Source organism: Melozone crissalis, unplaced genomic scaffold (genome assembly GCF_028551555.1).
Source record: "Melozone crissalis strain CALT ecotype California unplaced genomic scaffold, PUWL_Pcris_2 ptg000061l_1, whole genome shotgun sequence".
NCBI lineage: Eukaryota > Metazoa > Chordata > Aves > Passeriformes > Passerellidae > Melozone > Melozone crissalis.
In genome coordinates this window covers 2,620,191-2,682,332 of record NW_026535839.1, presented here as the reverse complement: position 1 = coordinate 2,682,332, position 62,142 = coordinate 2,620,191, and the positions used below count along the sequence as shown (strand labels likewise).

General features: G+C 43.7%; 1 protein-coding gene across 2 annotated transcripts; it reads right to left on the bottom strand.

Annotated features, from left to right (window-relative positions):
• Positions 1-2,420: 2,420 nt before the first annotated feature.
• CPEB4 (cytoplasmic polyadenylation element binding protein 4) lies at positions 2,421-40,381 on the bottom strand. 2 transcript variants are annotated; one of them, XM_054287939.1, is made up of 9 exons: positions 37,655-40,381; positions 28,962-29,043; positions 14,568-14,591; positions 12,564-12,737; positions 11,448-11,537; positions 10,871-10,989; positions 9,948-10,062; positions 9,415-9,596; positions 2,421-6,802 (listed from the first exon to the last, which is right to left on the bottom strand). In XM_054287939.1, exons 1-9 carry the CDS (start codon positions 38,774-38,776, stop codon positions 6,575-6,577), a joined length of 2,136 nt encoding a protein of 711 aa, XP_054143914.1. In that variant the 5' UTR covers positions 38,777-40,381; the 3' UTR covers positions 2,421-6,574. The 2 variants fall into 2 exon arrangements, with proteins under 2 accessions (XP_054143914.1, XP_054143915.1); XM_054287940.1 differs by lacking the exon at positions 14,568-14,591.
• Positions 40,382-62,142: the final 21,761 nt, after the last annotated feature.

The window sequence follows — 62,142 nt, the reverse complement described above, 5'->3', positions numbered from 1 at the left end:
TCAGCATTTAGTATCAAATTGTCTCTCTGACAAGCCCTACAAGAAGTCAGGAAATTATAGTTCCTGTGCCATGAAAACAGGTGATATCTGATGGCATCAATCAGAGCATGGGGGTGCAGGAAGACTTTCAGTGGTGCATTCAGAGCACTGATTCACTCCCTTCAGTTCCTCTGAGTGCACAGACAGCTGTGAGGATATTCTTATCCCACAGGCTGTTTTTCACTCTGACAAACTGAATCAGCTTTTTTCACACAGAGGAAGGGATGGCAGCTTTTCTCCTCATCTCCCCTTTCCGAGGCTATGGCTTGTCCCAGATTCCCTGGAGCTGCACTGAGTGTTTTGGGAGCAGCAGCTGGAGGGTCAGGACTGGCAGGAGGTGTCCCCCAACAACCTGAGAGCCCAGAGCCCTCCTGGAGATCAGCTCAGCCTCTAAACCAGGAGGAGATTTGGTCCATCCACTCCTGCACCAGCCTGGAATGTGGCAGCTCCTTCAGTGCCAGTGGCACCTGAGAGGGCTCATGGGGACTGTGATGGGGGCAGCTGTGCTGGAAGGAAAAAGCTGGGAATCACACACTGCAAATTCTGGAATTCCTCCCAGCAGGGCTTACCTCCATCTTCTGGAGTTTGCCTGTAGCATTTACTTACAGCTTCAGTGCAAAAAGAAAACCAAAATGGGTTTGTTGTGTCATTGCCAAAGAAACTTACCAGCAACTCAGAATCAGCCCATCACTCCCAACAGATTATTTGGAGTTTTGAATGATCCAGACCTTTCCCCTTATTGATTTCAAGGATTTAGACTCTGCCTAGTAATAAAAAAATATTCACCAAGGATTCTGCAATCTTCAGAATAGGAGAATTCTAGAATGAATATACACTGTAATCCCCAACTGTAAATGAAATGTTGGGTCCTGAAAAACTCTCTAAGTTTGCAGGATTTCGGGGTCGGGCAGGGAGTGCCCTGTTTGTGAAGGGCATTGCTGGTTCCACCACCACATCATCCCAAACCTTAAACCTTCCATATTCCAGGACCAGATTTCAAGCCTGTCACACTCGTGAAAAAACATGAACGCATAAATGAGCCCATGTTGTCTGAAAGACCATTTGCACTTGAAAACAATGTCAAGAACTGTGGCTATTTCCCAACAACCCCAGTGCAGGAAACAGAGGGATAAAGTTTCCCAGCCAAGTCACAGCTGGAGCTGGTCAAGGGTGTCTGGTGCTGCCTGGCTGGCACTGAGCACCGAGGCATTCCTGACTCACTGGGCAGGCAATGCACCTCCAGCCACTCCTGATCCCAGCTTTCTATTCAGTCGTGGCAAGGAATTGGGAATATCTGTGTGGAACCACCTGCAAAGCTTTGCAATTCTGTCAAAAACCAATTTCCAAAGGCAGGAGCTGCTCCACGTGCACCAAGTGAAGGCAAAAGAAAGTGAAGGGATCAGCACTGGCAGAACTAATCCCATCAGAGCTGCAGGACCTGCGATTCCCAGAGCACCCACACAAAGGAAGGAGACTCACCATCCACCGAGCATTTGCACCACAATTCCTTCAGTGATGGCTCTCCAGACTAGCAGCACAACTCTGGCATTCGTTAAGCACCTGTTGAACAGTCCTTGAAGAGCAGATCTGTAAGTTAGAAACTCTTCACGAGACTTTCCAGAGAGTTCAAGTTTAAATATTTTAGATTAAAGGCTGAAACAAGCAAGTTCTCTAAAATGCCAGATGCCTTCTCTGTGTTATTGTCAGATCACAAGTGTGAGACAATTAAAGAGGATTCCCTGCCTGTCCCTGCCTTGCTGGGCTCTGCCCTGGCCCCACTCTGGTTCTCTCTCTGTCCCACTGCACGGTGGTCTCTGGTCTCTCTCTGGCTGAAGGAGCTGGGACTGTTCAGCCTGGAAAAGAGAAGGATTTGGTTGACCCAACTGTGGCCTTCCAGCAGCTGAAGGGAAGATGGAGAGAGACCCTTTCCAAGGGATGGAGGGACAGGACACAGGGAATGGCTTCCCACTGACAGAGCAGGGTTAGGTGGGATATTGGGAAGGAATCCTTCCTGTCAGGGCGGGCAGGCCCTGGCACAGGTGCCCAGAGCAGCTGTGGCTGCCCCTGGATCCCTGGCAGTGCCCAAGGCCAGGCTGGACAGGGCTGGGAGCACCTGGGACAGTGGAAGGTGTCCCTGCCATGGCAGCGGTGGCACTGGATGAGCTTTAACCATGGTGGGGTTACCTGTGCCTCGGTGGTTCTCTCCTCACCTGCTGCATCTTCACCTCCCCAAGGAACCTTTGCTGCATTTGAGACCAGAACCTAAAGCCCTTTTCACCCCACACACCCCAACAAAATCCCCTCCCCAAGCCCCACGAGCTTCGGCCACAAAGGAACGAATTCCTACAGGAAGCTCAAAAGAAAAAGGTTAAGGAGAAACATTGAGTTAAAAGTTTTATTCATTCAACATCTCACATTACAAATATTTAAAAATTATATGCATACTGGTATAAATAGTCATTTGCAAACTATTTAATAACATTAATTTTCACTAGCACTTCAACAAATGAACTCTTTAAAAAAAGTAACTTGTGTTATATAACTTAGAGTAGAACATACAAAAATATGAACTTAAACGTGAAAATGACTTTAATAAAAAATGAATTACCCTTATTTAAAATGCTATAATAAATACTACAACCTCCCCATACACAGTAAAAACTATATGGAAATTCAGCCAAGTAGTACAATTAAGTGACATACTTAAATAACTTTTCCTTCTGATAATATGAGCAATACATTGGGGGAAAAACATATTAGGGATTAGTAAAAACTAGACACCCACTTGCTAAAAGTTTCACTTCCAAAAAATATAACAAAAAAATCTGATGAAAATTATAAAAACTAATTATACTTTAAAATTTAAAAATATAAAAAATAAAACAGTTGAATACAATATTGTCCCAATTCTTACAATGCTATCACAGTAGCTTTAAAATAAGATAATAAAATAAAGCAAATGACCAAAACGTTTTATTCCATTTTTTTTTTAAAAATAATCTCAAATTTACATTAGTAGAAAGATTGATTTCTGATTCTTTTCTTTAGAAACACCAGCAAGAAAGAGGATTTACTAGAACAGTAGAAAATGACATTTTTAAATGTCTGCAATTAAAAACAAAGAATTACACTGCAAAGATCTTCCAGAAGTCTGAAATAGGTATTGCACATAACTTGAAGTTAACTTGCCACAATCCATCACATTCAAGTTTTAAATCACCTTTGAACAGAAGGTTTGAACTCTTCAAAAAACACAAGGGGTGAATTATCAAGTCTTTCCAACAGCATCCTTATAAAACGCTAAATTCAGTCACTGCAAGGTTGAAATTTGCATTCTGCAGAGGTCTGTGTATGGAGAAGTAGAGACTATACCAAAAAAGCACGGGGCAGTGGGGTTCCTTTACATATAAAATAATCAGAAACACTTTATTTTACATTGCAAAAATAACCATGGAATTACTCTGTCACTCCCCCGGGGAACGCCGCTGCTCATTAATGACACCCCCCCACCGGCAGCTAATTACACGTTAATGAGCCTGGGGCTACACGGTAACCCCAGAGAGCCCCGTGCCATCAGGAGGCTGGGCCAGCGCTGTTGAAGCACAGAGTAATGGAGAGAATTGTTTATGCCCTGTAAATCGAAGTGTAACCAAAGGATCTGTAAACACGCTTGTCACACAATCACAAGTGAATATTAGTAGAATAACGATTTCTTACATTAGTCATGCATACTAACATTACATGCCTGCCACCTAGCAGGCTCTCTTTTATTCTTTAAATATAATTTAAAAGAGCAGACACGGTTCTGCATCAAACACCTAACATCGATTCTTTATTAATAATAAAAATGGCTAAACATTCACCAAAAACGTCTGCATTTGTGTATAATTTTTAAAAACTCAGTAAGAAGCGGTAGACAATTTTGATGGTTCTTGACTTTTAAATTTCTACACTATATTTATGCTTTTAAATTTCATGGGTCTAAAGACAAGTGTCATTTGTCACTTTCATGCTTTTTCTTCTTTAATTCTCAACTTTACATATACTATTTCTTAAATTATATGTACACCAAATACCTGGTGCTGGGCTAAGATGTTTAAGCAACATGCTTTCTTTTCTCTGCAGATTCTAAAATAGCATTGCCAGTGCACAACATCCATAATTCAAAATGTATGCAGAGCACTGAAATGTATAAAAAGCAGAATATAAGAAAATAAAATTTATTAAAATTATTTATATTAAAAAATGAAGTATATGAAGATCTCTCAGTAATAAAAGTACAAAAAGCTACTCTTTGCAATATGAAAAATTGAGGTATTGCATAAAGAGATATCCCGTCAGTGAAAAGTGTGCCTAAAAATGCTCACTGTTGGAAAAACAAGATATACAAAAGTAGTGCATAACAAATATACATTATGTGCATGACAAAATAAGTTAGCTACAAAAACACTGTACCGAAATTCAGCAGGTCATGTACAAAGGGAAAAAATTATTATTCAAAGCTAGTTCTCAAACAGTGTTATTTTCTTGTAATGGAAACCCACCTCACCTGTTTGCTGGGTAGGATCGGCACAATAGCACACCCCAAGCCACCTACAAGCATTAAAAAAATGAAAGGAACATTCCAACTAGAATTATGTACTTCAGAGAAAAAAAAGTCCCTGACAATCTACACAAGAGCACTCTGCATTTGCATTACTGTTGTCAATATTTTCAGGGATTTCAGTAAAAGCAGCTCCCTTGCTATACTTGACTAATAGACAGCAAATGTCTCCATTTTGACCTTTGGAACTTGGTAAGGTATCAGTTCATTAAAGCCTGTATTGAACAGAAAAACTGCTTCTCATAAAGATAATGGGGGCTGGGGGAAAGGGATGAGGGGGGCTTTGAAGGGAGCAGATGTTTTCCAAGCAGTGCCAGGGCAAATCTTTGGTTTGGGAGACTCTCGGGTGGTCCCAGGCCCCTGGGGTCGGGCAGAGATTGCCACAGAATCGCTTTGTTTGCACACTGCTACATCCTTGGTGGAGAAGTTGGCCAGGGCATTTAGTTCAAAAGTATTAAAAATAAATTTTCAGAACTACTCCTTCATTGATCTGTTTCAAACTAAACCCTCTGCACCCACTCGTCAGCGTTCGCTTCGCGTGTCCTGGGCTGATGCTTCTCAAGGCAGGACTGAGTCCCAATAAAGCCGGCGTTAATTAGCGATGTTGGCACTTCCACCTGCGTGTCTTTATCTCCCCACAATCAGTTCTGAAGAGCTGGGATCTGAGCTGGGATTCTTTCTACAGGAAGAGTAAGGAAGGCATCTGCATACCTGCACCATTCCGTGTACAAAATTCAGCCAGCGGTGCAGAGCAGGGTTTGGGAACTCCTTGGGTTCATGCCTTCTGTTACAGCTAAATTTGAGGGGACAGAAAAGTGACTTTACAGCCAAGATGGGAAACCAATAAGCAGCCAATTTGAGTTTGTGTGCCACAATGGAATAGCAAAACTCCAGTAAAAATCAGTGATATCCTTGAGGTATCTTTAGGTTTTCTACTTTTTCACGTCAAAATGGAGAGCAAAGGCTGGCCCCTGATGAATGTTAGTATATTAGGATATAGAGTTATATATAGCCATCAAAAATAAAATCTATATATTTATCCTTCAGGAGAGGAAATGCCAGTTCACTAGTTGTCATTACTCTAGCTTTGGTAGGATATCTAGGGCTGTAACCAGACAATTGAGTTCTCTTAAAGAAAAAAAAGTGCACTCCCCCCTCAGTAGTAACTTTACTCAACTTTTACATTCAGGAATTCTTAAAATGTAATCACTTTGATGAAAATATAGTAAGCTCTGCCTATCTCGTTATTAATTTGGATGTGGGTGGTAGCCAGAGGCACGGTCAGATACACACCGAGCTAAAATTTCAGCCTCAAAACCTTTAAAAGAGTTTAAAAGAAAAAAACAAACAAAAAAGATCATTATTATAGTGCTGCTTCAACTTTGCTCATGCATTTCTGTTGCTTTAAACATGCTCTTTCCTGTTGGTAGGTAAATGCTAACTTCATCTGTTGCTGGAAAAATCCAAAAACCAACAAAAAAAAAATAAAAAAGAGAGGCAAAAACAGGCTTCCCTGGGGGAAAAGTGTCAGAACAGACTGATAGTGTTATTGTTACACGGTTATTTAATAAAAGTATTATTATGTTCTTTATTAACAATAATTTAATTAAAAAACCAAAATACTCTATTGTTTCAATTCTCTTCTCTTAATATTTTTTCTCTCCTCTAAGAAAACGTTGCAGGAAATTAAGTGTTCTCTCGGTAGTAAAGACAAGAGAATGCAACTCACTTGCAACATGTTATCGATACGAAAAGGAGTTCCCAATACAGTTTTCAATGACAAGATTCTATAAAATACCCATTATAGGTCATTCTTTCATTAGACTATTGTTAAATTACAGACTACTACAAAAGGACATGCTGTGAGTGAGGGGCGGGGTGGGGAGGAACAGAAGAGTGCACTTAATTGGAGGCCTGCAAATGAGCGATCCTTTAGTTCCAGCGGAATGAAATATGTCTCGGGCGGTCCCCTCCCTCCTTGACCAGGGGCTTGTGGAACTCCCTGCCGGCCCGGGAATGGATAGCAGCCCAGCAATATTCACAGTAATACTGCAGACACGTCACGTTAGCACAGAAGAACGGGGCGAACTTCCCGCCGCAGCGGGCGCCCTGACACTCGTCACACAGCTGATCGTCCAACACATATGGCTTAACTTCCACCTGCAGCCACAAAACGAGACAGTTGGTCATTCTTCAGTGCAAATTCTTAACTCCACACCTGTGTTTTAGCAAGGTACACAGCAGTTATGCAGTAGGGAATGTTAAAATTGAGATTTCCCCCTCATGACACCTGAACGTGGCTGTTGAACACCCCAAATTCCAGGCACTTCAACACTTCTACCCCCTCTCTGATCCTTCAGAAAAACCCCAGAAATCAGTGCTGACCATCAGTCTGACACCTGCTGTCACTGATTTACAGAAACAACCTATTGACTGACACCAAAATCTTGGATAATTATGGGAGTTATTTTTGATACCCAATTAAGCTCTGTCCCTTTCAGGCAGGAATAGAAACTGTTTATACAACACTGTAACTGCTGATTAAATATGCACATGTGTCTTAATTTCCAGCATTAAGACAATTCATTTATCCTCTAAATAAACACTTAATTTCTGTACTTTTTCCATGGCTTAGTCCTCTCGGCAAAAGGAAATCCACCTGATCTTGTTGGGATCAAATGAGAGGCTTACCACAGGCCTGATGCCCTCCTACGCTGCTGGCATTAAGGGCCAGGTGGTGGGCAGGAATTCAGAACAGCAGAAATAAATATAGGTACAAGTTCCTGCTCCAGAAGGGTTTGTGAACCTTCTCTGAAGCTCACTGAATGTGATGTTTTCACCAACATTTTCAAACACCCAGGCTGTGACTGGTATCTCTGCTGTTATCTCTGCATCTGGCCTGGGGCTGCTCCCCCCTGCACCTCACAGGCCTCGGACACACCTCAGGCAAATAAGGACATTCACAACTTGCCGGGTTTTTAAACCCACCCAATTTTATCACAGTCCAGATGGCACTGCAGTAGTTTGATGTCATTTTTGCTTACAGGACACCTTAACTGCTCAGACAGAGCACAGCAGCCTTTTTAATGACCTGGTTTTCTCCTCTTTCAGTGCTCGAGTTGCATTTCCCAAAACCCTGCCCTGCCAACTCAGTCAACTTGTACAAGAGCAGAAGCAGGCAAATATTCCTAACACCACATTCCCCATTCCCTAATCTGCTCTGCAATGGGAGGATTGGGATTTTTTCCTCAAAACTGCTAAAAGGACAAAGGTGTCACACAGGCCTCCTTCATGTGGTGATTCTGCCCCATTCCCTCTGCTCAGCCACCTTCAGAGGCCAAACTGCAGCTCAGGTGTCCTTGTCACATTAATCCTGAGTGGGACAGAGCTGGAACTCTCCCTGAGCTGGGCACAGAGGATTTCCCAGTTCCAGGGAAAGCCTCAGTTACAGCAGCTCATCAGATCCACTCAGGGTGGGAGCCCCAGCCACTGAACCCTTCCTGTGCATTATCTCAGGGCACACCCTTTAGCAGCACTCCTTGCCCAATTTTACAGGAAATCCCTTCTTGTTACTGCTTTTTTTTTACTAATTTTATTTCTCTTTTTGCAGAAAGACAGTATTGGAAAACTAAAAATAAATAGAACCTTAATAAAAAGTAGTGTTGCTGTATTTTTACCTCCTTCATGCACCCAATTTCTCTTATAATGAATCCTCTCTGAGCATTATCTCCCCACACAAAAACTGCACAAAAAATGAGGAAATAGGGAGTGGGGGGAGAGAAGGAAGGGGAAATAGATTGCAAAATTTTTTTTCAGAGTTTACAAGTACTTACTTAAATTTGTAGTCCCATCAGCTTCAATGGACCTATTCACCCAAGTGTCTGCTTATGCAAGCACAAGTTGCACAAGGGCAGCCCAAATTATTTGTTCAAAGCTGTACAGAACTTATTTCAGAGCCAAGATTAGAACAAAGACATTCCAATTCACAGGCCCACAGTCAAATTGTTGTTACAATTCTTCTGCTTTATAACCAAAGCAGAAGTGAAAAGATAATGGGCTAATCAGCCAAGTTTGGAGGTTTTCCACTGTATTAACTTTAAAATTAAGATCAGCAGTGACAGTCATGTAGGAAAAATCCAGAGACAAAGGATGAATTACAAGAGGAGATGTGAGCATCTGAGTTTCCCAAAACTGTGGTCTGAGTATCACTGTAACTGGCAGTTACATTTTAGAGAGATGAAGAGGGCAAAAAGCAAAGTGCTGATCCATTTGGCATATTGCTCTAATTTAAAATAATAAGGAATACAATAATAAAGGAAAGAAAGAAGCAAGCACAGCCTTTGCACAGGCTTTGGAGGGTGACTGCAAGGCTGCAGGGCACAGTAACAAGCTTACAAGGATGCTCTTGGACAGCCAGCACACATTGGGGTGGTTCTGCTTCTTCTCCCAAAGGAGGAAGAGCTGTGGCAGGCACCTCCCTCCCTGCATCTCACAAACACCCCAAACCCTTGCAGAGGAAGCATCTGAGGAGCTCAATATTCTTGGAAAAGGCCAAGGCAGCTGCCACACTTCCCACCACACTCAGCAACTCAAGAAAAGCCTTTTTCACAGTCACCTCCCACGTGCCAGCACCACCAGCTCCCCACCACTCCGCTCCCATCCCGTGCTGCATCCGAGAAGCACTAAAACCAGGATTAACCTGGTGTAACACTGCCAGCACACCTCTGAGGCAGGGAGGGCGCTTGCAGAGGAGCAGGGGGAGCAGGCCTTACCCGTTTATCAATCTCTCCGTGCTGCAGCTGGACGAAGCGGGCGCTGATAGCAGCAATGTAGCTCTGTTGGTTGGAGAACGCCACCCGCCCGGCGCCCTTGGGGTACTTCAGCTCGGGGTCCGTGTCGATGCCGGCGTAGCAAACCCCGCCGTAGAGCCGGTCCATGATCATCGCCAGCTCCACTGCAGCACAAAGCAAAACCAAACAGGGCTCTAGGCTGCCTCCTTCCACTCACCGCACCACCTCAGGGTGCTTTGTGTCCCCCACTGCGTCACCACAAAGCAAAACCAAACAGGGCTCTAGGCTGCCTCCTTCCACTCACCGCACCACCTCAGGGTGCTTTGTGTGCCCCACTGCGTCACCACAAAGCAAAACCAAACAGGGCTCTAGGCTGCCTCGTTTCTCTCAGAGCACCGCCTCAGGATGGTTTGTGTCCCCCACGGTGTCACCACGCTCAGAATTCCAGGCTGGCTTCCCCCAGTGCTCCCCAAACCAGGCTGCACATCCAACATGCCCAGTGCTGCAGTGTGTACCTGCTCGTAAAGGCCGAGGAACACCACCAACAAAAATGGTTTTTCTTGGGTCAAGAGGCTGGGAACCATCCATAACAAAATCACTATCACTAAGGTTCCAAGGCCGGATCTGAACCTATGGACAAAAAGCCTGTTTTTTTTAACCATTCACAATTCAAAGTGTCTCAGTAATATAAATTGCAACAGAGTCCTACAGAGAAGAAAACTTCTTAAACAGCTATACTTTCTAAACTCTACTTGTTCAGCAAAATGAAATGGTAACGAGCTCTCTTAAGACAGACCATTTGAGGATGCTAAATTTCATCACTTCCTTGTTACCCAAATTTCTGGGGAAAAAAACCCTCACCCTCTGCTCACACATTTACTTAATCATGACTGAGCTGTGCTGTACACCCCCCTGGTCAGACAGATCTGCACTGCTCCTGTTGTCCCAGCCTTATCTCAGTGCAGCAGGCTCCAGAGATGCCAGTTCAGCTCCTGTGCTGCTTTCTATTTGGTTACAGCTGGCCAAAATTTGAAGCACAGGACTGGAGCAGAATTCTCCCCAACTATTGATAAACTTGTGTTAGCCCCCCAACCATTTGTATATTAATAATTTACAGTTCAATGCCATGGTATGCTCTTTAGGATTTATCTGTTACATACAACACTCAGACAATATGAATTCTACATGTTCATCATTAGCAAGCAAAAAATACCTGTCTGGAAATACATCTTTTTCTGATAAAAATAAGCATTGTAACTAGACTAAAAAACTTTCTTATGTCTAGTTCAAAACCATTAAGTCGGTCTTTTCTCTTCTTAATTTGATACCTTAAAGAAATTTTAATATTAACATTCTGAAGACAGAAAAAACTGCATGTGAAGAGCCCAATTTGTGATTATCACCCAGGAATTGTGCAGGCCCTGACAATTGCACCTACCGGTTTGTCTTTGATAGTGGGGCTGGAAACACAGAGATAGAGCTTTCCATCTTCCTCAATGCATGCATCAATCAGTGCCTGCACAGAGCTTTCATCTTGGAACAGCAAAAATGCATATCCTGGCCAAGGGAAAACACAAACATCACTGCTGCTGTTTGTCTACAGGATCAGAATTTCACTCAGAATTAGGTTTGACATCACGCTGCCACACGAGGGGAAAAGATTTAAGGTGCTCTCAGCACACATTTCCAACCCACAAGTGCTCTGGTTGATCATCTAAGGGACAAATCCTTCCCAGCTGCTGTGGAAGGCATTTAGTGCCTTTAAAAAGCTGTTACTACATGTACAATAACAGGGGAAAGAGGGAAAATGGAATAAAGTAAAAACAGGAAGTTAAGGAAGAATTCTTTTAGTGAATAATAACTGCAAAGCCATGTTTGAAACTTCACCAGTTAGAACAATCCCAAGGATTAAATTCTTTTTTCCCCCTAAACATTGTGTCACTGTCAGGCAAATCTTGTGCTTTATCACAAAAAATTATTCTAAAATGCTCATGTTATTGGTTTGCAGTATTTACCTTTAGGAGGGAAATAAGATTTGCTCTCTGCCTTGTGTGGCCAGTCTACAATCAAAGGTCCAAAGCGCCGAAAACTTGCAGTGATCTCATCTGGAACAGGACAGAAGAGAAAAGACATGAGCTTAAAATAAATGGAATTGAAGGCATTTGAAAGGCACTGATTTCAGGTAGCTTCATCCTATAAACAAACATTCTGTGACCCTCCAGGTTCAGCAGCTCACTGCAGTGCTCAGTAGCTGATGGGGGATCTTTGTGACAAGGCAGAACATCCTTATAAAACAAGACAGGCCAAAGCTCAAACTGTTCTTTCACTGATAATTATAAATAAAAGCTCATAACCCATTAATTCTCAGGAACTGAGCCACTGCATCTATACTGTTATAACAGTCTATTGCTCTCATGGGTGACATGAAATTCAGGTTACCATGTCATAGCAGTGCATTAGAAGCTCTGACACAAAAAGTGGGGATTAAAACAATTCTGTGATTAAGAAAAAAACTTTTCAGCTTTATTGTTGCATTTCTTCTAACCACTATCCCAGCAGGCTCATACAGAGAGAACACAGAGCTCTGGTGAAATGAAGCTTTACAACACCTGCACCTGACCTTTTAATTTTATTTTAATAACAACTGCAGTATTCTGCCACCTGTATTTGTGTGATGAACCACCACAAACCCCTGGTGTCTCAGGATGCCCTGCACAGATTCATTCCTGTTGGGTTCTCACCATGCACAGGTCAGGAGTCACCAGAGAACAAAAATCATTGCTGGAAACAACCTCAACCACACAGGAGCAACCAAACACTGAGTTAGGACTTGCTGCCCCACACAGACCTTATAAAACTATGAGCAGCTTTTCCTGCTGCTGACTTCTGGGGCCTGTATAACGATTGCAGTGGATTTATAAGTTTCCACAGGTGATATTGGCCAGTTTAATTTTGCACTTCTGTACTTTTTATCCTGCTGAAGTCAGTTTAATGTGTGGACGCGTGATTTTGTGATTTTGTTGTTCGGTGGCAGAACACCACAGCCTAAACTCAGGAGAAAGACCCACTTCCATATCAAAGCTTGGAGAGCAGCCCTCCCTGAGCTGGCTGAGCCCTGGGTGGGGTTTTACCTTCATCGATGTCGGGAGGCAGCCCCCCCACAAAGACCTTGCGGGAGTAGCGCTCCACGCGCTCCCCGTTCTGGTGCGAGAAGCAGTGGGGGGACCCCAGGCCGCTGTGCAGGCTCTGATCCCCGCGCCCATCGTCCAGGAACCCATCCTCCATGGGGAACAGCGAGGACTGACCTGAAGAGGGGGGTGGAAAAAAGAAAAACAGGGAAAAAAAACCATACTAACAGAACAAAGCGCACACTGTTGGAATAATTGGGGAAAATGCACCAGTTGCTGCATCAGCAGAACTGGGAGTGATTTGCCCTCTGAATGAGCAGTTATGTTCTCGATTTCATTGCACCCTTTCAGTTTCCAGCATCATCCAGCAGCTCAAATGCTTCATTTCAGAGGAAAGGTTCCTCCTCATAACAAACCAGGATTTCTAACGGGTGCTCGAGCTGACTGCTTTCTATAATATTTTGTGTTTCCAATGAGGTTTCTTTTAAAAAGTATAAAAAGGGAAAGGAACAGCCAATTTGGTTTCTGGGGCTCTCACAATACCAAGCCATCTATTCCATTTTCCAGTGAACAGCTTCTTCCAGGGAACAGATAAAATTTCAAGGTGAAAATGGGAAAACAAGAATTCTACCAGTTAAATATATTACACATTTAAATTACCTGATATCAAAACACATCATAAACCACCCACCAGTAAATAACAAAAATAACCTGATGAAAACATTACACTGTCATTTACTGCAAAGACTGAAAATTTTGGCCCCCTACAACTTTACTTCAGTGTTACAAGAGTTTTGTTAATGGCCTCACTCTAAGAGAAAATGTTGTAAAATGAGAAATGTTCCCCTTGCAGTCCAGCATCTTTCTATGACAATCCTTTATCATACAGTTCGTCAATAATATTTCTTTCAAATAAGGTTCTTATAAATGCCACAGTATAATAACATAAATAGAGCACAGGAGTTGTTCTCTGCCATGAATTCCCTCTTTAATTCCAATATTCAACAGCTACACAGCAAACTGAGACTTCTATTCATTTAAGGAGCATTTTAGGAATAAATATATATAGGGAGAGTAAGTAATGAGGTGTGCTACAAGTTCTAGGATTCATTTCCTTTTGTCTATGATGTGATACACTGTGTCTGTTTTATCAGGATTCATCCCAATCTACACAGAAATGTACTGGTGAGGTTAATTTATCCTGGTTTTTCTTCCTCCCCTTCAAAGAAGTTGGTTTTAAAAAGGAAAACATCTTGAAAACAGAAAATCTGACCAAGATACAGACATTTCTGTGACAAAAATCAAACAGCTAAAAAGCTGAAAGGAAAAAAAAAAGTAATAAAATCCACAGTCCATAGAATTTCTACGAATAAAAAATGGAAAGCTCGGTCAGGATGCCTTATTTGAAATTTCAAGGATCTTTTACACACCTTTAATAAAAATAAGTCAAGTATAATCAGGCCTCTCTCTGTAGCTGGGCAAACCTCATTCCTACTATGATAAAAATATTGTAATATTGTTTTTCCCTAAGGAACTGCTGCACATGGGATTTGTTTCATCTCTTCAGACCCCAATCCTGCAGGTGTTGTTGGGAGGGAGAAATTCCCAAACCTAACTCCCCTTCCCAGGCTCCTCAGCTGCTGCTGGAGAACTCCACACACACACTGAACCCAGCAGGTCAGACACTCACTCTATGCTCCATCAACACCCAAAATTCCCAAAATAAACTCCTCCAGCATTGGCATTCATAACACACACACCCACGAACACAGCAACACAGCCCCCCAGGTCACAAACCACCCAGGCGATGTCCACTGTGATCATTTCAACTCAGCTACTCCCTAATCCACTTAAAATGCTGATTTATGGCATGCAGACTATGTAAATGTATGTGAAACTGCTCCCTTATAAGCTTCAAGTTTGGACTTTGCCCTCTAGTAAAAACTGAATGTTATTTCTCCCATGAGACATTGTCAACATCAGAAAATTAAAGAGGAATATTGTTACCTCGCCTTCTCCCATATGTCCTTGCTGCATGTTAAATGAGAAAGAAAACAGCCTTTCAATCATTGTTATAAGGACCAAAAGACCTCGTTTTATTGCCTTTATACTGACTCAGTGATTCTCAAGCCTTTGCAGATGCAGGTTATTTAAAATAAGTGTTCACAAGCTGCCCCTCCCACCGCCCATGGCCTCCTCAGCCCAGCTCTGTTACTTACTGATAAACCACGGTGACAGGAGCCTGGCCAAGTGCATGTGGATAATCCAAGAGACTTTTGGAAGCAATTTTAGCCCCGAACTTGCACATTTATTTATTTATTTGAGCTATTCCTGGGGGTGTGCCTATAGGCAAATGGGTCTTTCCTCATGCACCAGGCTGTCCCTGCCTTGCCAAGCTCCAGAACGTTCCAACACTGCTCTCCCCCCGAGCTGCAGGAGAAGCCCTGACACCCAAGGAAAGGGAAAGATTGGTGTGATACTTTCTGTTTTGAAATCAGGTTGCTTTGCACAACCCACAAAATCCTTGGTTCAATTCTGACTGGCAAATAACCAGCTGAAAAACTGAAAAATCCAGGAGAAAATTGGGCCACTGAAGGTGCCCTCTGGACTCAGCAGTGTGTCCAACAGGATGGATTCTCTCACACTAACCCAGGACACTGTGCTGGAATAATTTGTTACCCACTCATTCCTACTTTTCATGTTCAGAAGAAATCAATTCTACCCCTACAAACAAGAGCATTTGCTGTGCTGGCTTGCAAGAACCCATTGTCAGAGCACAGCCAAACTTTCTAATCAAACTTGCACATTCTTTCTCTTTTAATCTCATTAAAATCTCTTTCTGAAAGCAGGCCAAGTGTTTTCAAAACTTGGATTCTTTCTGGCAAGTGCTGTGAGAAACTCTGAGCACATCATGTGTTTGATTTTGCTTCCCCATTCAAAATTGAGGCCGGCAATTAGTTAAAGCATTTAAATATTTGTAAACCACAACAATACAGGAGTCATTTCCTCTTTCCAAATAAAAAATTGTATCAATCCAATTTACTTCATGATTATTTAACATCCATAAGATCATTTCATTCCTCTGGTAGAGACTCACAATTAACACCAAGAACACAAATTAACAAACCCTGGTTTTCAGACATTCTCGAGGCAAAGGTTTTATGGGAGAATCTTAAGGGCTGAGGGCCTTTACAAGTACAATTTTTCCATGGTAATTTTGAATTTCGAAATGCAGGAGGCTGATACAGTCCTCAAAGTAGAAATGGAAGGAAATGACAGAGCATCAGCAATCTTGCTGTGTCCCTGCCTGAGCCCAGCAGCCTTTGCACGTTTTGGAGCACATCGAGCACTCTCCAAGCCAGCTCTGCCTATAAAGCCAGAAAAATCCTGCTCGTGGTTTCTGAATTACTGACAAAACCACAGAGCCTCCTTCTCTCTGTACACTCACTGCTGGCCCCAGCAGCCAGGCACGACTGCAGTGTGGCTGTGGGACCTCAGCTCAGGCCAGGGCATCCTCACAGCCTCCCACCTGAGCCACTCCACACAACAGGACTTTTCTCCTTTACCAGGACAAAAAACACCCCAAAAAAGCTCAGCCACCAGCTAGGTGCCAAACACTAGGTTTGGAGAACCAAACACTATGATTTTTTTCCTCTTCCTCTTCTTAATTTGCCTCTTGTTTTCAGCGTTTGCTTCACATCTAAGCCACAAAATACCAACATCTGACATTTCAAAACATTTCTCAGGAGCCACAGTTTATAAACTGGCCCAGCACAGCACAGATACAAACTTTCTCTGCTCCCTGCATGCAGGGTTCATCACACGCCATTAATTTCACACAATGTGAAACTCTGTGAAATACAAACAGCATTGAGGCAAGGAATGCTCTCTTGGCAGGCCAGGAAGGCAGCTGAGTCCCCCTTTCTGCCTTTCAGAAATTCAGATTAAGAGAAGGCTTTGCTACACCAGTACCCAGCTAAGCTGCCGCACAAATGAAGCCTTGAACTGCCACCAACACAGGAAAAGGTTTAATTTGTACATCACAACACTGGCTCATCCTTTGCTGGGAAATGAGACAACTGCAGCCTTGGTTTGGATTCCTCAAAGCTGCTTTTCCCTTCCCCATTTCTTCAGTGCTTCAGATAATTGCATAAAGAGCCCAAGATTTATTTATCTCGTGAGATATCTGAGCAAAAATTTTGCTACCAAACCTAAAAATACAAAGCGTTCATGTAACTGGTTCAACTGCTTAATAACCAATGCAGAGATGTTTGGTCAATAAAAGCAGCCTGAAATTTAAAATTCTATTAGCAGCTGCTTCAATTATTTTGTCCCTTCAGCTCTCCCTTTATTTCTGTGCTGGAAATGAAGCCATAGAGAAAGTCAATGATCAAAATCTGCTGCTTTTACTTTCATTTCAAGGAACATCAGGAATAAGCAACCCACTCAGATTTTATTTGTCCTCTCCTCATTTGAGACACTTAATGGGCTCCTGGCCCCCTCCCTTTCTCCTTTTAAAATTCATATATTTTGTGTCTATACCTCCAATTAAATGTGCTGAGCTCTCTTCCCTCTAGAGGAAGAAGCATCACAAAACCTGTCAGCACATTGGGTATAACCCTACAAACACATTCTGCTGAAAAACCCTGAAAACGCTGCAGGGATCCTAAATCACTCAAACCCCAAACCTGCTCCAAGTTTGTGCTGAACAAAGTGTGCCCAGGTTGGGCACCTGGTCCCTGTTGATTCCAGGTGTATTTTCCATTTATACCATCAGCTGCTGTTTGTCAAATATTTCATAAATGGAGAAAAGTGTCAGATGCCAGCTTTTCTTTTTTTTAAAGGGGTATAATAAGGTTTTCTCTGTTGTTGCTAACATTGGTGAGCAGTTGTTTATGTTGGAAAGTAAATATGACCAATATCAGAGAGTTTCAGCCTTTCTCTGAAACTGGAAAGGTGATTTGGGGCCAGGCTGTCTTTTGTTTCCCTAAGGACTTAACTTACAGAAACAGAAATATCAAAGCTCCACAGGATTATTTCTAAAAGTGAGCTGGATATCCTTGAATCTACCAGAGAAAACATTTTGACTTGCCTGAATTTTACTTTTAAATTCTAGAAAAATAACTGCAGCACAATCTGCTTTAGCCATTACACCAGCAGAGCTTTTTTCCTACATTTTTTACACTGAACTGTACTTTGAATTATATCAAGGTTGCCAACTCTGTGCATGAGGCCATTACAAACATGAACTCCAATATTTTAGTGCCTTTTCCCCCCAGTACTCTCTGAGGGCAGGCAGGGCTGGTTCTCACTCCAGAGGGAGATTTTATCATCACTTTGTATTTCACAACACATTTCACACGGATCACATGGTTGCCACAGGTAAGAGGACATTTCACAAGAGGTTCTGTAAGGTCACCTCAAGCCCTGTTTCACCAGGGAACAAATGAAACATCTCCTTAACCAAACCAAGGGAAGAACAGTTAAAATTCTAAAGAACATCTCCATTTAATGCATATTTAAATGAGCTCTATTAAAATTAGACACCCAAGCAGGGATTTTGCAGAGAGCTAGATACACTTTGTTAAATCAGAACATAGAAAATCTCATCTACCTGCATGTTTTACGCACAGAAATATTTCCTTCCATTTAACAGACCCTTACAATTTAATTCTTAGATGACATTTTCAGCTTGAAAGCAGATAATGTCATGGAAAGTTGTGTTTGTCCTCAACTGAAGTGATGGGACAAGGGGGAATAGCCTCAAAGTGTCAGAGAGAAGATTTAATCTAAATTTTGGGAAGAAATTCTTCCTTCTGTGTGTGGGGGGGCCCTGGGACAGAGTATCTGAAGCTGCCCCATCCCTGGAAGTGCCCAAGGCCAGGTTGGACAGGGTTGGAGCACCCTGGGACGGTGGAAGGTGTCCCTGCCATGGCAGGAGGATGAAATTAAATTATCTTCAAATTCCCTTCCAACCCAAACCACTCTGTGACTCCGAGGTTCTAAGGCAGGCATAAAAAGTTCTCTTTTTGATGCATTCCTTGATTTCAGTTCTAAAACACAAAAGGATCAGTCACCAGTTCCAGGAGTGTTAACTGAGACATTTGCATGTGTGCAGAAATACTGCCCAGTTCAGGCACTTAATCTCATTCCAGGCAAATTATTGCAAGCACATGATGTGGAATTACTGCATGCTGACTGTGGAACAGCAGCCCAGGAGACCTGATCCAGGAGAAATGCTCAATACAGAATAAACTGAACAAAATGCTAACAAATCTGCACTGACAGCGAATGTATTCCATGTCAGAACTTTGCATTTTACAGTCCCAGCCATCTCTGACACTGTCAGATGAGATCCATGTCCTAAAAATGGTTTTCTAAGCCAAGACACTAAAAGGGAATATGAGATATTCCCTTTTTCGTGGATTTCAAGCACTACCAAACTTCAAAGAGTGAAAACTATTCCAATAATATTTTATTAATCGTAAAACAGTCCTACAAAAATGAAGCAGCTCTGTGTGTACATCTGAAGAATGTATATTTGACACACTTTCAGCAATGTCAAAGTCAGCATGAAACCAGCAAAGAAGCCTAAATTTTGCTGCACAGTAAAACCAAGGATTAGCACCTTTGGAATTACTAAGTCTGCAGAATTAAGCAGCAGAGTTGCCAAAACTTGTACTTTTCCTCTTAATTTACTTTTAAAGAAACACAATGTAAAAAGAGATTTTAAAAAAACATGTTGTTAAATACAGCTCTACCTTATGTCCAAAATGTCCAAACAAATGCTGAAAAACAGGAGTACTATTGTAGATGCAAATATTATGCTTTATTTCAAGTAAAGCCAGATGCCTCAAGACAAGTATTTACCATTCCTTCTGTCAAGAACAGGAACAAAATGAAGTTTCTGTTATTCCATAGCACTCAAGTACAGGTCTGACTAGAATCTTTAATTTTCAATTCCAGGTCACTGTCACAAAACAACTGACAGACAACAAGCAAAGAGGTTTCTTTCCTTCAGAAACCCTGTGGAGAATCATCCTGCCAAATCCTTTGGTAAGTAACATTGTTTTACCTGTGATTATGTTGAATTAATTGGGTTCACATGGTAGAAAGGTAGAACCTGAGTGAGTGGCAGGAAGCAGATTCTCAGCATAATAGCTGCAAACAGGGAGTGTTGACAACTTTCTACATCAAATAAGCAGGGCTGGAGAGAGGCTGAGAACGCTGAAAAGCAAAGTTTCTGTTTCCAAGGCTTGTGCAATGAGCTGCAAGGTTTTAGGGCTTTCATCTGCCTGAAGAAAATCTGCCCCACTGAGAGATGGGGCAGTCACGGGCAGGAAAGAATTACCCTTGGGGGGAAGAAGCTCTCACACTCTTCTCCCTCTCTGGAGACTTTCCAAAGCCACCTGGATGTGTCCCTGTGCCACCTGCTCCAGGTGAGCCTGCTGGGGCAGGGATGATCTCCAGAGGTCCCTTCAGCCCCTGGCATCCCCCGATTCCCAGGAGGGACAGGAGGGACCATCCTGCTCCAACCCTGCCACCCCTGCTCCAAACCCAGCTCTGCCACGAGCTCCTGGGTTGGGCCACTGAGCCAAAAAGCCCTGGACATGCTTCCAGAATGACTGAATCCCAGAATCACTTGGTTGGAAAAGGCCTCCAAGGCCACTGAGTCCAAGCTGTGACTGATCCCAGTTTTGTCACCCAGCCCAGAGCACTGAGTGCCACATCCAGGCCTGCCTTGGACCCCTCCAGGGATGGGCACAGCTCAAGCCTAAGGTGAAGGGGAAATGGGGTAAAAAGGTGAACTCTGGAAATGCTGAGTTCAGTTTGTGTGAGGGCTTTGAACCCAGCAGCAGTGTCACTGCTCTGCTGCTCTGTCACACCAATGGGCCCCCGGACTGAAGGGACCTCCAGACAGATTTTCCTCCCTTTCCACAACCGCTTAACTACCCCTGAAATGTGACAAACCCAATTCAGGCTCCTTCATCTCAAAACCACAGAAGCTTCAAAGGCAACTTTGAAGTTTCTTTGCTATGAAACAACAGAACACAGAGAAATCTCCTAAACCAACCTGCTACAAATCCTAGACACAGCTCCAGCTTTGTCTGCCAGGGATCAATATTTGCTCCTTAATTCCACTTACATTCCAGGGGGATACTGCAAATCAATTTAGTGGGAGCTTTAAATATTGTATGTATTTGATTACAACTTTTCTCCAGGATCCCCCACAGGGAGTGAGATAAGAAACCAAAAGCAGAGGAGCAAATCATGGAGCACAAGCAGCATGAGGAGACTGGATGTTAGTTGGAATTATCCTGAATTTCAGGAGAGCAGGCACCCTGCTGCTCATGGCACTGAGCTCTATTTTATATTCATGTGCGACTGCTGCAAAATAGACACCAAGTTATAAAAACATCCCATCTTTTGCCTCAATACATCTTCCAGTTTATGATATGGAATAATTGGCAGCATTTATCTTTTGAACACTTCAAGTATTACTGTATTCACTTGAAAAATAAGGAATGAAAGGCAGAGTTTGCAGCTGGGAGAAGGAAAAGCATTACAGGAATCAGCTTCTCAGCCACAAAACAACTTCAAACGTGGTAACTTCATTAATGACAGAATTTCTGACAGGAGGAATGGGATGTCATATGCTAAAAATTGCTAGATAAAATTTATCTTGTAAGTGACAAGAACAATTTATTGAACCTAGTAGAGAATTTATTGAACAACTTATGAGAAGGTGTAAAACCTCCCCAAATCTCTGCTGTCATGGTTTGTCACTGTGCTCCTGGCCTCTCTATGTGCAGCATTTCCCCCAGGAGCTCTGGTGTCTGCCCACCCCATCAGCAATTCCTGACCAGGAATTCTGTCCAGGCTTTTTCCTGCATCACCTGTGATATGCAAGAGCTGCAGTTACACTGCAAGATCTAAACCTGCAGCTCCTTAAGTACAAGAATAGGTTCAAAGCAACTTATTTTTGTCTGTGGAAGGAATGATCACAAGACAGCCTGGAATGCAACGCGAGGCCTTGGTTCCTTTTTTAACCATCCTCTTAATTCACTCCCAAACAAGAAGGGAACAGGAACACAAGCAAGTCAACAACAACCCATGAGGAAAGGCTGAGGCAAGTGGGATTGTTCAGGCTGGAGAAGAGAAGGATTTGGGGTGACCTCACTGTGCCTGAAGGAGCCAACAAGAAACAAGGAGAGGGAAAATCTCCAAGGGATGGAGCTCCAGGACAAGGGGGAATGTTCTCCCACTGCCAGAGGGCAGGGATGGATGGGATATTGGGCAGGAATTGTTCCTTGGGAGGGTGGGCAGGCCCTGGCACAGCTGGGGCTGCCCCTGGACCCCTGGCAGTCCTGGATGGGAACTGGAGCAGCCTGGGACAGTGGGAGGTGTCCCTGCCATGGCAGGGGTGGCACTGGATGGGATTTAAATCCCTCCCAACCCAACCCAACCCACTGCATGGTTCTGTGATGGAGCACACTCAATCTGCACCGGAACATTTCCCCATTTTTCCAGTGAAGAGCACAGGTAGGACACTCATTTCCCACTAACATCTGACAAAACTGTACTACACACTTCCCCACACCAATCCAAATGGGAAGAGAAAATGAAAACATTAATTTAAAAGAATCCCCATTTCCCCTGCCTGGATTCAAAAGTGCTGCACAGAACCAGGCACCAGCAGGATTTATATAAGTACATATTTATACAAGTACATATTTATCTAAGTATCCCCACATTCCATGCACAACATTTATCCTTTCCTCACACCCAGTGTGAGTGCTGAGCTGGATTCCTGCTAATGGGATTTCTGAGTAAAGCTGAAATAGCACTCCCTGCACCTCATTTGCCATGTGCCTGTGTGGAGGCAGCACAGCACTGCTGCCCTCACCTGCCAGCCCCACCATCACCACTGAGTGGAAAAAACCTGCCCTCCCAGCTGACCAGCCTGCATTCCAACACACAAAGCACTAAGCCAAGGATGGATAAATCCACTCTAAAATGTGTTTTCAAAGTCACCTCAGCAATAGTTGTTATCATTCTGGATTTAAATACGTGGGTACTCAATACAAAAATTCTATATGCATCATGATTCTTTCTTGAAGTATCTTAAATAATGGATGCAAAATTCAGATTTTAGTCACTCTTGGGTATAAGCAATGACTGCCCATGACAAAAGAAGTTATGACTTTCTCAGGACCAAAGTTTTCCCTTTTATACTCACACCTCAGCACTCACCTCCTTATTTTGCTCAAACATCCCCTTTCTCATTACACCCATTTCTTCTTTAACTCCAGTTTTAAGAAAAGCACTTCAGGCTTTTCTTCCTGCTTCTTTCATGCCATTTCAAGGCTCACAAACATGACAGCAGAAATCATGCAAAACGTGGCTGACAAAAGACTCAAACGATTCAACATCAAGGCAAAAATTGAACAAAGTGAGCAAAAAGCAAAAAGCCAGGTAGTTTGAGCAGTTTGGGCAGGGAGGCAGGAGAGTTCAGTGGCTTCTAAAACAAGGAGCAGACACCACTCATGAAATACAGCTCCAAATTAAAGACAGCTTTGAAGATGATCCAGAATGGTCAGAGATTATCAAAGCAAAAATTCAGAAAAGAAAACCCAAAAAACCCAAACCAAAACCTACTTGGTGGACAGTGACATGAAACAAAGCAGAAGATTAAACACACTTCTAAAAAAAAAAAAGGGATGGAATTAATTTCACGAGGCCACAAATATAAAAAAGAAAGCAAGAAAACCTTAGAAAGGTTTTAATCAGATTAGCAAGGCTGCTGTCACGGCACTCAGAACGATTTTGTTGGCTGTACCACTTCTGAAGATCAAATCACCGAGGTAGACATGAAAATATTCAGCACTGTTTCAATGTTTTGCTGTGTTTTAAAGAGCTCTGACTGCCACATCATTTACAGCATGTACATTCCAAGGAAATATCTTGTCTGAGAAGTATGAGAGGCATTTAATTTTCCAGCAGGCTCTGGAGATGGGACAGCATGGCAAGGGGCCTGGGAGGAATGAGTGGACACAAAAACACAGGTCTGCTGCAGTGAACTGCACAGGAATCCTCACACTGGTGCCCAAATTGGATTAAGATCAGAAAACCCTGGGAGTTTTGTACTGCTCTGAGGTGGCAGAAAAAGGAATTTCCTGCTCTCAAAGGGTGGTTCCATCAATACCCTGTGGCTCCCTTTTGGACAGAGCATAAATCAACATTTCCCACCTCGAAATCCTGCAGGGGTGAAGTAAAAGCAGAGTTGTTTGATGATTGTTTGATATGTGCCTTGTCAAAAGCAGCATTTCTATAACACAGGTATTATCAGAAAGGTTCAGCTGCTCAGGAATTCTTGTCTGGCCCCATCCCCTGACACCCCTGGAGGTATTTCTGGGGATTAATGGGTTAATCTCAGTCCTCCCCTCTCCACACTGACCAGGCCCAGCTCCTGGAGTCTCTCCTCACTGGAGATCTTTCCTCCCTGTGTACTACCTAAAGCCAATTCCCCTTTTTCCCTTTTTCCCCCTTTTCTTCTGCAGCTTTCAGACCTGATTTTATTCTTCCCAATCTTGTTTTACCTTTCTAATCCTCACCAAATCCAGCATCTCTTCTGAACAATTTTGTTGAAGCCTCAAACCCAAATGTCCATTTAAATGACTGGAAATTTAGGAGGTAATGAGTGTAAAATCATAAATTATGTATGGTTTGTATCCATTACTTCTGTGGCAGGTTCAAATCCAATCTGTGAATCTGATCTCAGTGTTTATTAATAGAAGATTTTAGTCCCTTCCTGTTGCCCAGGTGATTTCATTCTCTTACAAGATTGTTGGCTGTTTCTGAACAAAAGCTGTGATAAATCCCAAATATTAGAAAGGCAGGGAAAATTCAAAAAACACTCCACTTAATTAAAAAATTAAAATATTGAGAATTGCCCCCAAATTACCTGCATTTGGAAAGAAAGTGGGCCCTTGCTTGTTAATATTTTAGAATATAGAACAGCAAAAGTTGTAATACTTCTACTTTAACCCGCCTGAAATCAGTGGAATCCAACAGGAATGGGAACAGCTGATTTCAAATAAAATTCCCACAAAATTTCCCCCATCCCAGGTCCCTCAGCATGGGCTGGGGTTCAGTGCTATTAGACCCAGTTCTGCAATATTTTGACATAGTAAAACAATTATTTTTCCTCTTAATTAATAGGCACTCAGGTCTGCAAATCCCATTAGCCTTTCCTGGCATAAGAGGTAAAATTTAGGAAGATCCTGGGAATGAAACATTCGCACAGTAACTCATCAACAGTTTCCAAAGAAAATGAAGGCAAACCTGAACAGCCTGAAAGGAAAGGTTTGTTCATTTCATTTGAAGCTGGATACATTAAAAAATTGCAATGAGTAACCCTTAGGTTCTGGCCAAGGAGATCAACCCCAAAGTCTGAGGTGCAACCACCACAGCAGCTGTAAAACACCTCACAATCTATTATTCTACATTTTAAAAGAGGTCAGATTTTGTCCTGTGCATATATAAAGGACCCTGAACTTCCCTAAAGACAACTGGGATTGACTCTCAGCAGGTTCTCACTAATATTCTGGATCACACAGAATCCCAAATGTCCCATTCTACTCCATTGTTATCAATATGTTGCATAATCCATACAGCTTGAAAACAACAACCAGTTCAAATTCTTATCCAGTTATTTAAAAAAGCTCTCAAAATTATTTGGATGCCTTTCATCAAAGAACATTTCCTAAGGTTTACATACTGTCTTCAATTCTGCCATGGTTTTCCAGGTTAATATTAAGGGGCTGATGATTTAAAAATGCAGCTTGGTCTCTCTGCTTGCTCAGAGAGATCCTGAATGGTGCAACTTTGCAGCATTCTGCCTTTTCAAAATTAAAATTTAGGGCTGCTGTTCAACCTTACCCCACTCCTAACCTTTCCTTTTGCACAGAAGTGTGTTCAGTTTTTCAGACTGTGTCACAGCGCAGGATTCCTGCAGACACTGAGGGCTCACACCCAGATTTTACAGGAGGGCTTTGCAGTGCTGGAAGCAGATGTCCTGGCCTGCAGCTTTCATCCCTCCCACCTTGCATCATTTCCAGGCAATAACCTGCTATTGTGAACCGAAATATTGGATATTTCACTAGCAAACCAGTCATAAAGCATTTAAAGACATTTCAGTGTCACTTAACAAGGAAATATTTAGTCAATCTACTACTATTACAGTAATGCTCAAATTGCCATCTGGAAGGCCCAGATTCAAAAATCAGGCTCCGGATCCCGGGCTCAGCTCAGGGAGGCCGAGTTCATTGTGAAGAAGATGCAATTAAATCTCCAGGGAAAGGCTTCTGCAGGCTGACATTGGCTGTGCAGCACGCAGCACACTCACTGGGCTGGATAAAAATAACATATTGAAATGGCAGCTGCTCAGCAAAGGAAGAGGATTTGAGCAGGGATAAAAATATACCTTAAAAGAAGGGGAGAAAATGGTAAAATGCCTACTCAAAGCATTAAAAGGTAATGCTGAGTGTACTGAATCACTGCAAGATTCACCTTTTAACCTCATGCAGAAAATATTATTTATTTTATACAGCAAGACAACCTAAGAATGTAATTATTACTGACCCAAACAAATCCAAGGCTAGCACAGCTTAATCACCTCAGTCACAAAGAACACACCATGGATGGATTTTGTTACATTTGGAAGAATTCCTACTTCTGGTTTTATTACAGAATTCCCAGCCTGCTGCTCTGAACAGATCATTTAAAGATGGAAATGATGTCCCAGAGCCAGCAGGTTCCAAACTGTGACTGATGTCTCTCACCATGCCCATTTCCCAGTTGTTCTGAAGGGGTGTTTTACACAGTTCCTCTTTCTCTGGCAGCCCATGACAATGTGAAGGGGGTGCTGTTAGTGTTACACACTAAACTCAAGCTGAGGCAGGATTAAACCTCTCACAAGATAGCAGTGAGACCTATTAGATCATCTGAATTATTTCCATGCCATTCTGAGCTTGCTCTCCACAGTATGTTTTATTACTGTCTTGCCCAGGCTATTTTTAAAGTCTCAAACCCAGAAGCTTTTCCTTTCTGAGAGTATCCAACTTTAGTTCAAAGCACTGCATGTACTGATTAACCCATTTAAAATGCAAACTGAAAAACTTCTTATGGAGCTGCTGCTGATTTAAATGCAGGTGTTTGAAACAGCAAACAAGATTTGAGCTGACAGCCATAATTTGTCCTATTTAAAGATTTCTATATCCGAGTTTTAAATAAAGATGGGGCAAGAAAGGAGAAAACATGAGACAGGATCTGTGCTAGCAGATGGAAAATAAACACAAAGGGCTCGTGATCAGCAGCCCCACTCCAGGCCTGATGTGGAATGTTTTGTCCCAGCAGTTTACAGTTTTTTTCCAGCTGTATCAGTCGGTTTAACTGAAGGTATTTCCTCTCCTTGCAGACCCCACCCTAGGCAGGGATGATCTCTGCAGTTAGCACGGCCCGGCGGATGCTGCCTTCAATAAAGATCCATTCCTTAAATACCCGACAGGAATGAAGTCACTGAGTGCCGTGCCAGAGCAGCACGGCCAAACTCAGGCACTGCACACTTCTCTGGAAGCAAAGTTCATGTTCTTGCTGAGGAGAGCCTTGAGAAACGAGGCTTCACAACAAAGTATTTTATGGAGAGTCACTTAAATGTCTCATCCTGGCTTTGAGGCTTTTTTCTGTACAGTTATATAACAGTTAACTGTGAAACAGAATAATTCACAAGGAATCTAAGCAATAATTCCCAGCCCTGGACCTGACTGCTACCCCTGTGTCTCAGGCACACAGAACTTTGGAGAAGCCACAGATGACTTTGTAGAGGGGATTAACACTCAGGCTAAAGCAGGAATTAATGCGTGGCAGAACTATTTGTATTCCTCGCTGACATACTTATTCCATCACTCTTAAAACATGCTAAGCACTCAAAAAGAAATATTTCAACTGCAAAGAACCTTTTCAAAGCATTTAAACTAAACATCAAGCTGCTTTCAGAAGTACCCTTGCTTAGCAGCTGACCATAAATACATATGAAGCTGAATTGTTGAATTCAGATTTAAAGGGAGATTTTATTTGTCCCATGGCCACGTCACCTTGGGCCAGATTTCAGAGCTGTGACCTGGTTTGGGAGTGCCTGGCAGCTGGATAGAAAGTTTTGGGTCAAATGCCAGGTACTCAGTCAAGGAAGAACACCTCACTCTTGGTTCTATATGCAATTCTGGGGACATAGGATGTTGCCAGACAGAAAATAAACCAAATAAAAGCTGTTAATATTTGTCACTAATAAAATCCTGGTCCCCATTGCGAAAGGAGAGAAGGCATTTTGGGGTTTTAATTCATCTGGCATCACTTTCATCCACATCAGGCTCTCCCTGTCATTTCAACAGGGAAATATTTTGTGGTGTCTCTCCCCACACTGAATTTCTGCACAGCTCTGGGGATGGCAATCTCAAGTTGCATTTCCAGACCACAGAGAAGGCAACAAACACAAGTTCTTGCCAGTTTATCAAAGGTTGGTCTTTGGAGCAAGAATCACTATTAAAACAAGTCAGATTTCATTACAACCACAAGCCTTGATATCAAAAGGAATTTACTTGCAGAAACCACAAGTGCAGGTTTGTTTTTTTTTAGTGGTCTCATGACTGGTAACAAAAGTGAGTGGTTAGATAAGAAGTGTGTGTGAGGATTTGACTGCTCCACTCATACATGTAACCACTGAACTGCAATGGATTACTCATCCTACAGGACATGAAACTACAGCTCTGAATTGTTGACCGTAAGCAGTTTTTATTCAGACAAAATTATATGTAGACAATACTTTGAATGCTTTATAAGGTGAGGTATTTCCAAAGCACAACTCCCTTTGCCAAAAAACAAAAGGAAAAAAAAGGAGATAAATCCCAAATCACTTCAATCTCCCTTTTCCTTTCCCAATGGTTCCAAAAAGGTAAAAAAAAGATTAAATTACTCTGTTTTTCTCAAAAGGACATGGATAAACCTTATTCTTTCCCAAGACAGAAAAAACTATGACTTCATCAAGAAAACCCTATTAGGCAAAAAATTACTCCTTGCTGAGCTGCACAAGGTTCCTGAGGTTGATCAAAACTCCTGGCCAACAACACAAGAGGTGAGCCTGTGTTTGTGCTCTGCACTGCTCTGGACAAGCACAGACACCCTCAGAGCTCCTGTGCTGAAACTGCTTCATTCACACAACCAAAAATCCCATCAGGTGCACAAGGGAAATTCACCTTTCCTACCCACAACTGCAGTCTCTTATTTTCAGTAAGCCCCTCTCTCCCCAGTTATTTGCTGCAGGAAATAGTCTCTGTCTAAATTTACCTTTCAGTGAATCATTTTCAGCCCTCATTATGTCAATTAGGGAGTTCTCCAGTGAGTGCATGTCAAAAGTCCTCGTGCGATCCTGCAAGAAAACACAAACAGAGCCAGTGTTAAAAACAAGCACCTAAAACACAAAAACTTCCAATCTCTTCTACATAAACACAGAAGGATTAAGCAAAAATTAAGCAAAAACCATATACCAAAGGATAGATGAATATTACAAATTTCCTCTGATAGGTGAATATTAAAAATTACAATATTATTAAATATGAATCTGATCTATAATAATCTAATCATTGCAAATGAAGTCTAACATCAACTATTTCTCCTTCCTATTACCCAAAGCCATCATTTTACACATGCACAGGTCAGACTTTCTCAACCAAACAATAAATTCCACATAGTACAAATCTGATGTGATAGAAGCAAAACACATTGTAAAAAACCCTGGCACTGCTTTAATTTAATTGGCAAATTCAGAATAACTGAAATTCCTTGTAATCTTTGAAATCTTTACAGGATCATAAAAGGTTCCAAAAGGAGGAAAAAAAATCACTTTAATTTCCAATATTATTCACAATCCACACTTTCTGTGTATTTATACATTTGGATTTGAAAAAAATTTTATACAATTACATTAATCCACCCTGGTTTTAGTTTTTATTTCTGTCCAAGAAGCTCTCTACCATCAGCTTTAAAGATTTTATTTCATTCCTGTTTTAAGGAATTCCCTCTGAACAGAGCTCAAGCATTGGGAAGTCTCTGTTCAAACAAGAGAAATTTTGGACATTTTTGCTCTTTTCCTTCTCCACAACTCTTGTTATTCCAGCACCGAGTGTGTTCTTTGTCCCTAACATTGGCTGTGAAGCTGAAATTTCTCCAAAGCACACAGATCCAGCTTGGAATATTTTGGAAGGCAGTAGTGAGTGCTTTATTTCAGTGCTGAAGCAGCAGCGATTGTGCTGCAAGGGCCATTCCTGATTTCACTGATCCCTCATTCTGGACTTTAAATACCTCAAACCATTCCAAGAGCAGGAACTCACCAGCTCCTGATCCATTTCCAAGTTGTAAATTACATTCTGATCACTAAAAAATACCATTTTTCAATCGAATTTCCTGGTATTTTTCCTCTCTTCAGAACAGTTTATTACTGAGACAGACCAGGCCACGTATTCCAACCCGGATGTGCTGTGTCTCAAATAGCATTAAAAAGGCCAGAGTTTGGAACCAGTTCCTTTATTAAGTCTAGCAAATATCAAATTTGCTATAAAAAGCACAGCACTGCCCTGTCTCCCCACAGGATTGATTTCCTTGGTCATTTCTATTACAAGATAATTGAGGCACCTTAGAGAAAATATCAGCAACATTCAAATCCTTCAATTTTGTGCTTTTCTTTCATAGATTTCCTACAGTTTTCTGCCTGTCCTAACAGATTTAATTTATTGGTTCGGTTTAAACATTGCTATTTCTTACCTATTTCAAAGTCTAGTTACATTAAAATCCCTTAGCAGGAGTGAGTACAAGCCCTCAGGTTTTGGATCCATTAGGATCCAACAGTTGAGTAACTCAGGAATGGATATTAAATTAAAAGGCAACCTCTGCATTTCCAGCAGTCCTCAGAAAATGACAAAAATAGCCTAAAACACAGGTGGGAGCATTTACTGCAAACCTGATGTCCCTCAGCAGCTTCTCCTTCCTGAATTCTTGTGTTAACCTCAAGCCCACCCCATGCACAGCTACAAAACTCGAATTTCACCAAGTGCAGAACCTCAGTAATTCCAAATCTCTGTGGAATTGTGGCACTTCACATTTCAGTTGTGTGAGAGACACAAAGGAAGTGACCCAGGCCAAGCAATTCCCAGTTTATTGAGCCGAGCACCTGAGCCTGAAACAACTCTTCTCTCTAAAATATCTGTGTTATGTTGGCCTGAGCTGCTGCAATGCTCATTTTTAATACTGAGAACAAAGAATTTAAACATTTGAAAGGAAAAAAATGGAATTGAACTGGTTGGCTCACAAGGAAGTGCATTCTCCAATGGAAGCTTTTGGTGCTGAGGAATTTATTTTTATTTTCAAGTGAACCACAAGCTGTCCCTTCTTCAGGGTGAGGTCCTTAAGGTGCAAATCACACTGCAAACACTTTAAAACACAACCCTGCACAGTGATACAACAGATTACCTGCTGATATTTCCCTCCCAGGAAAAGGAGGAATGGCTGAAACTTGGGATAGATGAGGAACTCTGTACATCCCCTCAGTAAAAAGATATCAGGCCTAAATTAAACCCAGCCAAGGTGCCAAGCTCAGCTGAGTCACAGGTCTGCACAGTGCTTGTTATTATTTAAAAAAAAATCCATTAATTTAATTGATTATTTGCACTGACAGGTTGAACATTACTAAAGAAAGTCACCATTGCTAGTTTTGAGAATTTTATGCAAATTAAAGTCATTTTTATAGTGAAACTACTTTGAAAACAGCAGCACAGATTTCATCAGTCTTATCTTGTAAGACAGAACCACATCTGAAATATATCCATTTATTATGCAGCTAAAGAAAAAGTAAAGGCTGGTGAAGGTTAGTGGGGGTGGCCAAACCCCTGAGGAAATTTATAACTCTGCATTTCATCCCAAAAACTCTAATCCAAAAATAGCTTTATTAATCCATTTAAATAATAGCTAATCCATCTAATAGCTCTAATAATTCATCCAAAAATAGCTCTAATAATCAAAATATTGATCATAAACCAGTAGCTAAATGTGAGCTTTTCTCAGAGACATATTACTTATTTAGCACATAAACCACACTGAACTTAGGAAAAAAATGTTTTCTTTAAAAGATTTCATGTAGAGAGAATTAATAACAACATGGTGATGGTTTTAATGAAGCAATTCACAAAGTTACAGTGCTTTGGAGCTGGATTGCTGCTTTACACTTATTTATTGATAAAGAAAATATACAGGGGCAATGACTACCCTGGACTAAAGCAGAGTGTGTAAAATTCAGTAACAAAATGTGGCAACCACAGCCTGATATTATTTACCTGGGTTCCAAAAGAACTTGGCTTTACACAAGTTTGTTTAGGGTGTCTAAAATGTTGCTTTATCAGAGGGCTCAAACAGAACTGAAGCATACAGACATGAGGTAAACACGAGGCCACAATAAAAAATTCAAAAAAGAAAACCCAAACAAACAAAGCACAAAGCAAATTAAACAAACTAAAGCCACAAAACAACCAAAAAGAAAGAAATCAACCTGCAGTCTTAGCACATGACTGTGTTGAAAATTTCAGCCAACATCCCAGAAGAGATTCATTAAACATAATTTAGAATAAGCAGAGCTGTTTGCACAAGAGGTGACAGCCTCCAGATCTGGGTAAAAATGAGTTCTTGAGCCTGTAAATGTCTACAATAACCAACAAACCATTTGTGAAGTCTACTCTGGCCATCTCTGCCTACAAAACAATTAAATTCTAATCCCTATTATAACTTTATTTTTCATCCCTAAAGTGCACATCACTTGGTGCACAACATCTGACATACAGTGGGTCATCCTCCCATGCAAAAGAAATTCCACAGGAATTTTTCCTCCACAGGAAGATCATACTTTGAATTTAAAAATCCCATGCATAAATTCTCCTGCACATCAGAAAAATGCACATTTAATTTAACTATTGACTCTTTATAGAGTCACTATATTTAGCCTGCACCCACAGCATTACCTTCACCTGAATAATTTAATTAAGATGCCAGAACCTGACAGCACTTCCCAGGATGGGCCTCCCAGTGGTAAATCCCAACCTGCACCAAAAAATCAAGGTCTGAACACTTAAAATAAGGTTGATCTGAAGTCCAAGGCATCAGTAATAATGCAAAAGATGTCATTGCATGAAGCAATTTATTGATCAGCATTTATGGAGTAGGTGTAGTTGTAAAAGTGGGGCTTGTTTTAGATATTTAAATCTTTGTCCAAATCAAAAACCTCACAGCTACACTTGTACCTTAATTACAGCAGGAGAAGCCTGAAACTTTCTGAAACCCTGTTCCCATTTCCCACAACTCCACAGCCACGTGTCTCAGGCACAGTATCACCATATTTATCATCATAAATACAAGTTCCACATTTCTCTTTCAATTGCAACACAAATTTGGGCTGGGTTTTGCTTCTGGGGAAGCTTCTCCTCCTTCCCAGCACCCTGTATTCCAGCTCCCAGTCCATACCCAGTGAATTAAAGGCTTTGAATAAACAGGTTTTTCCTGAAAGGATGTTGCTGCATTCTGCCCAGATCATCTTTTACAGCTTCACCATGGAACAATAAGAGCTGGAAAAAATGAAGTGGCACAAAACACAAAGTTTAATCCAACTTTTTAAGTGCTAGAAATGACAAACCTTTACTGGAAATGTTTGTAATGTGTGATTCTATTTTAGCTGCACATTAAGTTTATCATGCATCTTCCACAATATCTTGCATTCTCATTCTTTGCTGGGCTGCAACTTTCAAAGCAAAATGCTTAATAAGAGTACTCCTTTTAATCTTAGGAAAAAGACAAACATAATTCAAATAGCTTCTTAACAAAAGCTCTCTTTAAACAGAAACCTTGAGGTCAAAAACACACAGGAGGGCCAAAGCCCAAGCATGAACGTCAGTAGTAAGTTTATAAAACAAGAACAGTGTTAACTTCCACAGCACTTAACTTGTGCATGTCGTACCACATTAGAGTGCTGCTAATCCCACAGATCAGTAGCTGTGGGGAACAGCACACAAAACACTAATTACTGCACAGCTGATGGAGTTACAGAAAAATGGGGGAACGGGTTTAAAATCCCAGCTTCAAGGATTTGCCCTGTTTTCAAGTAATACCTTGAAATTATTGGGAATAATTGCTGCTGCTAGAATAAAAAAAATTAAATCCTGCAAAACAAATAAGCTCTTTTTGTGCAGCCAGCCATCGTGAGTTATGAAAAGGTTCCTCAAACCCAAATATTAAAACAAAGAGGAACGGTAAAGAAATTTATTTGCAAGATCCCTTCAAGAGGAAAGTTTGGCAGACTCACTCAAGAGGCTATTTTTTTAATTCCAGCTCCCTGTGAATTTGTTTAATGCACTTGTTAAATCAGGCCATTTCTATGGGCAAACAAATGCTGACGTAGAGGTCGGAATTCAAACACGTTTTGTAATCACGAATGTGTTTTCTCAAACATTCCATATCTGCCTGGGGGAAGAGCAAGTCTCCCTGGCACAGGCCCTGGCTGCATTTGGAAGGGGTTATATACCTGGAAACCAGCCACTGGGGAAGAAAGGAAAAAACATTCTGAACAAGTGGATACAATGAACTGCTCTCATGTACAAAATTCTTTGAAATGGGCAGTTATTTTCGAGCCTGATTCCAGGAAGAAACACAAATTCTTTTTAAGCATTTTTACAGAAAGCTGAGCACTATTGCTTCACTCGCTTGTGCCTTCAGAGAGCCATTTAAAAAACATCCTCACGCACTGAAGATGAGATCTGGAAAGCTGGAAATGCCTATCAAAGCAAGATTTATGCATTGCATAACAGGCAGGATGTTCCACTCATGAGGAAGTGCAAGTACACAGCCAAAGGAAAGCCAAAACAATCCTGAAGGCAGCGCTGCCGTGAAATGCAATTACTGAGCACCAACTTTGTCACTGCTGCTGGGAGAGAAGGACAAGGAATTATTCTTAAAAATCACTAACTTGGGAAGGTGCCACAGTCACACTCAAAGCATTTTCATATATTAATTCTCATGGAAGGCTGTGAGAGCCAAAAGACTCTGTTTTTTTGCTTTTTAATTTGAATTCAGGAACCATTTTTTCATTTGGAGACCATTTCCTTTTCAAACGAACACACAAAGAACAATGGCTTTTCTCTTTTCAAAAGATCTTTGAAGGGGGGAGCTTGCCCAGTGGCTAAAGCACAACATCAAAACTTAATTTCATTAACAGATCTGGTTAAGTCTTCTCTGACCTTGCTGCCAGTTCCATCCCTGCAAGAGGTTCCTGCAGCCAGCGTGGTTTGGGAATTGCAGGAGACAGGATTCCAAATGCAGAACACTCAGAGCAGAGAGCGCAGGGTTTGCATGCAGCTCTCAGTGCCAAGGCAAGGCATCATCAAATTGCAAGGTTATCAAACTGATCACCACAGTATTTTCCTTTCATCTGCACCATTTGGAGCAGCCATTTCATCCCATGGGATGGGCAGGGATGTTTGAAGGGAGCAGGAGTTCACATCAGTGGCTCCCAGGGAAATTATGTGATGCCAGCCTCTCCAAAGAGGAAAAGAGCTTTTGGTCCTGGTCACCCCAAGATTTCCATCAAAACACAGCCAGAATCCTGTGTGCCACCAGGCTCTGCAATAGACACAACCTCTGAGGAAAAGAAAAAAGACAGCAATCCCCGAATATTTGCAATTGCTGGTTTACATTTTGCCTTCTAAAGAAACTCATTTTCACTAGATTGCAGCACCACTTGTTAATGATTTAAGCAGCAAAACATAAATATTAAATGAAAGGGATTGTTGTATCAAATTACTCCATTATGTTGCTGCAGCAAAGACAGCTTTCAATTATTTCCTAAACAGGAATCTAAGAAGATTCCAGTAACAAAATAGCCTTGTCCAGTACATGATTGCATCAGCAAGGATACTTCAGGGGCAGAGAGAAAGAGAGAAAGACAGAGAGAGATGCATGAACACAAATATGTCATAAGCAAAATTCTGCTTTGAGTCAGGAATAGAATCAGCATAGTCAAGAAAAAAAATAAAAAGACATCTAAGGTCAAATTTTACATCATTTGTTTCCAGTGATTCAAAAATTCACTGTGCTTTCAACACTCAGCTAAAGTGACCAAAAGAACTAAAGATTTTATACAAAAGAAAAAAAAGTTGTCCAAGATGGCTTCAAAATTAATCAGCATCTTTCTAGGGCTGCGGTGCTGAAGTCCTGCTCTGCTGCCCTGCCCTTTTCCTCACACAAGTGATGGTAACAGCCTGGAGAGCACTTCCCTCCACACTTTCCTTTTCTTGGCATGAAGCAGTGTCAGACTTGGTCTTGACATGTACAGCTCCATCAGAGTGTTTATGTAAACAGACACCAACATGCTACACCAAAATGATTTCTTTACCATGATCAAACTATGTGTGTCTGCTATTCTGTGTCTGGAACACCATCCAGAAGTCAAGGTTGACTTTGCCAGTTTCCTGCAATTTCCTTGATGCCAATCCAAGCACATTGCTCTGCCTGTGTATATATTTGGGGCTTGCACACAGCAGCAAGGACACACTTGATCTCATTCTGTCACTCTCAACATCAGCTACGTGTCAGGGTACAGAGTGAATCAAACCGTGAGCCAAGGCTCGCTGCAGTGAGGCTGAAAAAAGACCAGCTCCAGCTGGGTCCCCTTTCCTAATGCTTTCACTGGATAAGCTGGGTATGCTGGCCACAGCTTCATTATATTCATTATAAATCCTGACATTAAAATCAATTATTACTCTGCTTTCTAAATTTGGAAGGGCCCTACCTGATAGTGAACCAGTCAGCACTGCAGTAGAAAAAAAGGCTCTGAAGGAAAGTTATTGCCAGCAGCTGCTGTGCTGTCAGCAGGGCCTGCACACCACCAAAAACCTGCAGTCTGCAAAGAACCCAACTATCCCCACATCCACAAGGTCACTCTTAAACGTATTTCTGTTTCTTCACATCATGAGACACATTGCACAGTTTGTATCTTTGAAATTGTATTTAAGTAGGTCACCCCAGTTCTTGCAGCATGGCAAGAAATACTGCAATCACGTTGAGAATTTTACTTTTGCCCTCATTTGAAGAGCTTGAAAAACAACCCTGGAAATGTGAAAGAACTCTTGGGTCTTTTAATTCACCCTAAAGGAGTTTACAAAAGGCGCACACACACAAAAAAGCTGGGTTTAACTGGTGGTCAGATGAAAAGAAGGGGACTTCTGGTTTAATTCCTGCTGCAAATTAGGTTCAACATTATACAGTTCTTTTCAAATTCATAACAAGTCAGCCCAGAAGGAGAGGCTGAGCTGCCAGACAACCTGCCTCCTGCCAGGAGAAGGCCACAGCAAAATATAGGAGACCACCAACTGATCTCATCCACATCTATTTTTAGTGCTGATTTAATGGCCTGTAACCAAAATTTGCCGCCATTCCTGAGGAGAGCAAACTGCACTGATTACCATTATTTGTAGAAAGCAAAGTTTCCCCCAAAAATGCTACAAAAATTATGTTGCACTGCAAGCCCACGTGATACTGTAAAACCAAATAAAATCACTCCATACTTTTTCTCAGATGTGGTACACTGCTGAATGCCTTCAAAGGCCTCAGATCTCTCATACTCCACCAGGCACTTTTTTTTTCCTTTTTCCTCTTTGTTGAAATATTGTCAGTGAATTTCTCCACTGGCTGTTTTTGTGTGTGTTATGCTGAAGCAAAGTGGCCAATACAGATGGCTGGTGTGCAATAGATATTTATGACCATCACTGTTAAAAAAAACCCCATGAATCACAGCTTGGAGGATCATTCCCACTATGACATTTTGAGTTAGCCATATGGTTTTTTTCAGTTGCAAGCACAGAAATCCCACAACCAGGGCATTTTTAATGCTCTTTAGGGAGGTTTGGTTTTTTTAGGTTTTTTTTTTTATGGAGACAACAGAGTGCGCTCACCTGAAAAGGAAAAATGTTGTCAGCTCTGTTCAAGCTGTCATCCATCCAGGATTTGGGAGCGAAGGCCGAGCTGGGTCGTGCATACTTCTGCAGCTGGATATGATTACTTGCAAAATTCTTCTTTAAGGGCGAGATGGAGTTCAAGGGGGTGATGCCTCCGTTCAGTCCCCGGCGGTGGTCCCGGCCCTGGGAGCCTCCCCAGCCGCCGTAGCCGCCGCCGCCGGGGCTCCAGGAGGACGGGCTGGGCGATGGGCTTTGGTAGCTGCTCCACGGAGAAGGTGGCTTGTTAAGATTATTGGCCAAATGAGGCAACTGATTAAAAGCAGCATTTCTGTGTGTGAATGGAGGTGGGTGAGGACTTGCAGGAGACCTCCTCTGTTGCTGATGCTGATTGTGATGATGCTGGAAATGGGGGTGATGAGGGTGGTGCTGAGAGAGGGGTCCGATCTGGGGGGAAAAGCTACCGCCAAAGCCAGGGCTGACGTGATGTGGGAAATTCTGAAACAGCAGAGCACCATTATTAGCTGAGGCAGTAGGGACCCCTCCCTGGTGGAAAAAACTTGCATCTTCATTGATTATTGTAGAAGAAGAAGGAGCAATAGCTGCAGACCAGTTACTAAAACCAGTCAGAGAAGATGCGGTGGATGTCAAGGGCTGCGTCGAAGTACCGAGCCCCGAAGCCTCTTGGTAATCGAATCCTGTTAAAACCGGCGACTCTATTCTTATTTTCTCCTTCCCATTGCCATTCTCTGAAGAATTATCGCCCTGGTTTTCTTCAGTTTTAGCTTTCTCAGGTTCAGAGAGCATGCCTGCTTCCTGACTTTGACCAGGGGAAAGCTGCTGTTTTTCTAGGGACTCTTGCTTTTCCTGTTGCTGAGTTTTAGATTTTTCTGACCCCAGAATCTCATCCTGAATATTATGGGCAGCTGGAGCAGGAAAGAGCCAAGCTGACCCAGCACTACTGCCATTGGCAGCTGTGTTATTATTTATAAAAGCAGCAGGGCTGGGGGTTGCATTTTGATGATGGTGTGGAGGCTGCAGATGTGGATGAAATCTGACTGGAAAAGCTGACTTATTTCCAGTGTTGTTTTGCACTAACACTCCAAACCCGTAATCCCCCATTTATTATATTTAGGGTTTGAATCCTCCCTGTAAGAACAAGTTGATGTTTAGTGTTTAGCTTGTCCTCTGTGAGGCAAGATTAGCAAGTATCCTGGTTTTCGCTAGATATTCCAGTGTCTCCCTCCACGCTATTTATTTCAGATTTGGATAAAGATGTTTGCTTTTTTATTTTTTTCTTTTCTTTTTGCAAAAGATAGATCTCTTCAACTAGTTCAATGTGTCAATTTGCGTCCGTTTCCTTCCTTTGGCCAGGAGGAAGGGAAAAATAAATCTTTGGTTCACAAAATAAGAGGTTTCCTTTTTCTAAAGGAAATGCACAGCAATGAGAGAATAAGCTTCTGGGAAATAAGGATAAAGAGATTCTAACTATCCTGTTTTTTTCCTCCTCAGCAGCCTTGACTCGCCCATAAATGAGTTAAGAGGGAAGAAAAAAAAATTACAATGACGTCTGGTCCCTCAACCCCTTGGCAGCAAAAAATAGATTTAAATCTGGAATAATTTAATACATCTCTATAATCTAATATATATTTGTGTCCTGTTCAAAAAGAGTCTTTGCTGTGGACAAGGGAAAAATTTACCTCAGGATCTCAGCATTCAAAAGGGTGAAATGGGGGAGTGAGTTGCAGAAGAGGCTTTATCCCGTGCTGCTGGGTTTAACCTATTATATTTAGCAATAATATACACCGTGTGTGTGCGTGTGTGTGGTTGTTTAAAGGGGTAAGATCTTATCTCAGGAAATCAGTATTCTCTGTGTGTTGGGTGGGGAGTGAGTTGTGCAGGAGAAGGGTGGATTCTTGATGCTGCTCCTTCTGGGCTGGGTTTCTGAGCTCGCCAGACTCGCTTCTTATTTATGATCCAATATTTGCGTGTCCTTCATATGAGTCCTGACTGTCCGAGGAGGAAGGTTTTCATCTCAGAAATCAGCGTTCACCGTTCGGGAAAGGGAAGGGAGGGGACAGCGAGTTGTGCAGGAGGAAGGGGAAGGAGGTTTTTTTCTCGCTCTCTGCTGCCGGGAGGGTGTTTTGTGGTGCGGGGCTCGCCTCCTTCCCCGGGAATCGCGGCTCCCGCAGCCCAGGGAGCCCCCGGATCGCGCTCCCTCCTCAGGCACTCGACATCCAGCGGGGCCGGGCTGTGGGTGCCCCGCGCGTCCCCCGCCCTCGCTCGAGCCGGGCAAGGCAGGAGGGGTTTTACCTCAGCAGCGCAGCAGCCTCCGGCAGGGAGGGGAAGGCGCGGCCGGCCGGGCTCCTCTCTCCCCCATGGAAGGTGTTTAAGCGGCTCTCCCGGGTCGCCCGGCGGGGTCGGGGCAGGATCTGTCTCGGAGCGCAGCGCTCGGGGCTCCGGCGGCGGCGGCGGCTCGGGGCGCTCCCTGCCCTGCGGCGGCTCGGCTGGGCTGCGGCCGGGCCGTGCCCCTCATGTACCGGCCGCACCGGGGGGGTCTCCGCGGGCTCGATGCTGCGGGGAGCTGGAAGGACGAGGCGATCGACAGCTTTCGGTAGCCGGCGACGCGTCCCCGGCGCGCAGCCCCCGCTGCCGCCGCCTCGTTTTGCGTCTTTTTCCGTGTGTTTTTTTCTGCCGCCTTCCCCGCCCCCCACCCCCCCGGCGGCCGCCGCAGCCGGTGCCTCGCTGGTCCCCGCGCGGCCGCTGCCCAGCCCGTGCCGCCCGGACCGAGCGGCCGCACCAAATGACAACCAGCTGGCGGGGGCCGCGCGGCGCTTCCGGGGCGGTGGCGGCCGCGCCCCCGGCCCGCCCCCGGCACCGGCTCCGGCTCCGCCCGGCGCCGCGCCGCCATCTTTGGTGCGGGCAGGGACTCCCCGGCCCGGGCGGCCACCCCGGGGCTGGGCGCGCACCGCCCGCGGCGCCGCCGCCATCTTAGGTGAGGGCGGGAGGTCAGGCGGATGCCGGCGGCGCCGCCATCTTGGAGTGAGGAGCGCGGCGGCCGCCATGTTTGTGCAGGGCAGGGCGTCACCTGTCACTGTCGGAGCCCGGTGTCACAGACAGCGGCCGCGCTCGGCAGCCACCGTAAAGAGCTTCTCATTGCACCCCCTGCCATGGCAGGGACACCTTCCGCTGTCCCAGGGTGCTCCGAGCTCCGTCCAGCCTGGCCTTGGATGCCTGCAGGGATGGGGCAGCCACAGCTGCTCTGGGCAGCCTGTGCCAGGGCCTCACCACCCTCACAGGGTACAATTTCTTCCGTCCATGCAACCTAAGTAATCCAAGGGCAAGCATCAAATAGTCTGTTTACTACAGATCTGGTTTATACACTACTTCATTTTGGGGATGGGTGCTGGTTTTGTATACCGACATTACAGCATGCAAATGAAAATATAAAATGTAATTTCAAAATATAGTGGCATTAAAATAACTATGTAGGTACACCATTAGAAAAATCAAGTGTAAAAGGAAACATGCAGAGACATTTCCTTAAAAGTTTTCTCTTAGCAGAGGGCTGTCCTCTACTTGCTCCAAGACTTCTCAGACGCAACTGTAATTTGGATGATGCTTTTACCAAACCAAGTATTTCCCAACAATTTTATTAAATAAACCTATTTCTCTGCAATCACAGACACCTTGTTTCTATGTGTGAAAATGGCCTTGTTTACAGACAGTGAAAACATCATTGTGAAAATGTGATGACTGGGTTATAATTTCCCCTTTTGTTTACTGTTTGCAACTTCTGTGAGCTCATCTGATACTGGGCATTATTTTCCTCTGCATTTCTCTAGTCATGTTGTTGTTATCATCATCTTATGGTACAGGGTTAACAGGCACTTCTGTCCGGCCGCCACGGGCCTGGCTCCAGCAGCAGATTGCTGTTCCACGAATAGTTTGGGAAAGACTGACTCTGTAGCCCTAATTTAATTTCAGGCACACCCTTACAGCGCATTAGGGTAGATGCAGATGGACTGGAGTGATACGAGCAGAATTTCTAAAATCTTACTTTAATCACTTTGCCTGACAAACATCATTTGCTGAAATCATGGGAGGTTTCTCAAGGGCCAGTGCTGGGATGGTTCAGCTGCCCAGCAGAATTCGTGGCTGATTATTCAACCTTTTTGACAAAAAATGCCTGACCAATATGCAGGGGTTGCAGGCATTATTTACCAGGAAGAATAAATTACTGAAGAAAGTCAGGGTTGTCTATAAATAAGTGGATTTAACCACCTGTGAGGAAATTCTCACTTCGGTGGCTGGATGATGTAAAAAGAGTCTCAAAGAATACAGAGGACAACAGGGTCACAGAATCACAGATGGTTTGTGTTGGAAGAGACTTAAAGATCATCCAGTTCCAACCCCTGCCATGGCAGGGACACCTTCCACTAAATCAGGTTGCTCCAGTTTTTTAAATCATTCAAGCTGTAAGCTCAAATCCCTGTGGAGTCAAATTAACCCCTTTATCACACTGATTTTGCTATAGCTTATGCCATGACCTAACTTTTGGACAAAATTTGAAACATAAGATTCAAATAATTAGAAAACCTTCACCACAACAGTAAGTATTTAAGACTTTTGAAATGGGAAGGAAAGGAGAGAGTTCTCACACACACTGGTGAGATTCAAGCCCAAATTTGCTGCCACATGCTCCAAATTGGTCCCTGCAGCTCAGTCCTGATGTATCCAACACTTTTCACTTGCAAGAGGTTTCAGTCTGAATGACACTTGAAGTACTTTAAATCATCACAGTACCTTTTGCTAATCACCATCAGCACCTAATGGATTCATTTCTGGAAGCACTTTAACTCTTCTGGGTTCCTTGGAGGAGAGGATTCCTCTGGCCACTCCAGCTGCCATCATGAGGCAGCTTTAGCTGACGACTGCCAATGGCTCTGTGCTCTACCCAGGCTCCCCCCAGCATCAATCTCCAGGATCACAAACCCCTGAACAACCTCTTCACTTGAGACTAAACCCAAGTGGGAACATACTGCTCTCCTCTGAGGATTACATTTCTTAGCCTGTTTTTATTCTGCCACTCTTGCTGTGAATGTCACATAATAAATGCTTGACTGTGACTTGGGTCACAGGAAAAACTGAGCGTGGCTGAGCTGGTGTAGAGAAATCCATGTGCTTACTTTTACTCAGTCAGAAACAATCACAGAATTCACAGAATTCAAAAAATCACTGGTTTGGAAGGGACCTTCAAGATCATTGAGTCCAACCCAGCCCCAACACCTCAACTGAACCCTGGCACCCAGTGCCACATCCAGGCTTTGTTAAACACACCCAGGGATGGGGACTCCACCACCGCCCCGGGCAGCCATTCCAGAACTTTATCACCCTTTCTGTAAAAACCTTTTTCCTAATATCCAACGTAAATTCCCCTTGGAGCAGCTTGTGGCTGTGTCCTCTGGTTCTGTCAGTGCTGCTGGAGACAGAGCCCAGCCCCACCTGAGCTCAGCCACCTTTCAGGAGCTGCAGAGAGTGATAAGGTCACCCTGAGGTTGTGGTTTGCTCAGCCCTTCAGTGCCCCACACCCAGTGAAACAGCACAGGGGAACATCCTCAGTTTTGTCAGGTGCACTCAAAAGGCTGTGTGCCTTGCAAGAGCTGGAATTTCTAATGATAATTTAGTAGGATAAGCTCACAGATAAACTGAACCTGAAAGCAAGTGGGATCCCCAGGAAGCAGCTCTCCAGCTCAGTCACACGGCTCATCCTGGCACAGCAGATGTGCTGTTTGTGATACACTCCCAGTGTTATCAAATCAAGGTCCCATTGAGCGGAGAAGTGAAAGGACTTGCAGAGCTGAGAAGGAACTCCTTGTGAAAATGCCTTGCCAGCAACCCTCTCTTTTTGAAATCAAAGCACTGCCAGCTCTCAGGCATCTGCTGCTTGCAGCTGTCACGGTGTCATCCGGAGGGAAAGGTGAGCCCTCGGTGACTCAACACCCGAACATCAAACACTGACACTGCTCACGCTGCAGAAACATCAGATTGCTGCCTCTATTTCACACTGTTGGTAGGGAAACACAGAATTCAAGTCTCATTTAAGTCATCTTCTGCCTTAAGAAAAGGAGCAGAAAGAGGATAAGAATCTCTTTTCTGAAGGCAAAGTTATCAGCTGTTTCTTATGTCTCAAAAACTGCAACTGATGTTTTCTTGAATGTCAAAAGACCTATTAGGATGTTCAGATCTCCAGTTTTATACTAAATATTGTTGCTGTATCTTGTCCATCCAACAGCTTATTAACACAGTTTAGTAAATCAAATTTAAAGTCAAAATTAACCCTATACTTACAGAGCAGGGATTTTAGGAAGGATGCAGTGGGATATATTAAAATTCAAAGGGATTGTTTATGGAGTTGTTAGTCACTCAGATGTTCCTCCACATTCCTTTAGGTCTGGTGTATCATAGATAATAAAAGCAGCCAACAGACCTGAAAAGCTGCATCAACATTTTATCCTAAACAATTGCTCCAGGAAGGCTGAACTAAAAACCCCAGGCAAGCTGTCAGTTGCTAATATTAGCCTACACATACAGAAAACTTTTTAATTCCAGAGCAATTTCCAAAGACTGCAGAAAATGTTCTCTGGACTGCAGAGAAAACCCAACAGTTCATTTTTGTGCTGATGCAGCTGCAACTGCTGTTTGCTAGATCCTATCTCAGCTTGGTCATTGCAATATCAAAGTATGATTTTATAAACCTTTTAACTCTTGTGTAAAGCACATTATACATGCTAATGGCTTCATTTGACTAAGCTGGCTTCGTCATTTTGCTGCAGCTGGGTGAAGGTACTATATATTGATATACCCTCCTATGTTAAGCAACCCTTTAATGGAATACATTGCCTTGGAGTCTTTAGTTTTTATGAAAAAAATCCCTATCACTGCCCAGAGAACTATTTTGTGTGCAGTAATTATGTAATATTAATGAACAGTATTACATACAACTATTTTCTAGCCCTATTCTTTGCATGGCATGTACTTTAGAATGACCTGACACTGCAAAAATGCCTCTAGCTTCCATGGCTCATGTAAAATACAATAAATACATAAATAATTGAGAAGAGGAAATAGGTAGTGTTGCAAAGGCTGTGGTTTTCTTACCACTGCACTTCAAAATCCATCGATGTGACCTTTGCAAATGTGCTTTTCTTCTCTCATTTAAGAATTCTTCCTTGAGCTGGACAAAAAAAAAGTCCACACAGGCACAGAGTTTCAAATTTGAAAACTCACTTTGTAATCTTATTTCTGGAGTGGTAGAAGGAAAGAAGCACCCAGGGGATGAGCCAGGACAGGGACACCAGCAGAGGCACCTGGAGAGCGATGGCCATCCAGTGAATTCCATGGGAAAGAAGCTGTTTATCCCATGGACGCTAAGCTTCTCAATCTCTTGGGGTTTAGAAGTTTTTTCCCTCCACTTCTCAAACAAATAACTGCTTATTTAATTCCTCTTAATAAAGGAGGAATGCAGGGCAGTGTCAGGGACTGGTTATTCAGGGCTTGCAAAGTACATTGGTGCCGAGTGTAATTTTTACTGCAACTCGGTGACACCTTCATTTCTCAAAGTAAGATTTCATAGCCTGCTCATTTACAAAGTGGGCTAGTGCCTTTGGGTATTTGGGAAGGGCAAAAAGACAAATTGAAAAGCATCAAATCATTTAATTTCAAAGTGCATTAAGTGCACGCCTTCCAATTTTCTGACTAAAATGTTCGTTGGCTTTTTCCAAAGAGGTTTATATTCAGGGCACAGAAATAGTTTGTGGATTGTAGATTCCTGAAATACTTAAAACAATGTTATTCAGGGGAAGAAAACACAGGCTTCTTGTCCTAAAAAACCCAGATTCACGTGAAAAGTGTTAATGAACCCAAGTGACAGCTTAAGAATAAAAATAGCATAACCCTCCCTTCCCCCCAAATGGTAGCTAATCAAACATTTTCTAGAACAGAATTTCTGACTAGTCTGGGATATAATAATAAAAGAAAGCAAAAAGAACAATAGTAGGAGTCCAGTTCAGAGAGATCAAAATGAGGTTGGCCTTGTTTTCCACCTGGGAGCCAGAGTACCTCCAGCCCCTGGATCTCCTTTCTCCTTCTGGAGCATTGCTTGCTGGAATCTGTAGTCTCCAGACTGCATCTCCATTATTAAACAGGAGAGCAGTGGTAATCTGCTCCATTTTAGGCAAATTAAGTGCAGCTCTTTGGCTCCTGGCACATTCCCAACGCGGCCCTGAGATGAGCGTAATTCCACAAAATCCGTAAGATTCAGAGCCCATGGCTGCCACTGTTCCCCCTTCCCGTGCCTTGCAGGTAATGGGAGGTCCTTTGCTGGGGTCCTTGAAGGGAACAAAGATATTCTGGATGAGTTTAATGAATATTGGGTCTCTGTGTGCTGAGGGAGGCAGTTCAGGAGAGATTTTCCAGTTTTCCCTTGGAGTTCCTTACCTGATGGGTTTCCTGTCACATTTCTGCTGGCGAGGGAAGGGGGGCATGTTGCATATTCAGTGTTGCCCTCCTCGTGCCTTGCAGGGGGAACAGGGTGTGTTTCCTCAGAATAGAATGAACTCGTGCTTTCCAATTTTTCCCCATGTTAGGAAATAGGTCCTGTCTCATTACTGGTGACAGCACATATTGGTAGGTCATAGAGCAAAGGGAGAGCCTTGCGTAGAACAGCTGGGGCCCAGAGCCAGAAATCTCATTAAAGTAAGCTGCTGCTATTTCCAGCCTGTAATAGAGCTTTGGAGCTTGATTATATTCAGTGAAAGCAGGTCATTACAAACACACTGCTTTTTGCATATTATCTAAATTGAAATAATAATATGTTCTCTCCTTTCATGTGCTATATTGATAAATCCCAACTTATGAATGAAACATGTTGATTAGTTAGTTAAAAATAATTAGTTCCGTATTATGCCTCCAAGTTTAAGGCTTGATTAGTGCAAACAAATAACTTTTCTTGATAATAAGTCATTTACAGAGTATTCTCTTAAGTGGAGCACACAGGCATAAAAATAATCTGCAGCAGTAAATTCTGTTATTTGTTCTCTCTTTTCTCTTTGACTTCAAATGTAACAGTACTTTTAGAACTTGAGAGACACAATTTCTATATGCAGATTCTGATCTCAACAGCAACTGCTGCAGTGCTGCTCTGGTGGTATTTGATGGAGGTGGCAGGGCACCAGATAAGAATGTGACCCATAAATGTTCTTTGATTCAGCCTTTCTGGCCACGTAGTTCCAAAAGAAGAACAATTATTTTTTCCAGTGACTGAGAATATCGCTCTGCTATTAACTGGCATTTAAATATTCTGATATTTGCATCAGAAGTGAGCTAATGAGTGGGTTTCCTGAGCAGTGGAAGTTCTTTTGAAGCAAAACAAAACCCTGCATGAACATTTTTTTCTACTCATCAGTTCACTGGAGCCAGCACTATTCAACAATGTTCAAAAAGCTTAAACCCCTTCCTGAATATGAACATTTTCCTCAACCAAGGCTTAGGGCCATCATAAAGTCTTTTTTTTTTTTAGCTCCCCATAGGGTTTTTGTCACATAGGTCAAAGATGGGTCCAAAACTGTGCACAGGAGACACCCCTAAAAGAAAAGCTCTACCTTGATAGGATTATGGGATAAATACTGCAACAAAATTAGATACCATCCTGACAAAAAGCCTCAACTCTGTTGATGCTGCTGTCTGTGCTGCTGCTCCCACCTACAGAGCCTCTCTGATGGAAAGTTATGGCTCTCAATTATCACAGTGAAAATCCAGCCCTATTTTGGGAGCGCTCATAACTTGGAGCAGTCATCGAGGAGTGGGAGTTTGACGGCGTTGTTGGTGAATAACATCCTTGGTGCCGAGGCGCTGAGGCACGACGAGCGCGGCAGGCACATCATCCACCTCTGTAGAGCTCTTCTCTACAGCTCTTCCCTTCCTGGCTGACAGGAAAACCTGCAAAGCCTGGGAAGAGGACCAGATCTGTGGTTCTAGGCTGCCAGGAAGGGAATTAACCCAATGGCAGCAGTTGTGGTCACAGCAGAGGACAAAAACATCAGTTTTCTGTCTCCACATAATCAGCAGACAGCCATGAGGTGGACAAGGCTGAATCTCTACTCTTTTGTGAAAGAGCTGAGGTGACTTACTGGTTAAAAACTCCTCAATCCTCCCCAGTTCTCTCAGAGGGCACTTACTGAGAAATGGTAATGGTTTGCAGTCTCAGAGTGCTTTTAGAGCACTCAGTGTCAGAAAAAATGGCATTAACCCACTCCCCTCCCCAGATTCTGGACCTGTTTCTCAATGCTAATCAGGAGTAATTTCACTGGAGTGAAGAGAGTTATACAAGACCTATGTGAAAGTGGAATCAAATCCATGTATCATACATTTAAGATTCCTGGCAAAATATGCTCTATTTACTTGAGGAAATTAAAACATTTCAGAGTCTGGATGATTTAAGGGCTACGTTCTTGCTTCCTAGAAATTAGAACAGTACCTCATGTAATCAATAAATGTATAAAATTGCCTGAAATGCAAGTATTGCAGAGGTCAGGAGTGGAAAAAACACAGCTGAAATCACTTTACATGACATACTGGAAAAGCAACATTATTTTTACCAACAGCACAGGGAAGCCATTGCAAATGGCAAGAAACTGATTGAATGCTATGGCAAAGAGCATTTGTTTGATAAAGTCAATTTTGCCACTTCCATGGCAACTAAAACACAAAATTAAACTGTTCAGGGAAGCACTTTGGTTCTAACCTCCTTTGAACTTTAAGAAATTTGGGGAAAAAGCCCTTGGGTTGGGCCCATCTGTGTGGGAAACGCCATGCTGCATTCCCAGCACACCAGCAGGGTTATTTTCACTTCAGATCACAAGCACCAGGCAGGGTGGGCTGTATTCTCTGCAATAGAAATTACTCATTTCCACATGAAGCCTTTCCAGTGTCTTCCACAAGAAGTGGCTCCATTAAGACCAACAAAAGTGCTGATTCTGCAGAAGAGATGCTGCAAATCCTCCAGGAGAGCTCTAGGACAGAAATGGGCTCTTAAATGTGTGGAGAGTCACTCAGCTCCCACCCTCAAACCCGAAAGAGCTCCTTGAGGAGGTTTTGAGGAAGCACAGAATATCCTGAGCTGGAAGGGATTCACCAGGATCATCCCAGGGATCTCCTGTCCCTGCACAGACCCCACAAAATCCCACCCTGGGATCCCTGGAGTGGTGTCCAAACCCTCCTGGATCTCTGGCAGCCCCAGGCTGTGCCCATCCCTGGGGAGCCTGGGCAGCGCCAGCACCCTCTGGGGCAGAACCGTTCCCAAAATCCAACCTGAGCCTCCCCTGGCACAGCCCCAGCCCTTCCCTGGCTCCCGTCCCTGTCCCAGGGAGCAGAGATCAGAGCTGCCCCTGCTCTGCCCCTCAGGAACAAGTCACAGGTTTGATGAAACTTGGAGGTAAATAAGAAACTGAAGGAAATATCCTGGACTTTGAAAGAACAAATAAGCAGCAGATAGTTTTCTGACTCATGGAGATCACTGTATCAGCTCCTGGGCTGCTGAAGGAATAGAAGGAGTTTGCTGGAAAGAGGAACAAACCCTCCTCTGTGCTGCCCCTTCCCCCTGGGTAACAATACACCAAGGCTTGTGATGCTTGGCCAGAGAATGGCGAAAGCCAGGAGTGACTCTGGACAACCCTTGCTGTGATCCTGAGTCACTGGCTCATGCTAAGGTCAGACTGCAGTCAGATGTGGGGTGTGCAATGGGGGCTTTGCCATCAGTGCTTTCTGCCTGAATTCTGCATCACAAATGCTCCTGAAGGCATTAAAAGACATTTCAGTGAACATCCAGTGAGGGGAATCGACCCCTGCAGGGCCAGGCTCAGTTTTGAATGGTTTGGCTTTTTGGCTGTCACATCTTCCCGGTCTGCAAACCTTTGCATTGTAACGTGGTGTGCCGTAAATATCGGTAATGGAAGGGATTACATCAGCCACCCTCGTGCTGCCAACCTCAATATTAAACTCTGCTGCAGCAAGGAGCCCTGCCCAGAGGACTATGACAACTATTCAGCTCCATTTATATTAGAATACAAAGTACAGAATAAACCCACAGCGTTTCTGGCAACTGATACTACGTGTCAGATAAGAATGGCACAGGGGAGAACAATGCCAGAGCACTGAAGTTCCTTCTTAGATTAAGAGCTGAGGATATTTGATATGTGCCCTTCCAGAATGTGCTGTAGGTCAGGCCTTTTTATTTTGATTTTTTTAAACAGTAAACCCCCACTACCTAAGCAAAAGCAAAATGTAGTTTCTTATTTCTGTACCCACTGAATCTGTTCAGGGTGTTTTGGCTCCAGCAAGGGAGAGAGAGGGATGTGGTTGGATTTTAGTGCATTTTCATCTCATTTCAGATACTCAAAAGACACTGGTTTAAATGCTTAAAATTATGTTTGACATTTCCTGGCAGTTTCTCTTTGCTCATTCAGCTGCACATTGACTGTACTGCCCTCAGTCCAATTTCAAGTTTGCTTGAGGTTGTTTGGGCCAAGTAAAATCCCATTCTTATGAGATAAGCCAACATTAATTTCCAGGGAGTTTGACCAGAACTATTGTCCCCCTGTTAGACTGTTCATCAGAACTTATTCTTTTCCAGCTCTTATAGTGAATATTCTTGGGAGAGACTGCTCAAAGATTTAGGTAGCAAGTGTGAAATAATTAGACTCAGTGGAACACAGGGTTCCAAAGAGTGGAAGGCATGATTCAGCATTTCATCTTTTCAGTTTTAATGATTTGTTGTTTGTTTTTTGCAGATCTTCAAGGGAAAAACTGGACTGATTTCTCTGCGTGGGACTTAGAGATCCTGGAACTGGAAAGATAAAGGAGTTGGCAAGAACTTGCTTTATCCACCATGCTGCTCTCTGACTGCTGCTGGCCCCACAGAGATGGCTTCATTCCATCAGAATTTATTGCATAGAATTTGCAAACAGCTCGTTGAGATGCTCTGAAAGACGCAATAAAAACCCAGAAAATATGAACGCTCAAAAAAATGGCGTTGTCTGCTGTAGGAATATGGAACCAGATCCCTGGGTCCTGTGCCTTTATTTCAGAGAAGGAGCTGGGCTATTGTTTCTATTTAAAATTGGTTGCCATGGTGGTTTCATCCGGGCTTTTGCCCTGATGAAAATTGTTGGTATCAGTGACGCAGCAGCGCTGGCAACCCAATGTTTGCATCCACCTCCAGCAGAGCAGCAAGTGAGGAGCTGGAGCCTGGCACATCACCTGGGCACCCCCAACACGTTCCATAAACACCCAGGGACCCCTGGCTGTCACACCTGAGGGCAAGACCAGCCACCACACAGGTGGTGTGAGTGCCTGCAGCTCCTGGGGCTGCAGAGACCTCAGACAAAATGGAAATGCTGCAGTGAAAGCCCAGGGCCAGGGGGATCTTCCCCCAGGTGTGACCCTGGTGTGAGGTTTGGATTTTGCAGCACCACCTGGAATTTCTGGGAAGTTTCAGCTCTCACGTTTTGAAAGTGATGGGGAGCCCTGCCTGACATTCAGATCTGCTGATACAAGAGTCTCTCCCATTTTCTAATGAGCCTCAGTCATTAGCTTCCTTATGTCACAGGCAGCCAGTGATCCCATGAATTAGGTGAATGGCTGCCATCAGGATGCTCAGAAATGTCTACGAACAATACAGGTTATTCTTCATATGCATTTATTCCAGGTGACAGTTCAACTTCTGGCCCAAACTCAAGGGTTCTCCAAAACTTCACTCTGCTTCCCACTTGGTGCTGATTCTGTAGGGCACATTCACAGGGACAAACCCAGGACAGTCTGAGATCTCAAAGAGACTTGTAGGCTTAAAGATCTTTTGGAATAGTAAACCTCCTGCAAGGGACAGAGGGGGTTAAAGCTCCTCCCTGCATTGTCTGTCAGCACTATACCATGCACACAACAGCAGCAGATTTCCTAGCTGGAGCAGTGCTGGCTAAATTGATTTAGATGTGGAACGTGAGTACCAGTCCCTTCTCTTCACCTTTATTGGGAAATCCTCCTTTGCAGCAGATGTGGTGAGGGGGGGAGGAGGAGCCCCAGAGCAGCTGTGAACAATGAACAAGGAGCAAACGTTCTCAGCAGGAAGGAGAAGCTGGCAGTGCCAAGAGCACGATGGCAGCTCTGTGCAGAGCAGAGTGCCCGGGCTGCCAGCCCCGTGTTCCTTCCTAATCTGCAAATGGAGCAGCCTGGCAGTCTGTCCTTCCAGCACAGAGATTGTGTTTCAGCTGATGTGCCTGCAGTGCCCACTCTGCTGAGCTGGAAGTGAAACATCTGCTGAGTAAGAAATTATTAAAGGCCGGCAAGAGCCTCGTTGGCATTTGGTGCTGTCGGTGCAAACTTTCTCGATAATGGAGCAGCTTTTCCAGGAACACAATCAGGAGAGAGCAGGCTGTGTGAGCACCTCGCTGTTCCTCGCAGTGTTCCAGGAAGGGAGCTCTCCACAGAGGCAATGCTGTGCTGTTCTTTATTCCAGAGGCTCAGGATGTCAGAGCTGAGGCAGTGCTCTGTGTGATGCATCACCTCCCCCCACAAGCTCACAGGCTTAAAAGCATCACAGGCTCAAAATTGGGGCTATTTTAGAAGGGATTGGTCTGTCTGCAGCAGCCCAGGGGGATCTTTGGAGGGAGAGCTGAGGGTCTTGCACTGTCCTGTGAACCGCAGTGCTGACTTTGGAAAGAGGAGAGCTGCAGGTCAGAGCTTCGCCCCATCACTATCACCAGGATTTAGCAAAAATCAGATCAGAGCACCTGGAAACTCCAACCAGGAGCTTTGTATAAAACTGAGACACAGAAAGCTCCCTGTTAAAAGCTGGCACCCCAAGGGCCAACCTGTAATAAATGCAGAAAAATATCAGCACATGAGAGGAAAATATCAGAGGTTGCACTTGGTTAGGCCTCTCCTGGATGTACAATGAATGATAGAAGCTGAGGGCTGTGCTCTCCTGGCAGCAGTTTTTGTGGGACAGAATTTCATCCCTTACCACGGATCTTGTGGGTTACTCTGAAGGCATAAAGGGGGTAGGAACTCTGCCCTGCAAGGCTCTGCTGCCCTGGCACACTTTGGGTAAGGCCCCAGCCCCTTCTCAAGCTCAGCCTTATCACTAAACTGCAATCAGGAGAGGCAAGAGAGATTTCTGCAGTAAATATTGTATCAGGCAGTCTGGGCTGCTTCAAATGAGAGCAGCTCATAAGGAGCTACTAAATATAAAATCGTCCTCAGGGCAGCTCCAGTTTAAGCCAGGGCATGTCAGCCCTCAGAGAAGCACAGGATCTCTGGGATGTAAATAAGAGAAAGGCAGGGTGAGGGGGAAAATTAGAAGCTTACAATTGAAATTCTGAAAAATAAATGGAAGGTGTGCCATGCAAAGGGAGAGGACCAAAAAAACCCAACCACCAGGAACCTGAAATGTCCAATATCTGCAGTTCTAGTTTGGAATTTCAAGTGTCCTCTGCCACAGCTTCATGCATTTCTGCCTTACACAAATTATCCTATATGCTATGGCGGCTTCTCTACCTTGGAGGACCTTCCAGCTCATCTTAACCCTTCTCTCCCCTCTGCTTTCTCCAGAACATTCCTTCCCCTGGGTTTGTACATAACCCACAACATACTGATGTCCCCAAAGCCTCTAGCAATAAGCAGAAATGCAATAATTGAATGTTTGAGCAGCAGAACTGAGTTTCCCATTGCTGCAGACCAAACTCCACCTCCTGAAAAGGCAGAAGATGTTCTCTGTGGGTTTCCTGTGCTGTGGATGGCAGATCTGGACCCAGTTTTACACTTGCTGTGGGTGAAACAAGGTCCGATGGAGCTGCAAGGGAAGCAGATCCAAAACCCTCCCAAGACAAACAGGGAATCTGCTGGGGTCAGGTTCCTGCTGGATGTTATTGAACTAGTTCAGTGGTCCAAAACTGGAGCTGAACTTTGCTGCTCTGGCCTATATCTGGGGGAGATAAAAGCTGCTATCTATATCCTTGGGGCCATTTCTGAGCTCTATTGTGTTTCCAGGTTATGTTACCCACAGCTGACTCTGCTGACTTCCTGCATCTGATTCATTCCTCACTTTCATCCACCTTTTCAGAATGCAGCTAATCCCAAAACATAGGGAAATCAACAAATTATCAGTAAATTTAACGAGGTGGCAGCAGGACACCCTGACTGGCAGCTAATCCTACAGCCAGACCGTGCTGACAGGTTTGCAAATACCTTTGCTAAGCTTCAGTGTCAACACAATTTTGTGTTTTGGAGGCAGATCCTCTCTTGAAAGGCACTTGGGGTTGGTGTCCTGGTGCTTTTTGAACACTCTCTATTCCAAAGGCATGTCTCTGAGGTGTTTTTCAAGTTCTCACAATACCTGGTTCAAGTGCACTGCATGTAATTAATTTTCATTCTGACAATAATCTTTTAATCACAGCATTAAAAGCATCAGCTCAAAAGAAAGGGAAAAAAAAAAAGAAAAAAACCCCAAACATATTCTACAGTACAACACTAGTAAGGAAAAGTAGCCACATCCCAATCTGTTACAGGCCAGCCCAATTTGCCCTGTGGTTTTATCATCTCCTGCTGCATCAGTTCTGATCTATCAGATCACTTTTGTACACACATCTTCTAAATGGCTGCTTACCCCTGCAGCAGGTGCCTGTTGGTCTTTTATCCCTGGCATCCTGTGAGAAACGAGCGAGGAAATGAAGCAGGACACATCTGACAAGCTGGAGTGGAGGGAGATGAGGTGAGCACCTCACAGGAACTGGGAATTTAATCTGCCTGGGTATCAACTGTATTCAAGCCTCTAAACATCTTTTACTACCTTGACCCAACTGCCTTGGACACAGTTCACCCAATAAATCTGTAGCAAAGTAATTCAAGTGTCCCCAGGTCATCTGCTGGCACCCAAAATAACAAACTGAGGGTTTGGGATCCTAACAAATGGTTCTTCAGGACAGTAGAGGTGTTACATCTGACCTGCTGGGCCAGCAAAAACCACTTCTTGTGCAACCTTGACTGAATTCTGGCAGCTCTCCTGAGGCTTCTCCTACTACTGCAGGCTGTGGGCTGAAACTCATCCAAGGCTCTGTAGAACTTGGAGCCAAACTCTTGCTCTTTGTGCAAAATGTGTTGCAACAGTCAAACCCTGCTGAACCCAGGGAATTGCAGCACTGGGTGTTGGGATTGGGGATGGATTGTGTTCCTGTGCTATAACAGCAGCTCCAACCTGCAGAGCATGGAGCAGTTCCTGCTGGGAGGCTTCAGAGCTGCTCTCTGAAGTTCTCCTCCAATGATGGGTTGCTTTGTTTGGATTTTTAAGCAATTTTGGGAGCTAAATATGGCTGGATCAGAATCTCCATAAAAGGGAATTGGATTTGGTGACCCTCCATCTCCTGAGAGTAGTATTTTCTGGGCACAAAACAACTATTTGACTGTCTCTGAAAGATTCAAGCATGAAAAACAGGAGGTTTAGCACTATTTGTTTGCACCAAGATTGGAGCTGAGTATCTCATTCCAGAATGTATGGAGCACACACACACAATATGCACTTCTATCTTCATTAAAGCCACAGCTGTATATAAATATATTTACAGAGTACACAAACACACCTGGTTTTGCATTCAAGTGTGATGTTTAGCTGTCAGAACACTCCCGAGAGAACCAGGCACAACCTAATCTTTCATAGTCCCTGGACCCCAAAATTATATCAATATACACTTTTGAATGTCTCAATCACAACTCACATTGTTTGTCAACACGTTACCCTAATTTTTAATATGAATTCCTCAGAAAGTCCCTTTCTATCCTTCTGGTTGGACAGTAGAACCTGAGGAGATCTCTGTTTCTCAGACACATTAAAAATGGGTGAATATAGATCCAGCAAATTGGTTTGCTCAGGACCTTTGCTGAAAGGAAGCAAAACTTCTTTGCTGCAGTCCAAATCTGGGGCTTTTACCCAAATAGTTCCTATACAGTCTTATGGGAGAGAACTGCCCTTTTCCCCCTTAAAACTCAATTGTTTCCTTATTGACAGCTTTTACAGCTGAGTTATGAACATTATGAGCATGATGGCAAAAGGAGGGAAGATTGGATTGACTTTGGAGAAATACATAAATTTTAATAAAGCCAAGACACCCACTGGCAAGAGAGAAATGAGAAAGGCCATAAAAATATGCACACACATACAAGTATTTAAATAATATCAGCAAAAGCAGAGTTATCACTTAAAGCCCTTGCTCTGTGACTTTGCACTGTGAAGAGAAGTTGACATCTTTCCTAGAGTCCAACTAGTCTGAGAGCCCCTCATTTAAAGTAGATTTTTTAGCCCCATTGCCACAGTAAATCATCAGGATGAATGGAAAATGTGTTTAAACGTGGTAAACAGTGATGAATCACCAAATCTGCTGCCTGGCTGAGATGGATCACCCCTCACGTGGGATCTGCTCCTCCTGCCTCTGGCTGAGGTGCTGCTGATCCTCACTGAGGGCTCAATAAAACCACAGCTTTTCCCGAGTACCTTCAAGAGTCATCTGTATGTTTGATTCATGTTTCAGGAGTGGAAAAATCATTCAGCCCATTAAAGGAATAATATTGAAAGGCACAGTGAAGGGAGGGGGAAAACTCAATGGCTGCAGCTGGGTTGGGAGGAGAGGGAGGAACCTGTGGGTTACCCTGCATAAAGCAGCACATTTTCAGTGTGGCTGAAGCATCTGCCTGTGACAGAGATGCTCTCACTGAGGACAGAGAGAAACGTTCATCAACAGCAACAAAAGACCTTGGAGCATCCCTCCCCAGCCCTTTATTTGCTGAGAGTGTAAGCCATGAATGATGAGAGCGCCGAGGGTTAAAGTGAAAATAAAAAATCACTCTGCAGGAAAACACACGAGGAGAGGGCAGCTAAATCTCTGACAGATGAGAATGCTCTCGGGGTGTCAGCAACAGGAGTTCTGATTTACACTATCTGGAGGGAGAGATAAGGACTCCACAGCACAGCAGCATCTAATAAATGATGCCTGCAGCACAATAACGAGAGTGAGCTCTTCATTTTATTTATTTATTTCGCAGTTAATTTAGTGCTCCTGAAAGCCAGGGCTTTTTTTATACCTCTGGTCACTGACAGTACAGCCAAGTCCTCCCTCACTCACAGCTCTGTCAAAAGACACTTTATAAATAACTGGAGATGAGGATCTCCCCCCCTGACCTGTGGGATCCAGCACTTGGAAAGAAAGATGAGCAGCAGTGGCACAGCACAGCCCAGCCCTGCCAGCCTCAGACCTGGCCCCAAACGAGGAGCAGCAGCCACGTGGATGTGCTGAGCACCTGGTGCACAGAACAGCAGCTCCTGCTGTCAGTCTGATCTCATTCCCACTTCTGGGGTCTGCTGCAAGGCTTTGAAATAAAGGCTCGAGACAAGGTGATCAGATAAAAGTTTAGAACAACAGCTCCTTCATTCTCACCTCACACCCCCCCCCCAGTGGGATAAAAACCAGTTTGGGGGACAAGTTAGAAAACCACCCAAACCCCTGATTTAGGGTCGTTTCCCCTGCTTTGCTGCGTGGCAATGATTTCAGTGCACTTGTTCAGAACAAGAGGTGTTGCAAACACCTACTTTGTTTTTGCTGCTCCTTCCATGTTCCTCATTCCCTGCAGTCTGTCCCTGGCTCATTAGTCATGTTGGGGCAATGATAAGGTGGAGAATGATTACATAGTTGGCTCAGACTTTTCCCTTACCAGTACAGAGTGTGCTTGGATCCCTCCTGGGTGGAGACTGACCTGAATGCCTTCTTTAAGCCATGCACATGCAAGCCTGTAGTGTAATGATTTCCACTTTGCTTATGTACCTGTTCCTGTTCCCATTCCCAGGGCCCTGCTTTCCAAACAGGATGGTCCTGATTCAGGCCCTGTAGTTGGTTTTGCTGATTTGAGTGAAAAAGCTGCAGATCCACATTGAAACAACTCAGCTTTTCTCAGCAGTCTTTAGAAAAAGCTTTATTCTGTGCATTCCTCACCTGTTATTGCATGTAGAGAATTCATGAGTGAGTGTGCTGTGACAGTCCCCTGAGGAATATTGCCTCTGGGAATAACTTTCTGAGCTCTTCACAAAGAGTTTTGTGAGTGACTGCCTTAGGAGATGCTCAGTGGGGAGGTTCTGGGTTTGTCTCTCTGTCTTTTATTAGGACAGGGGTGGCTTTTACCCACCTCAATACAGGTGACTCCTACCCTGAGATAGCCAGGGCTCGCTTCACTGGGTGACAGCACAGGACACACAGAGGCCAAGAACCCAAGGATGTGCTCAATCCTTCCCCCCACACCTTCTCTCCTGGTGTGTTTTTATTTTGCAGAAGGCACCAATGTCCCTTCTTTACCAGCCTGAGCCTCAGCTTCCTCCTTGTGTCAGCCTTTGACTCACCCTTACGTGGAATCCACGTCATTTCTGCTGCCACATGTTCCATTTCAGCCTTTCCTCTATTCCCACACTCCCAAACACAAACTGCCTGCTGCCTTGCCTGCAGCCAGCCCCTCCCGTGTGCCCAGCACCACCAGAATTACCTGTTCAAAGCCTCCCCACCGTTCCTCCTGTTGCTCCACAGCCTCCCACCCAGGCATTTGGCATGCAGTGCTGATGGAAAAGCAGGTGGGAGATGCAGGGTGAGCAGAGAGGGTTGCAGAGGAAGCTTTGGGCAGTGAAACAGCTCTGCTGGCTGCAGGGGCTGCCTCAGCCCTGCCAAGGCGCCGCTGCTCCTGCCCCGAGCTCTGCACAGCCCGAGCTCTCCCTGCTCTGCCAGTTCCCAGCTCCCACAGCTGTCAAAACACTCCTGCAGGGAAGGCAGAGCTCTCCCCCACCTGCCTCTGGCCCTGCCCACGTGGCTCTCAAGCCTTAGTCCTTACCTGAAACCTCTCCTGATGCTCTGCACCTCTGTGCAGGGCACCCTGCTCCGCCCCACTGGGGTCTGTGCCCACCTCTGACACCTCTGTGCCATCTGTGATGTGGCAATGCCACAGAGAAGCAGCTCCACTGGGCCTGCTCTCCACCAGCTTTGTTTCTTTTGTTTCTTTTCCACATCAGCTTCAGTGCCCCCAAACTCTCACACTGTTGCCCAAACACCAGAGAAGGTGTGAGCCCTGCAGAGCAAGTGGTGAACCCACTTGCTGCTGAGGCATCCGTCCGTCCGTCCGTCCATCCATCCATCCATCCATCCATCCCACTGAAATACATAAAAAACAAGGAACTAACATATTCCAGGCATTAAATCAGCCACCCCAAAGTCATCATCAACTTATTCTGCTTTTAAGTCCCTTAGTGATAAAAGGAACCTTGACAGAGATGTTTCAGAGCTGCTTTGGGATTTAGATTAATCTAATTTGGGGGTTTGGGCACCTACACATCTTAGGCTGCACTGAAAATCCCAAGCTAAACTGATTTTTTATGTGGGAGAAGATGCTGCTTCCCAAAGCAAAGGGAACTGCTTGCCTTGGAGCCAGAATCCACAAAGTCAGAAAGGCTGGAGGGGCCTGGAGGAGAAGGAGGGGAGGCACATTCCCAGTGGAAAATGCTATTGATCCTCTGCCCTGACAGCCCTAGCCAGCAATGCTGCAACAAGAACCAACCTGCCCACCAAAGCAAAGCCCTCAGCAATTTGTAAAAATCCCCTCCAGAACGTAAAGAACAAGACCACAAATGCTATTTAAGGTTTGCAGGTTTCCTTGGGCAATGAAAGAAGCAGAAGGCTGATTAATCTCTGATTTGTTCCCCTGCAGGAGAACAAACACATCCCCTGTGCTCACACACTGCTCGCTGCTGCTGGGTTTGTCAGAGCACAGGGAGAACGTGCAGGGAGAGGGGGAGAGGGAGCAAAACATTTTCCCTGCCACGAGGAGCGTTCCCTCAGCTGAAGGCACAGTTCTCATCCCAGCAGGATGAGCTTGGGGGAACATCCTGACCTGGATGCATTTTGTGAGAGGAAGGGATCATCTCTGATAAATAAAATAAAAAAAAAAAAAAAACAACAAAACCCTGATAAGACTTCTTGGTTTTCTTTCGCAGATCTAGAACTCACTAGTTGTGTTCTGAAATGCTGAAGAGGCAATTTCTGCTGGTGCAGAGGAGCCAGTAATAGGATTTGGGATTGTAATGTACCAGATAGAGACTGAAATGAGACTGAAATTTCTGCCTGCTCCCAGAAAAACCCTCTGGAGAATGATTGCAAAGCATTTCCACCTGACAGGCTGGCACTGAGCCTCTGCCCAGCCAGAACTCAGCTCTGGGGCAGCAGCTGGGGAGCCCTGGGCAGCACAGAGGGAGAAAAAACTGCAGGAAAGTGAGAATTCCTCAGCCCTTTAATGGTGTGACTTGAAATGGGAAGAGACACAATGCTGGACAACTTCTGGCTTCCCAAGGAAGTGGATCAAATCTATTATTAGTATTATTATTATTATTATTATTATTACTACCACTACTACCACTACTACCACTACTACCACTATTATTACTACTACTATTATTACTATTATTATTATTATTATTATTATTATTTATTAACAGGACCCAATGTACCTTGGGAATGAAGGAGGCTCCGTTGAGCTGTGGTTCATCAGCACTTTCCAACCAAAATGTGGCAAGGATGGATGAGAGGAGTGGGTACAGACAGATCAGGCCTGGGAGTTTTCAGATGGCTGACAATCCTGTAAACACAAATGAGTAATTTTGTTTGATATTTTAGAAGTTATAAAGAGGCAGCTTGGCACTGGGCAAAAAAATGTTTCCCACTGGACTTCGTAATAACCAAACTCCAGAACATTTTTAAATGAAGAGTCAGCCTGAATCAAAACAAAGATTAAAAACAACCCAAAAAATAAAGAAGAAGAAAAAAAAGATGTGTTTGAAATGTTAAATGAAATGGTCTGGACATTTCTGTGCCTTTTTCAAAATTAAGCCAAAATGGTGTTTTGGAAAATCTTGTCCTTCCAAATTTTATTTTCTTGCAAGAAGAAACCACTGGGCTGGAGGCAAAGCATCTTATCCCACTGCCTGCAGAGATCACAGGCCTTGCTGTCTAGGTGACATGGCAGCTCCAAACCATGCTGGGGCTCTCAGTGCTCTGCTGGGCTGGGGAGGATTTTGAGCACAAACATGGAAAGGGAGAGGAAGCCTTGAAGGACACTCACCCTGCTGTCCTGTCCCACATGGGCTGTGAGACCTGGACAGGAGAAGCCCTTTTCTCCCTCCATTTGAAACAACCCCTGCATGAGCAGTGCTTTTGTCTGTTATTCAAAACCATTTCACAAGCTATTTACTTTTCACCCTCTAATTATTATTATTTGATATTCAGGTGTCGGCTGGAATTCGTTCTTGCTCTGTAACGTGAGAAATAAAACTGCTGGGGAGTTTTCCCTCAGCTGAAAAACTCCCCAAATCAAGTTTGTTCCTCTGCCTACGTGAGCTCAGTATTTCCACCTGTGCAAGCACTGTGTGGGAATGCCTGGAGAAGGCCTTTGAAGAGGGGCAGATCCGACTGGAATTTCAGTTCTAATTAATTGCTGTAGAAAATGTCACCGCTATTATTCAGCCAGCTGTACTCTTATGTCATGTTTGCCTGAAACAAAGTTCTCCCGTGCTCTGGAATGAATCACAATATTGAAGATGAATACTCAGCAGTGACATTCCCCAGCAGCTGGAGCTTGGGATGAGCTCCTCAGGGCTCGATGTGCTTTGGTTTGAGGCATCCCTGAGCTCCTTCCCTGCTCAGAGGCAGCTCCCACCCCACCTTGACAGCTCTCTGCACCCTCTGTGTTGGGAATTGAGCTGCCCTGGTGGCACCATGACTCTGCCAGCTGAAGGAAGTGTTGGTAGGGCTCTAAATCACCTCAGCTTTCTGCTGCTCTCAGAGCAGACAGACATCAAGCTGAAGAAGCTGACCGAGGTGGGAAGAGGTGGCTGTTATGTATGATCAGCTTACGCTGCAATTAAAGCTCTTTTTAAAAAAAAAAATTAAAATTATTATTGTTTTAATATCCCTTTGCAGAGCAGGTTCCTCTCTGCTCTCTCCTTTGAGTTAAAGCTTCCACCACTCCCATGGCTGCCTACACCCACTGGTGAGGAGCACTGCAGAGAAATCTAATCAGAGAGGAGATCAACTCATTACCCTGAGAAGTAAACGTGTCTCTCAGACAAAGCAGCAATTTTCTCTGAGTCATTGCAGCATCCCTGAGTGTATCCAAAACAATCCAAAGCTGGCTAAACCAGTCCATTTGTAGCAGAGCCATCACCTTCTTTCCTCCTGCAAAGTCCCAAGGAGAAGCCATGCTCTGCTTGCCTTCCTCCTGGCCAGAAAACCTCTGATAATTAATAATTCAGAGAAATCCCATACTCAGAGCACTCCTGTTTCCTCTTTGCTACAGGAATTGAGGAG

Excerpts from the sequence above, each read along its gene's own strand:
- CPEB4 (XM_054287939.1), bottom strand. The coding sequence starts at position 38,776 with ATGGGGGATTACGGGTTTGGAGTGTTAGTGCAAAACAACACTGGAAAT. Across the intron at positions 10,063-10,870 it reads CCACTATCAAAGACAAACCG|GTTCAGATCCGGCCTTGGAA; the intron begins GTAGGTGCAATT and ends TTTTGTCCATAG. Across the intron at positions 9,597-9,947 it reads TCCTCGGCCTTTACGAGCAG|TGGAGCTGGCGATGATCATG; the intron begins GTACACACTGCA and ends TTTGTGCTGCAG.